Genomic DNA, 72089 nt, shown 5'->3' with positions numbered 1-72089 from the left:
GTTAAAAGTAAAAAGGATAGCTTGATAAAAACAATAAGTAAAAGGGATACCTAGATGTTTTAATTACGCAAAACGTATTACTACGTAATTATGATGTACTTATTATAACGTTTTGATTCATAGCGGGAGAGGGCGCCGCACGCGCAGACGATACTAGTCGATCCGTAAAAAATAAATCTTTTAAATTATATTAGTGCGAGTTTTGTTCTATTTATATATCGACATTCTCAATAAAATTGTATAAGTTAAACGATATCCAACCGAGTCAATAAACGCAAGATTGAATGAAACTAAATTACAAATTGGTTTAAAATAAGATTGGAGATCTCTGGATATTAACGACCTGTCATTACTGAAGATACGCAAATACATACATACCGCCAACCAAACAGCTTATCCACTTTCACGTTCTATTTATTCCACACACTAATACCATCATGGAGAATTCGCAACTCATTCACTTGTTTGAAAAAATGAAAACAGAAATGGCAAACCAAACTAAAGAAATAGTATCAAAAATCGATGATAAAATTTTACCGTTAATAAATGAAATAAAAGAACTTAAAGAAGAAAACAATAATTTGAGAGAAAAAATTGCAAATATTGAAAAATACAAACGAAAAAATAATATTATTATACATGGCCTAAATGAAAATGAGAAATCTCCAAGTGAGCTTATGTCATCTACTATTGAAAAAATAAAAAACGATCTCAACATTTCACTTGAGAGTAGAGATATAGACGTAATATACAGAATAGGAAAAAAACAAGAAAAAGCAAGACCCATACTTATATCTTTTATTAATGGATGGAGAAAGAATGAATTAATGTTAAATAAAAATAAATTTAAAGATGGATACATTTCTGAAGATTACCCCAAGGATGTTTTACTGAAAAGGAGGGAACTACGAGAGAAACTGGTACAAGAAAGAAATAAAGGCAACTTTGCTGTTATTAAGTACGACAAACTTATTGTTAAAGAAGGGACATCTAGTAAAGAAAAACGTAAAAGACATGAATCTAACTCACCAAACCAACAACATCCCAGAAAACAATTCGCAAACTCAAAAATAAAAAAAGTAAATGCGTTTGATGTAATGCGTGGAAGAAGCAACTCTCGTTCATCATTTACTCCATCATCTGGAGACACAATATAGCAAACACAGTCATGCCCTTCTCATTCTCATCTCCCAGTACGGCCGGTCACCGCGGGAGAGTTAGACCATGACCCTCCAAAGAATAACAGACACAATAAGAAACCTATATATATATGCTCTTACAATGTTAGAACTCTATCTTCTACAGAAAAACTCCTAGAATTAAAAGCAGCTCTACAACAAATCAAATGTGATGTGCTCGGACTATGCGAAGTTCGACGGTTGGGGGAAAAAATTATACAAGATGAAGACTACATTATGTACTACATAGGAGAAACAAAAGGTTTACATGGTGTAGGATTCCTAGTGAAAAAAGAACACAAAAGTAAAATTATAAACTTTAAAGGCATATCAGAAAGAGTTTGCATATTGGAAATCAAATTTGAAAAGAAATCCTTTACAATTATTCAAGCATATTCTCCAACAGAAAATTCTACGCAGGAAGAACTAGACAATTTCTACAAAGATCTAATGATAGCTCACCAAACGACCCCCAATAAATATGTAATTTCAATGGGCGACTTCAATGCGCAGATTGGAATACCAAAAATCTATGAAAACAAAGCGACTGGAAAATATGGCTACGGAAATAGAAACAAGCGAGGAGAGATATTGATCCAATATGCACACCAAAACAACTTGAAAATAATAAATACTATGTTTCATATAAAAAATAAAAACAGGTGGACTTGGGTTTCTCCAGATAAAAATACGAGAAACGAATTGGACTATATGCTGACAACTACACCACACTTAGTCTCCAAATTTGAAGTGTTAACATCTTTTAACTTTGGATCTGATCACAAGCCAATTAGAGCAACTCTTAACCTTCAAACAAGAAAAAGAAGTAGAAGACACTTCAGTAAGCAACAAACTACTTTAAAAACAATAGAGGAACAAACAACTTATCTTGCACACCTAAACGACCATCTACAAAATTTATCAACAATACACGAAAAAATCACAATCAACCAATACAGTCAAATGATTGAGTGCTCGATAAAAGATAGTTTAAAAAATATAAAAGGAAAACCAAGACAAAATATTTTGAGCGAGAAGGCTAAGGTACTTATAAAAGAAAGGAGTTTGTTACAAAACAAACCTAAATTATCAAAAAAAGACAAAGATGATTTGAAAAATCTGTACAAACAGACAAATAAAGAAATAAAGAAATGCTACAATACTTATAGATCAAATACAATGCGCAGACATCTAGAAAGTTCAAGAAGCACTAACAAAGCGTTTAGAGAACTAGATAATTCAAAGAGCTGGATTCCATCACTGAAATCAGGATTAAGTAAAAGCAAATCCCGCGTGGAAGTTATCAATATAGCAACTGACTTTTATGCAAACCTATACAGTCATGGAAACTCAAAACAAGAACTAACTACATGCAGTCAAATAACCACAACACAGTCTAACGTTAAATTGTTTGATGGTCTTGAAATCCTTAATAACATAAGAAAGTTAAAACTAGATAAAGCACCTGGCCCGGATGGCATCAGAAACGAGTATATAAAACATGCTAAAGAACTACTGCTCAATCCACTGAAACATCTATTTAATAAAATCCTCACTGAAGAACAAGTACCAGAAAGTTGGACAAAGTCTGAAATTATTCTGCTTTACAAAAAGGGAGACCCAACGGACATTGGAAACTACAGACCAATAAGCCTCATGTCATGTATATACAAACTGTTTGCTTCGTGTCTATTAAACAGAATATCCCCAGCCATTGATAGTCACCAACCTTACGAACAAGCTGGCTTCAGATCAGGATTTAGTACAGTTGATCACATCCATGTAATAGAACAGATAATAGAAAAATATCTAGAGTTTCGCAGACCGCTATATTTAGCCTTCATAGATTACAAGAAGGCTTTTGATTCTATTTCTCATAACAGTATCTGGGAGGCTCTAACCTGTCAAAATGTAGATGTCAAATACATAAATATCCTGAAAAACATTTACAGTAAAAGTACAAGTAAAGTGAGACTTGAAAAAACAGGCAAATGCATTAACATCAACAGAGGGGTTAGACAAGGTGACCCATTATCACCTAAACTGTTTATAGCGGTACTACAAAATATAATGAAAGATCTATCTTGGTCAACACAAGGAATTAATGTTGATGGTCGGTTCTTGAGTCATTTAAGATTTGCAGATGATATCGTCTTGTTATCAGAAAATCCTGAAAAATTAAGTGTTATGATAAATGATCTACAGATGGCAAGCAATCGTATCGGTCTAGAAATGAACCTCAGCAAAACAAAAGTCATGACCAATGACAAAATGATACCTATCTTAACAAACAATGAGCCACTTGAATATGTACAGGAATATATTTATCTAGGGAAGCAATTATCATTTAATGTGAAAAGAAATGTGGAAGAAATAAATAGAAGAATAGCCTCAACCTGGAAGAAGTTTTGGGCTCACAAAGAGATTTTGAAATCTCAGCTCCCAATGAAATTAAAGAAAATTGTTTTAGATTCAGCGATACTACCATGTCTAATCTACGGTTGCCAAACATGGTCATTCGACACAAAATGTAAGGCAAAAATTCAAGCCACACAAAGAGCAATGGAGAGAAACTGTCTAGGAATCACCTTAAGAGACAGAGTCAAAGCAGTAGACATTCGCAACAAAACTGAAGTAACTGATGCCTTAATCTTTGCTAAAACACTAAAATGGAAGTGGGCTGGCCATCTAGCAAGATACACCGATAAAAGATGGACATTTACAATAACAAAATGGAAAGAACCAAAAGGAAGAAGAAGCAGAGGACGACCAGACGAGGAAGACGAATTAGTGTCGGTTGCAGGCAGAAACTGGATTGAGACAGCAAAAGACAGAAACGTGTGGCACTCTTTGGAGGAGGCTTATACCCGAAAGGGGTCCATACATTGAAAAAAAAAATATATATATAAATATACAACTAACTAATTAATTTCTAACGACTGATTTTAATATTTAAATAATTGACATTAATAATACTTACAAAAGCATGGGAAATGGACATTTATTTTATTTTTTTTAATATTTAATGATTTATTTTTAGCTATCAATAGTTGAATTTAATGTTTAATAATTAAATTTCAATATTTTATAATGATTTTTTAATGTTCATTAATTAATTTTTTTTATAATGTTTATGAATCAATTATTATTTTTTTTTTTTTTGTTTTTTTTTTTTTTTTTTTTTATTTTTTTTGAATAGATGGTAGTTTTTTTTATTAAATTGAATGGGAGATCATGAAAATCAAATGTCTAATTTATACGCTTTAATTATTATTATAATGTATTTAAAGTTGATTTTATCACTAAAGATCTATTTGTTAATTTCCGTTATTATTATTATTATTTGTAATGTATGGAATAAATAAAGCTATATTATTATTATAACGTATTACTACTTAAAACAGCTAAAGGCAAACGTCCCAATTAGGACGTTTTCTAGTCTTCACTTTTTGCGCGTTAATAACATATCTGTTTACTACAACATCATTGGCTACAACTATTATAAAACTATAAATTATATTGATAGAATCCGTGACGAACATTGTATAAACGTGGTAAGTTCAGAGAAACTTGTAACACCAAGTTTCCAACTTCGCAAAGTCAATAGAATCTTCCTGTGACCCGGTATTTAATTCTTAATTAAATTCCTACAGTTTCATTTGTGTATTAAAATTAAATTTCATTTAAAAAATATTAACAATATGGTTTATTGTTTGTACAGGATTATATGGATGATAAATAAATTGGCTTTGTCATGTCTTATGTTTAAATGCGTTTCTTTGAAGATATACAAATTTAATTGTTTCTTGAATGTTTATGATTCATAAAAAAGTTATTTTTTTGCTATTTGTTGGCTCTTCTCAGCAACATCTAATTCATAATCGACGGTAGTTACAGAGGACAGAGGACGAGATGGACCAGTGGTTAGAACGCGTGCATCTTAACCGATGATTGCAGGTTCAAACCCAGGCAAGCACCGCTGATTCATGTGTTTAATTTGTCTTTATAATTCATCTCGTGCTCAGCGGTGAAGGAAAACATCGTGAGGAAACCTGCATGTGACAAATTTCATAGAAATTCTGCCACATGTGTACCCGCATTGGAACAGCGTGGTGGAATATGTTCCAAAACCTTCTCCTCAAAGGGAGAGGAGGCCTTTAGCCCAGCAGTGGGAATTTACAGGCTGTTGTTGTTGTTGTTGTTGGTAGTTACAAATTGTAAATATCAACCCAATCAAAGATAAAATATATTGTTCGAAGTTTGAAAAACTTAACGAATTATTAAATAAACAAAAGAACGTAAGTAATAATTGTTGCAGAAATATTTGGACATCTTAATACTGAGTTTTTTGCAACACTTTAAAACAAAGACATACAGAGAGTAAATTCAATGTAAATCATTAAGCATCGCATCAAGCCCAAAAATATTTATTTTTTTATAAGTGAAAGGAGCCGAGCCGGCTTCGGTTACGTAACGTGGCGCCAAAGAACAAGTATTAGGCAACATGCCCAACAGCTCTCTACTTTATTATTATCGAAATATGGCTGTGTACAAAACACACGTGTAAACCATCTGTCGCTGGTACTGGTGACTACATAAATGTTTAGCGGCCGATAAATTGACTTCATAATGAATCACTCTGGTTCACTTAACTGATCACTCGAGGAAACAATTTAACAATAATGTTACTTTTATTTAAAAACTAGCTGTGACCGCGGCTTTGTATGCGTTTGAAATTATCAAAAAATTATATTGTAGCTTAAATAATCTTTACAACATCATCTATCTGCCAGCGAAACCCCGTCAAAATCGGTCTAGCCGTTCCAAGACGGAACAAACAGACCGACAAACGAAAATTAAAAATAAAGTTATTTTGAAATATGTACAGTACATACATACATACGCATATAGTAGGAGATTAATGTGATTATTTTAATATTACAAAGAGACACTCCAATTTTATTATAACTATAAATGCTGTCTTTCAAAAAAAAATCATTGTATTGATTATAATAGAATTGGGGTTAATCAAGGCAGTTATCTATAACAATTTTATGTGAAGCATGTGCATTTTTTTAACAATAAGGAGAAATACAAAAATAATATGTAGCAGATACTTATAGCGTTTGGATTGTTATTTATAATATTAATAATATTTTTGTGTAGGTCCATTTTTGTTCACAACTGTACATCAAGTATGGATGAATATTCGGAGAAGTGAGGCGCATGTCACACGCGTCGTTCGACGAAGATTATTATCTCCTATTGATCATTGTGAAGCTATTTGTTATTGGTTATTGTCCTGGAGATGAACCCATTGTTGATTCGAATCTATTGTGCAATTTAATTATTATTGTAATCGCTCAATCGTAATCACAATTCGCGGTACTAAAATAAGTTTCCAACAATAAAATTAAATCGTTTCTATATTAGTTATACTCAGGGCTGCATTAAACATGGCAGTACCCAAAGACGTCAAACCTCAACCAAATACCTCGGGACTCATTTTATAAAAAAAAAAAATCAAAAATCCAAAATCAAAATATAATTTATTCAAGTAGGCTTTTACAAGCACTTTTGAATAGTCATTTAACGACTATTTTAAGTGAAGCTACGACCAGTTTCTAACTTACTAAAATATATTTTTCCAGTACAAGGCAATTTCATTCATAATTACGATGTTATTGTGTGTTACAAAGGTATTCAAATTACCCTGTTCAAATAGAGAAATACTTGGCTTGAACAATTACCCAATTTTGATCTGCCCCTAGGCGGTACATTGCCTAATGAATAATCCGGCTCTGGTTACTAATGATATTTCGTTTGTGTGCATACATAATATGCAAATGTATTTCTGTGACTATTACGTGTAAATCTTTTTAATTTTGCGATTAAAATACGTAGAACAACGCTGTAAAACATGACTAAGCCGGTTTTCGTTGAAATATATCCAATCAGTTTCTAAAATTTCGATTTAAATGGACTGTAAGATAAGATGATAGCTTAGATGATTCTCAATACGAATACAAGTATTAATTCTTAATCGAAATCTTGTTTAGAATGTTTTCCATTCCATAAGTAAGTATGGCTAATCTATTAGTGCTGTAAAACAGTAGAATTTTATGTTTTAAAATCCGGCAGATTTTTATCCAAGAATACAATTTACATCCATTAAAAATTGATCCTATCTTAGCAACCGTATACCTATCTCCTTTGAGCATTTTATACATATCTGAAATTTATTCATTCTTTTATCTAAGGTCTTTCTTTGTCTTTGTAAGTCATCAGGTCTTTGTGATACTGTGTTATTAAGATATAAGGAGACAATGTAGAGCCAGACTAATCAATGATATGTTTAAAGTAAAGTTATCCCTGTTAGACAGAAGACGTGACATCTAATATTAAATAGATATATTCATATCACTGTCAATTCAAACTTTCTGAAAATCTGAAATTTATTCATACATTTATCTAAGGTCTTTGTCTTTGTAAGCCATCAGTTCTTTGTGATACTGTGTTATTAAGATCACATATGAGAAGTACAGGCTATAGGCAGACCAATTAATATGTTTAAAGTAAAGTTAACCCTGTTAGACAGAAGACGTGAAATCTAATATTAAATAGATATATCACTGTCAATTCAAACTTCAGAAATTACTTTAGTTTCAAAGTTTCAATGGAGTTCTCACGAATCATTCCAAACATGGAAGCTCAAATAATCCACGCGTTGTCTTAAAGTTAGATAACAATGTTATATCCAATGCATTCATTATTTACACAAGAATACTAACTTTGTATAAACACAATATAAACTAAAGTAAACTTTGTATGCACAGAATTAAAGGAAGTTTCTTACTATGAAAAGGTGTTCGATTCCATGAAATTCGGCAATTTGCAAGACTGGCTGACCCTGCGGCTTAACTTTCAACCTCCGTTTTACCCCCTTAGGGATAGAGTGTTGTACATATTATGGAACATATATATCGTATAAATGCAAGTACGTCATTTCCAGACATGTTATTACTTATACAGTAATATGTATGTAGACATGCTGTTTCAGTCTGTAAAAGTGAACAGTCCGAACAATTCAGACAAACAAAGTTTCGATGACATTAAAATATTTTTATTAATAATACATTACACAAAAAACACACGTATTCACATTGAGTAGAGACTAGTGTCGTTAGACTGAGATAGATCAGATATGATATAATCTGAATATTAATCATACAATTTCGGTCAACCAAAAGAGATTTTTTATCATATATCTCATCAACGGTAGCGACGTTCATTTCGATATTTTAGAAATACTGACGTAAAAGTGTAAGTGTGAGTGTGTGCAAGTGTATTTACAAACCCTTACTAGAGCAGAATGATGGAATCAAGCACAAATTATACAAATGAATTGGCTAATTTATACATTTATCGAAATCTATCAATTACCTAATTGGTTCTATTGAGTACTGGGTTCACTGGGATATGGGATATGGGATATATATTATGGCATGCGACAACGGTACTTTTGTATCAAATACAAAATAATTTATATTATTGTAACTAGCGGTTGATACTGGCGTGAAATACGTAGTAATCTGATTATGACTTCACCTACAGATCAACTCCTACACTCGTACATTTGTTGCGAGTGTAGGTTTCGTTCGAAACTGAATTGAGTAAGATAACTGTTTCAGTACCTTTTTGAGTATTTTCGTCCTTCTCATTAATTGCAGAATTTTGGATGACAAAGCCAGATAGTATTTACGAAAATAACTCCGCAACCGGATTTTCCTCAATGGGACGGATGCTAAAAATCTCAACATTTGCGATGGTGTTATGATTTAAACAAAGATAAAACTTTGTCATCTTTAACTTCTTAATTAAAACAAGAACATAGGAAACAATTTTTGACGTTCGATTCTTTTTTAAATATATTTATTGAATTTACGAATTTTAGTCTATATCGAAAGCCAATATTATTTAATATTCAATTTATTATTCAATGCTCTTTCAATTCGATACGGGCTTCATAGATCGAAGGTGAACTTTTATTTTATTTTATTTTTTAAAATTAATAAAGAGAAAAGAATGCTATCGTAAGTCTTCGAATTAAATATAGATTAATAACAAACAATTTATTGACATAAGAATTAATAACACTAAATGCTTAAATATATAAAAATATGAACTAAAACTAGTTACTGTATAAATCTTGACCGCGTGGAATGGTGGCAAGAATGCAGAATAGTCTTCGAGAGTTTTATATAATATGAACACGTATGCTGAAATTAAAAAGATACTAAAAATATCCTATATAAGGAAATAGAAAGCATATGTGCCTTAGTATAAGTAGTGTTATTAGATCACAGTAAAATAAGATGAGCACAGTGGTTAAGAGCATCTTAACAATTGAGGCTTTAAATCCAGGCTAGCACCACTAAATACTCATGCATTTAATTTGTGATTATATTTCATCTCCTGCTCAGCGGTGTAGGATAAAATTATGCAGAAACCTGTATATATCTAATTTTAATAGACTTCTATCACGCTAGCTGCGAACTTCTCAAAGATTTAGAAGCCGTTACTTTTTAACTCTTAATACGATGAGAAATCGTATAATGAGGAGTATGGCTTTCCATAAATATAATAGAACAACTAATTTCCGTTCATAATATAATTTCGTTCATCTTAAATACGGCATTTAGATCGGGTTAAAATCTCAAAGCACCTAATTAATGACTTTGACTGCTTTAAATTGCCGGATTCTAAGATTTTTTTGTGTATGTTCAACTATGTTCTACAGTGGACGGCAAAAGGCTGATAAGAAAGATTTTTTCTATTGATTTGATTCCTTTGTCTTATTATATTTATATGAATACGTTTTCATGCTGATGGTCTCTGCCATCAACGAAAATAGCGTTTCTTATAATCAACAATTTACGAATTCATACCGACATCGATCGTTTTGGAGATAACAGAATAGAAAGTAAAGAATTAATACTAATTTAGATTACTATTTTATATGAAAAAGTAAAATAATTATCAAACTCGCCCAGGTTAATATCTACTGTGTCATTTTTAACACAAAAATATCGATTAAATCTATTTCGATTTCGTGGCGAACTCATTTGTGAACATGTTATAATCGATTACCGGTTTTTGAGGAAATTAAATTTGTTACCTAATAGATTTTTTTTCCTTCTAAACACTGGCTGGTTACAAATTGAATCAAATCAAATCATTTTTCTATAAAAGTTTCTATAAAAGTTTTTGTAATATGTATAATGAAAGGTTTCTTTTGGCATACCCCACTCCTATGAAATACAATTTTTATTCCTTTCAGTCATTGCAATTTTATTTAATATGTTAAAATTTATAACTATCATAAAGGTTATTATAAAGATGAAGTATGGCACAAGATTTGTTATACATACAACAAAGGACTCGCTCGCTCGTGTAAGCCTACAACTATATATATCTTAACAATGGTTGTCCCAAAGGCTTTATCTTCGAGCTTTTATCCTAGCGTATTGTTCCTTAATATTGTTGTCACGTTCGAAGAATAGGACGTGCAAGAGATGATTGTTAGTGGCACCTGCGCTCTGAGCGACGTTTAAAGAAGAACTGAGAAATTGAAGAAATAACTTTATTCAAAAAAAAAATTCTATATGGTGTGTATCACTTTCCATCAGAAGAGCCTTCTGCTCGTTTGCCACCTATCACATTTAGGAAGCTTCAAGCAAAATTAAAAGGCTACTTTTCATACCCAAAAACTACGACCACCTAAAAACAAACTTGGAAGTGCGAGACAAAACTAGTAATTCATATGAGTCGATGCTTCAATTGATTTGAGAAAAAAAGAATGGTAAACATTTTACGATATATCAAGAATTCCTTTGGCACATAATTTTTTTAGTTCTTACTTTGATCAACTCTACAAAGAACCTCGTCAGACAGATCTATTTCCGTCCTAGTCACAATTCATAATACATACAAAACTACATATTTCATTTCATTTTATATATACGACTTCCTGCAAGAAAATCGGCATTTTAATATTCACCCTCGTAAATAAATCTTGTAAAGTGCGTGACCGAATCGCATTTACATAGGTTCTTCGAGTTGGAAATAGGACAGCGATTTATAAGTCTACTAGTAAACCTATCACAGATAAATAATATTTCATACGTTTGATATTAATATTGCGGTTTTATTTGAATGAATTCAAGAACAATTTGAATTGTTTACACTTATAATACGAATGAATGAATTTAAATGTACGATACTTTTCTTTGACTAATCTAATTTTCGTTTGTGTTATAAATTTATTTATGGTATTCAGTTCTGAAAATGTTAATTTTCTTTAATAGGGCGAAAACGACCCCTGGAGCATGGGTTACATATTAACTGAATCAATATAAAACATAACTTTTATTGCATTTAGTAAGGTGCTTGTAAAAAGTAATTGTCTTTATAGGTTTGTTGAACTTGATACTTTATATTAATTTGAACTTGGTTTGCACTCAAATGCTGGGTATAACGAACACTTTGTTACAATAGTAGAATATAAAAGTTATTCAATAATATCATTTTTTTTCTAACACGTTTCCTGTTAGCAAAGAAAACATTCGATCAACAAATTTGACAGAAGAATAACTAGACTTTTGATCAAGTTACATTAAATTACGTCACTTTTGAGTCTTAACCATTAACGGTGTTTATGTAAAAATAAACATGTAACCAAGATATTTTTTAATTTAATTTAGAATTAATATTGAAGTTTTAAGACCAAAAAGTTCATTACTACATACTTCATTAATTTCATAAACATTTAATTGTAATAGTTATAAATTACATTTTAAAGACGCGTTTTTATATATAGGACTAATAATTTAACTCTGTAATATATAAGTAATACATAGTTACATATTTAACATTGTTGTTAAGGAATTTTAAGTAATTAAGACTTATTTATTATATATTTGAAATTAAACATTTAGAAAAAAAATGTTATAACAACATATCGTAAAGAATGCTATACGATAATAACTTTGGGTTTTCTGTTTGAAAGGACGCCTCAGAAAGCTTAATCCATTAATACGGCTCTAGTTATGTATGTAGGTACTTAGTTGTTTTCTGTCTACAGCGCACCCAACGACACAAAATAGACCATGAGTGAATGAACTGCCCGGCGTTTATTACTTCCATGTCAGAAGGGAATAAAGGGCGGGGGCTATACAATGATAGATAGACACAATTATGTCAGCTAATCTATCTGGAGGTCGAAATATTTCGTAACGAAGTAACAGTCGCCACGCCAGCTGCGTGCCGGCTGACGTGCTGCAAAGAATATATTTTATATAAATTAATGACAATGCCTTGAGTTATTTCTTAGAAGCGCCAAGGTTGGTAATTCTGGGAAGTGCGGGCGCGCCGAGTTACGTAGAGAGCGAGCGAGCGGCGCGATGTCGCTCCGCGTGCGCGCTGCCCGCTGCCGTGTGTTTACCTCCGCTCCGTGTGAGCGCCGCCTCGCCGAGCGGCGCGCTACCACCAGTCGACTTTCGTGCACGACAGAGGAACTACGCCGCGGCGGCCCGTAACGTCGAACTTTCACCTCCCGTCGCGATATCTGTATCTGTGATAAATACACCGGCATCGAGTGAAATTGAATGTGCACGTTCTTAGAAGAGGTTTCTGCGACGGCACGCGGACGAACGGCCGCCAGCGTCGTCGATTTCTGCAAATTAATTTCTCCAGTGCATTTCGCTTCCACGAAACAGCTTATAAAGAGTTTACCGAGAAGCGAACGGCAATAAAGTGGATTTGAGGAAATATCAGTAATTATAAGTGAACTGTGTGTTTCCGTGTTCTGTTGCTACGTAAGACGTTTACATTGGATCCCAATCACCCGATCGCACCTCCAATGGTGGTCAAACTACCAGGTGAGAATAGAATTTATATTATATTTTAGTCGTTATTTATTAAATTAATAATAAAGTCTGCATTGTGTCAGATGAAAGTCATCACTGATTTAAATAAGAACACGAATACACTCAACTTGTATGTGGCGCCAAGTGATATCGTAAAGGTCTCCAGGTCATCTACATTACAAACTTTGCTGTCCCGGTTCCACATATTTCTCGTAACGTGGTCGTATTTTCGATTACTACAGCACCATAATAATTTAACGTTCGCACGAAGTTTCGAAAGTAAATTCACACACACAAGCCGACTTTCAACAGATTAACACTTGCTCACCTTGACGAGATATTATACTATTCGATGAAAAATCCTGTTTCATACTAACAAGATTTTTATTTTCAATTGAACTTGTTAATGTATTTTTATTTAACAATATTATTAAATACTTCAATCTAAATGCAACGTATAGTTTTAGTTTTAGTAATGTTTTTCAGTTTTATACTTCATTGATTATGATAAAGAATAATTGTAAATTAAATTAAAGTTGATACTTGCATTATTATTAGACATTTAGGACACGTTAAGAAATTCGAGAGTTTTCATAAATATCAATTCATTAATGTTATATTCATTCAGCATCAGAATACAGTATATTATTCGTTTATATTGTGTAATCAAATGTATTTAACATATTTATTTCTTATTCATTCTGTTATATAATAATAATATCAAATAGTTACCAGATTGTTGAAATACCATTCGCGCATGTAATGCTAAAAAATATATTTAACATTATATTCATATTTTCAATACCACTAGTAATTTAATGCTTTTATGCAATTGGCCTTGTTTTCGATGAAAGTGATAACTAGGTATTAAATTACTAAAAACTAACTTATTCTATCAATTGAGGGTGTATTAATATTAGGTCATAAATATATGTAGTAACAGGTATTTTCCAGAAATTACGCACAATATGTGTCAAAAAATGTAGGTAAGTAAAGTTTTATACTAATCAAATATAACTATTGTACTGTTTATAAACGTATTATGACACAAAGTTGATACAATACCGGATCCTCAACTTTTGTATTGTCTAACGACAACTTTAATTTGAAATAAAATTCACTTGCGAAATCCTTAGCAACTGTACAATTATGACGTCACTTTATCGTGTTTGATCTAAGCGTGTTTCCTTTCGTCATATGTAAACAATATTTCTATTGGAATAACATATGCGTAAATGATAAATCTTAGCATTGCGAAGTCAATAAACAGTTAAGTAGCAAATTTTTACGCAATGTTTCGTTTTTTTAATCTTGTCAGAATGACGTAACGATGCACGGTTATGTTGATACGATATCGATATTGTAATCGATATCGTATTCGAGTAGCCAATTTTAAGGTAAATAAAAAAATATTGATTGATTATTTCCTTTTCAAAATGCCCTCTTAATCAAAAATATTGATAGTACAATACATGACTTATCTTCCACGATAAAACTATATATTTTATAACACCAATTATTTCTCCTGTTAAATTAAACAATCTATTTGAAAAATTTAAACTAATGTTCATGAACTTGAAATGGTGGTAGTTGCTTATTTTAATAACTTATTTGCTAATCGTTAGTTTAAATTAAATTGTGTGCATGTGCAATGCGTGAATAATATCTGCTTAAATTTTAAAACTTTCATTTATACATTTTAAATATTAATGTCATGTGAAGTCATTTGACACTTTTCGAAGCTAATTATATGTAAAGGTGTCCTTATGGCCTGTTTTAGTCAAAAGGGATCTTAAAATATATATATTTATATTTAAATACCTTTCCATCGAAGCCCACACGGTATCAATATAATTTAGTCGGGTACATATAATATCCAGACGTCATTTTCTCCATCACAAATAACAGAAAGCAATTTTGTTACCCAGCCAAATGATAGTGTTTTTCTAACTGATATAAACATTGAACAATACATTTTATAATCAAGGAGTCATACTTAATATTCATAACATCGATTGAATTCCTAATTAATTCAATGTGACGTTCTCAATTTCATATCCAGACTTTGGAATAGACACAATGTGCGACTTTAGATGCCTTACCTTATTTTAGTAAACCTCCTTAAACCGTTACTATTGTGTTGATTGAAAATCCAATAGTTACCTTATATCTGACAAAAAATCTTTTCTTGATTCTTCATGACAAACAAAGCGACTCTTAAGCTGTGGTTCGATCAGTAATTTTAACGTAATGTAACATGTAATAATGTGATCGTTCGTTTACCCACCACAGCCAGTTGAGCGTAATGCCGCCAACTCCACGTAATTCACTCTGTCGTCTGTAGTTCAACAAATATATTTGAGTGTTTCGTTACCAGTCTGGTCGCGACGTCTATTTCTATCTAATATCGATATTGTCGTCTGACACCTTCATTGCTACTATGTTTGGAACAAACACGTTACGCACATCATTAGCAGGCGACGTAACGTGTCACGCCTCTTGCGAATGTTACGTTTTGATGATATTTTAGGTATTATCCAATGATATTCTAATAAACAGATATGTTATATCCATACTAAACAACAGAAAAAAGTGTGACGCGCCGGGGACCGTTTATTTTAGTTTATTTTTACATTTCGTTACAAGTAAAAAGGATAGCTTGATAAAAACAATAAGTAAAAGGGATAACTAGTTATTTTAATTACGCAAAACGTATTACTACGTAAAACGACTAAAGGCAAACGTCCCAATTAGGACGTTTTCTAGTCTTCACTTTTTGCGCGTTAATAACATATTTATTTACTAAAACATCATTGGTATTATCATACACATATATTATATATTCTAAGAAAGAAATAATTTAATATCCTTTTTAGTTAATTAATTATATTTTAACTAGTCGTTTTTATATTAGTAAATATTTTTCTCAATCGATACGTAAGTATGTTATAATTCGACTCGTATTTCAAAAAGTAATTCTGTCAAACACTAGAAGTTAAAATGGCGTTTGGCGCCAATAATTACTTTAACGTGACAGACCACGTATCTTGCATATAATACTTACTAGTAGAGATATGTAGAAACTTGTCGAGGAACCTCGCCGGTATTCTAAGGCTATACCTATATTGCTGTAGGTACTTAGGTTTCTGTTTGAGCAAGCCAATGTATCAAGAGGTACATTGCTAGGGACGAATCATCTTAGATCGAACTAAATACATAACATCAATATTACAATGATATAGGGACTTCATTGAGGCAAGCTAAATAAATTCTTTCTTACTAATTTTTATTAACAGTAAACAATTACTTATATATTTAATGATTGCAAGTATGTGCAATAATTAAATATATAATGAAGTTACGTTTCAGTGTTTAATTAAGAAGGACATTCCCAGTTGTTTTCAACGGAGGCTAAGTAAAGATAAAGTTTCCTTTGTTGTATCCGAGTTATGTACATACCTTCATAGTTTTATTCTCTGACTCGAAATCAGAACATTAACTTGGTAAATAATCGCATTTTACTATTTTCAAATGGAATTTCTTCTATACTGAAGGTGAAAAGTGATTGTGTTCTATGGAATTGCAATTATAATTACAATAGCAATTCATACAATACCGATTTACATACAAACAAAATGTTAAGACAGTCCTTCATAAACATATTAAACAGTTAACTTTATTGTTTGATTTTCCTTTGTTTAAATACTCAGAAACCCGCATTCCTGTCCAATGTATGTAATACAATCATTCTAAATAACATATATGTATTACGCATCACATAATATTCCTTTTCTAGCTGAACTTAAAATGACTGTTTATAGATTTATTCACTGAAAAAGGTGCGTTCATTTCATTGGTTAGTAATAAAATAAATTTCTGAAATAAAACCTTATTTGTATATCTGACTTATAAACTTCTCACGCACATTATGACATTTTTTAAGCATGAGTGTCACTTTCTTATAATAATACACATCGCTACATAGTATAAAGCAAAGTCGCTTCCTGTTGTCCGTCTGTCCCTGTGTATGCTTACATCTTTAAAACCGCACAACTGATTTTGATGCGTTTTTTTAATAGATAGTGTTTCAAGGGAAAAGTTTATGTATAATACATACATTGCATTCGCTTACATTGCAAACACTGGCTAATTAAGATAAATCAAAATAATGTACTACAGTATTGTACACCTTTAAAAGATCTATAAAAAAGTCCGCGATGCTATATGTCTATGCCTTCTTTTAACCTTTACTTTTTTAACGAGAGATCCATTGGGCTTATTTATCGAAAGATATTAAACTACAAAACATTAATCTTTAACCAATTTAGTACCATACCATACAGTACAAATACAATGTACATTGAATATAGATCAACAAGCCTATACAGCATGTAATTAAATAAATATTTTCGAAGAAATTACAGATTTAAAATTGAGAGCCATTGGGGTTTATGTAATGACAACAAAGCTGTGAAAGTTGTACATAGAGTCTGTACTATATTTAGTATCAGCATTGACCCCGAGCGAAGCCAGGGAGGAGAGCCTTCGTGACTAAATAGATCTATCAGATGTTATGCTTATGATGATGATCTTGACCGATTTTGGTTAGACGGGCCCGTCGCAGATATTATGAACAAGTGTGTGCGTAAATCGGTAAATATATGTACATAATCATAGCACACTAATTGAACACAACCAACCAAGGAGTTCCAAAATCCAAATAACTTTTTAACGTTACTTCTGAAATCGGGGCCACGAGATCAGCCCTATAAAACGTCCAGGTCTAACGAGATAGTTATTTAAGATAATAAAAACCGTCTAAATAAGTATATCGTAAATATATTCAAATCCGGTTATAATTACCGCACCTACACGCTCCGCTACCGCCTCACTGCAGACCGGTTACCGCGAACAATCGCGCATTGTTCTTGTTTTACCGGGAACGCAGGTAAAACGAATACGGGGAACCGTGCATTTGTTTCGCTAACAGAGACAATAGACTTTTTTACCAGCTATTTTTAAGTCTCTAAGAGCATCTCGACTCATTCTATTGTTAAACCTTTATTATAGTACGCCTTGTGATAATTTTAGTTTCTTAGAACTTAGAACCTCTTAAGATTTTCTCTTATAATTGTGTCAAGGAAACTATTTCTGTTGCATATGCACGTATTTGATAGCACGTCAATCATTGATGTAGTCGTACAGATATTTATATATTTACCCGACACAGTACATTATTTGAAATAGGAATTTTGTGTAAATGGTATCATTTATAAAAAAATATTTTAAAAATAATAAAATAAACAAAGAAGCATGGAAATAAATGTAAATAAAAATTACTAAACACGCAATATTTACATTGATAATAATTCAAACATCTCAATTAAAATGATTACGTCCGAAGTAATGAATAACAATGAAATGAATACCTACTAGGTAATTGCTTATAAATTTTCACTCATCGTTTCATCTTTAGGAATAAAATTAATATTCATATTTTCATTGTCATCACGTTGGCGGTATTTAATTAAGTAGCTAATTATAGAATTATTGCGACTATAAATTAGCATTATAAATAGCGATGCGTTTGACCTGCCTCCACTACAGTGTACCTTAAAAAATAACTGGCTGGCAAACCCATAAATATGTATAGTGTGACCTAACATTTTGATTTTTTATAATCTATGATTGAAAATAAAAGTATAAATGCTCACTTTGCTAACAGCTTTGCACAATTCAAATGAAAATTCCAGAACTTTTAGAACAAAAAAAAATTAAAAATTCATTTCTCGTGCGAAACGTGTGATATATACTTATTTTTCTGCGAATAGACAGGTGACAGAATTAGGTATGATACTGAATAAAAACTCATTATCTCATTGAATTTTATCAAATAAAAAACACAAAGCAAATTACTTTACTCAATTAACAACCGACGCTGCATTTAATGAGGCTCTTAACATGTAAAAACGTCGGCTTATATCGCAAAGATGATTAAAAATATCTTTTTTATGCATTGTTATTCAGCGTTTATGGGCGTAAATTCTAATAAAGCGTTGTGTATTCGTCATAACTATACACCGCCATGCTTTTATGGTGACCGCACTTGCATAATGTAGGCGGCATAAGTTTCCTAGAAACAGTGTTAACGACATCGGCCGACTATGAGTGCTACTTATCTTGTAAGCCAACTTTAACGAAACGAATGCTGTATATTAATTAAGGTTCTAATACAATGATTTTGTATTATGCAAATTGCAATAGATAGAATAAAATATTTCAAACTAATCAAGCTTCCAGCTTATTTTGCGCAAAATTGAATACGACTTTGTTTTTATTTATCTTCAGAACCCTTTGTAATTTTTTTTTTAATAGTTATTTTAAATATCTGTCAAGGGTACGTCTGGATTCTTATTATATTACTGTGTCAGTCTAGTAACAAATTACGACACAATTTATTTAGTTATAATTAATAAATACAGTTAGTTCAGGACACATACTCCATGTGTTACTTAAAATTTGGCTCTTAATTGTGTTGTTATATTCAACGTAATTAATAAAGATCTGTATCAAAGCAAAAATGTCATAACTGTCCAACAGGATTACGCTCTAGTAATATTTTATGAATTAGCATATGTAATTAAATTACGTATGGAGTGACGTAAAATAACGAAGAGTTAATTAATGACAAAGCTTGCTTAAATATGTCACATATTTATAAACTGACAGATTACTGACACGTAATTTATTATTTTCGTTTATATTTGATGATAAGACTACACTTAATAATATAAATCGTAGACCTGTTAAGACTTTATAGGGGCATATTAAATATAATTATGAGAATTACCCTAATGGTAGTTCTTATAAATTTTAATTTTAAACAAATATTATGATAACATTGAAAATATGCGTAATGCAATATTTGTATACTTTTTTTTCTACAAATTCATAGATATTATTATTGTAAAACACAGTTGATTCCGTTAAAATGGTTCACTTCTGTTAAACTTCTACGAAATTTTAACTATTTACGCATGGATTAACGTCGAAATGTATGTAAAATCAATAAACATATCTAATTTCTTTGTGTAAACAAAGCTATTATATTTGTTTCTTATGATTCGGTATCGTATATATATATAATACATAGTTTGTATTTTTTTTTATCTGTAGTTTGTACCGTGTAAATATTTATCGCGTTCTTAATTACGCTCGGTAAACATTTTTAACTGCTAACACGTTCGATCATTCATTAAAATACTTCAGTAGTAGAATTAAAAATAATTTGTTCAACGCTCGACTTGTTATTTCGAGAATAAATACTTCCTTTTATGTTAAATATGTATCTACCTACAACCTCACACAACAAAAAAACGATTGGCTGAATTAGCGACTTAACTTTGAGTATAATTTTTTTTACTCGTGCACTTTTAATTACTGCTTTTATCTTAAATTACATGCTATTTTAGATAATGCTTAAAGTTACACAGGTAAATAAAGATGTTTTAACGTTTAAGAAAAAATAAATCCAACTACTTTATTCAAATTTATGTATTGTTTTTAAATCCTACCACAGATAAAAAAGATTGTTTTATTTTTTATCTGTGCTAAAGTCAAACAGACTTTTGGTATTTAACGTTCTGAATTTGTATGTGCGATAATAATATGTTAGTATTAATAGGATTATCGTATATGCGCTAAAGTTTAAAAATTATTCATTGGTCCATGTGCATGTCCGCTGACTTACTAGGTCAACGAACTATCGTCATTCATGTTACAGATACTCGATGCGTGGGAAAAGTTTATATAAATAAGATAATGATAATCGTTATTATTATATGTAATTTATTATCAAAAGTTTTCATGTTCTTCTTCGTAGTTGGTTTTTAATTATTTCAAAAAAAAAAAGTTGTACCAATGACATTGAAATATGTCCGCAGATGACCTTAATACCCAATGATATTTATTTACATTTTCTCTCGTGTCTTTTGAAAGTGGATATTTCTTTTACAGTTTGGAATTTTAAATGAATTAAGCGACACAGAGTAAACATCTTTAACGAGCGTGTTATACTCTAGAATCTATAAATAATCTAGAGTTCTAGACTCTAGAATATAAATATTACTGTTAACTATATATAACTTGTTTATTGAGTACTAGTACTAATAAGCAGTATGTTTATAATACTAAGGAGGAATAATTTGGTAATCACATTCTATGTCCAACCTTTAATGTTTCATGATATTAAGTATTAATAAATATGTTGTATATTATTTTCTTTGATATCTTTCATTACAATCAAATCACTAATAAGATTTAAAATATACTTAATGACTTAAAGATTATTTATATTCATTATAAATAAATGAACATAAAATATTATCATAATAGATTAAGGTAATTCATATATGCAGGAAGTATAATAACCGTTATTTTTTCGCCGTAATCGGGTAAAAAGATTCAAAGTGCGCTACTAGGAAAATGTGCGTCCGATCGAAACGTAGGAACGAGGTGGGATGGGTGCGCGCGCGCAGGTACGCTTGTTCTCAGAACACGAAGTTTTTGCTCCTTTTTCGATTCGAGTTTACCGAGAACCCGGCCCGGTGGCGGGTCTACTCGGAACGCGTAATTAATCCTTAGAAGCCTTCAGAGGGTTGTTACGAGAAATCGTCGTATTTTTTTATTATTTCTCATAGAGAATTGACTTGTTGCCTTTGAACTCCGCTTCGATTGTGTGCTTCGAAGATTGTTTCATTAAATTTCATGCATTTGTATTTTTTACTAATTGCATGTTTTTGTCCTTTGTTTTTAACTAGTATTTTTTTGGTTTCGCTTATTCTTTAATATATGTTTTAGTAAAACATCATTTTATTATGTAGCTCTGTGATAAAGTCTAAGGTACAAAATGTATGAAATCGATGGATTAATTCTTAGTCGTAGTTTATGCTTCTTTTATTGTAAAATATTGGACGATAAACTGATAAGTGAGAAGTGATATAGCATACAATTTTGTACGTAAACATTATATATTCTCTCTCTCTCACTCTCTCTCTCCGTCCTAATCCGATAGTACGGCTGGTTTAAATCCGAAACGATTGGAACTCTGGAACAATTGTTTTAAACATCTTTGTCGAAAATTGGTAGGATTTTCGAACACGACGTTCATGATGACGACGCGGCACGATTTTAAACTAAGACATGGGAATCTGCAGGCTTATGAAATAGACAACGATGTTGAATAAATATAATCGTAATGCTATATTGTCCTATAAATAATTTGCTGATTAGCAGTAAACGTCTGGTTGTTTGTACTATCTAAATGGTCATAGTTTAGATATCAATCGAGGAATATCGAATTAATTCACAAAGGTCATTTTCCACGGCTCTGAACACATACATTATGTATATATAAATATGTATGTAGGACGTCCGGCTCACAGCGCTGGTAGTTATTCGCATAAAATATATTCAAATAAAATTATACAATCAAGGAACTTCGAATCGTCTTTCTGTAAGACAATTTAAAGGAACATTTTAACAACCAAGAAAGTCATTACTTCCTTTGAACATCAATCAATCCTTCAACATTACGTTTATTATTGCTTTATATAAATTATTGATTTTACATTTATCTACGTCATCACTCATTAATTGTATCTAGATTTTTTGTAACAAATCGCCTTTGGACGCATTAAGAGTGAAAATTAAAGTTAAATATGAATGTTAGTATTCAGGCGCAAAAAGGACGGAAAATCGTCTAGAGAGAACTAATCGCAATTAGTTTCATTTCTATCACGTGTACGTATATTACACGCGCTCGTTGAATTAATAAAAAGAACAAAAAAATTAACACAAACGAATTTTAAAAATGCTATACTACAATAGTTAGGTATTGAACACGATTTTTATACGACATTCTTAAATATATACATACATTCCCCGACCGCTGCGATGGTCAAAAAAGGGGGGATGGATCAACGGAATTCAAAAAATACCCCATTACCATCTACGGACTCCACGTCGCTTGGTTAGTATAATACCTATACGTTGAGTAGTTTTCATGAGGCACAAAGAAAAAAATAGCATTTCTAAATAGTAATACATATAAATAATGTTTTACCGACCGCCTAGGCCTTAGGCTAATTAGAATAATTAACGATTTGGCACGGCCAATGGGTACCTTTCATATCTTTAGAAACACTCAAGTACGTCGAATCAATTCGTCCCGACTCACGATGTATACGACCATCGACAAAAGTATATCTTTTAGAAAGTGGATATTCGTATCGGTTTCTTTTATTGACGCAGCACGATGACTAGAGTGAAGAATGGAACTCGATTTGTTTTCGTTCGTCGCTCGCTGTCAATCGATGTTTTTTGTTCGAGGAAAAAATGCTCGTAGCCCGAATCGCTGATTATCTCCGCGGTTGGACGCAACAAATATCGTTGACCTAGGATGGGGACCGGTCGAAGCAAAAAGACACGCCGATTCCAAGAAACTGGGCTAGTTTAAAATTTCAATGGCCAAGTACTGCGAAGCCGATCGGCATTTTTCCCTGACGTATTGATTGAAATAATGCTTTGATCTTAGATAATTTGCGAAAGTGATCCGCAAATGAGGGCGATAAGGTCGAGTTTAGAATGCTTGGGATGTTGGGCTCGATTTTCCTCTCCAAATTCGTTCCGTTGGTTTAATATTTAAAAATACACGTCTATTTTTTTACTTAGAATTCTTTCCATTTTTAAAATATTAACTAAAAATTGTTTACTGAAATAGTAAATAGAATTTTTCAATTTGGAATACACTGGAAATAGATAACTTAATAAAATATCATTGTCAGCTGTTGTAACTTAATACGGTGAAGGTTAAGTATCACCTTACGGTCAGTCAATCTGTCTGCACGTTACGTTCTTGGCGTCATGACGTCGAAACTATGTTGACAGCGAATAAAATATTTACTGATAAACTATGACCCATGTGGGTGGTTGTGATTGTAATGAAAAAAATTAACAAATCTCGTTACGGCTGAGAAAGTTTAGTACAAGAACTGAAATAAAAACGTGAATGGAGGCAAATTTGTAATCCAATAACCCGTTCAACGAGTTCACAGTAGGAAACCCCTTTCACTCACAAGCGCGGGCGCGGGATAAAAATAGTCACTCTTATTTACAGATTACAACATCTAATTGACCGGCTATAAATCTGAACCTATGCCGGTAAAATATAACGGAACGCGTTTATTTAAAAATCGAATGGGCCACGGAACGGCTTTCCGAGAAGCGCGGCGCAACGTCGAACGACCAACCGGTCGGCGAAGTTCTCGGAACACGCGAAGGTTGCTTGGCTAAACTCTTACATTGGAGCGGAACGTTCATTGCCGAACTCTTAATGTGCTTTTGACTCCAGCGTACATACACTATACTTGACTTTTTATTGCCAGTCTGCCGGCTATCCTCATTGGATTTAGGGCAACGTAACCGCCATTTTGCGTTTAGCTTTGTATAAACAAGATCCATTCCACGTTCAAATTACTTTCATTTGCTTTTTAATGAATGCATAAAAACGCGATTATAATAAAAAGGACAATGAAATCCTTGAGAAATGATGATTAAAAAGTATAAATTGCGTACAAACAAAATTACTTTACCGTGTTCTACCTCAATTTTAAAGGAATTTTTCTCCGAAAATTACTTAAACGATGGTTATTATAATAAGAATTACTAAAACCTCATTGGGATGCGTCTGAACGTTAAATGCATGCTCTATTTCAGTACATTTTAATGCTTATTGTAGGTATATCAGGTTAGCATTCAAATTTCTGAGTACTTAGCTTTCTATTCGATAACAAGAATTCCACAGCGTACGTACGTGTGATGAAATCGATTCTCGTTCCGCTGGTTGGTGTCAAAGGCCAGGAAGAAATTGAGGCTATCTCACTTGGCAGTAAATGGGGTTGCCATCAGTATAAAAAATTCAACAAATAGCTTAGAATAAAAATGATTCAAATGAATAAGAAAAATAAGCAATTATTTTTTCCGTAATGTTTTTATTACGATTTTTTTATTACCTGTACTTAAATTATTGTTAAATGATTCGCAGAAGTAAAAACCGACTCAAAGTCGTTTTCAACGAAATGTCAAACCTATTAAGTTGCTTAATTAAATTATCTGTAAGCGAACAAAACCGGAGTAATTGTGATATTTCTGACCTCGGGTAAACCTTTTCATTTAATATCAAATAAAATGCCAAGGAAAGTTGTAATAAAAATTAAAACAAATCTTTATAACGTAAACTTTACAACATTTATAATTTACACATACTAGAATAATAAATTATTTATATCAAGGAAGTGAATAATAACATCAAATAAGAAAAAATACAAATAGTAGCCACACTAAATATATAGTTATAGGAAATGCTACATTTTATAACATTTATGAGAATCATTTACTCCGAATACTCCAAAACGACAATACAAAGTCAATACACATATGGTTAAACATTTTAAACCATGACAAATATATACACATATTTATCAAGAACAGAAGCCATATCCATAAAATACACAAATAAGTATAGAATAAAGCGTTCATCTTATATTTAAATTTAAACTAGCGACACTTAGATTCGACTGAAAATCGTCTAATAAAATTTTAAATATTACTACATACTTTGTAACGAAATACTAGAGTTTTCTGTAGAAGTTTCACTCGGTATAAACACATATACAAGTGCCAGAGTTACAAATTCCAGGAAGCTTACTTCTGCCGGCTATTAATATGCCGGCTATTTTCATTATATATCTTAACGAGTTGCCCCAAAAGTCTGGTGTGTGAATTAAAAAAAACCGTTTCAGATGTACCTATGTTGTATATTGCACGTGTTTTATTGATAAGCGTTATCGATTTTAACTTTTATTGATATGTGTTTAAAATTGTTAAACATCCAATCTAGTTAGCAATTTGAACCACTTAAAATGTATGCTAATGTAGTGTGATAAGGAATTGTTCATTCAAAACACAGCCGACAGTCAGAAGTATGTCATATATTTTTAATTTTTCCTGACCTAATTCCTATTTCAATATTTTATGATTTTATATTTGTCATATAAACAATATTAAATTTTATTGCTATTCATCTCTCGAAAAGCTAAAATGGATTCTTATAACATCAGCGGGCGGAGAATCAGCTCTAAATATATATCATTTTAGCTCCATACTGTTTACTGATAAGTGTTTTAAATATAGACTTTGCTACAAAACAGTATTGTTACATAAGGATTATTAAAACAATAATGTATTTACATACGTAAATTGAAATAGGTTATCAATAAATTGATATGTACAACTGGTTATTAAACAAAAACCTTCTTGACGCGAATATCAATTATTTATCTGTTCCGAGAAAATTATACGTTCGAAAACAATTTGACGCTCGGAATGTCTGTCCAAAATTACAATACGGCGAAAAATATAAAAGCAAATGAGCGATATTGTGGTATAATTATATTACGAACTTCGCGAAGGCTATTTGAATATATTTTAATGTGAATAGCGTCACTTTATGAATAGGTGTTTTATTTTCAAACTCGTTTCGCACGTGAATAAAATTTCTTATACGTGAACATAGTTATAACCGTAACCGTCCCGGCTTCACACGTCAAAATCGAATACAACTTTCGGATTGAAGCACAAAAATAAAAGATACATTCATGTATATTAAAATTCTTGGCCTTTCTGTGTTTATAATATGCGTGTTACATAGAAACCTTTCTCTTGAATGAGTCTCTTGAGATCTAAGCGTACAGACGGCGGAAAGCGACATTGTTTTAACTATGTAGGGACAAGAAGCCATACATGAAGATTGATTACACATTGCCACCCTTGCTCCAATAAACAGTATCAACACTTTGTAAAAATAATATTGTATGAGTTTATTTATTGATCGCCGTTCCAACAATTTATTTATATCAACAGGTATTTGTACGTACAATATTTACTTAACATCTATATGTATCTATACACACACGAACGAGTTCACCCACTAACTAACATCTTTGCGGGCTTAATGTTTGTGTAATGCAGAAGCTCGTATGCTTTGAAATCTGTACTTTCTTGAAAAGTTTCAAAGAAACACATCGAACGAAAATATAAAAAGTCTTGCACGATAGTTATACTGTTCAAAAGTATTAGTTGCTCACACGAAAGTAGTTCTTCGTTCCATCGCACCGATAAATACTTTGGATAGTAAAATAGGTATTGGGAATTATTTTTCAATTCGTGTGGTTTTTATACACTCTATCGTAAGGGGCAACATAAGTAGTTACCACCTCCCATACACATAGGCGCTCTATAAAATATTAACCATTACACCCAAGCAAAAATGTTATGCCTGTATGTCTTTAAAACTCATTCATTCTTCAAACAGGAGCACAACAATGCCAAGTAATGCTGTTTAGCGGTAAAATATATTATGGGTACCTACGGTTCGCAAAAACTCTACAACCAAATAAGTAAATTTATCGTCCATTGCGACCTTTACTCCCGGCAATAGATGTGGTATGTTTTGTTAATAAACAATGAAAATCAAAGCAAATGATACCGTCGTTGGCACCTAAATATTGTGTTACAGAGGATTTTATAGTTTTTCTGTTAATAACAAATAGCTTTACGTGTCGGCTTTGCTCTTTAGGTATATTAACTAAATAAGTGATCGATATCGGAACTGGATCAAAGGAACGATAATTTTCTGACAGAAATTTTCACTGAGTTACTCCATAAATATCTTATATAAAAAGAGTACCCTGTATATTAAATTCTCACGAAATAAATATCGTTTCTGAAAGACATTCGTATCTTAAAATAAATTGGATCGTCGCGAAAGATATTGGTTCCGAACAATATATTGCACGATTTCTTTGATACCATTTGATAAACAATTCTTATCGGGAATAGAAAGGAGAATGAACGTTTGAAGTTTGAACTAAATTGTTTCCGTGTAATAGGTACAATAAAATTGTTCATATATTTTGACGCAATTGCGGTAGATAAAAAAGTTATAACAAGCAATGCTTTGCTTAAAAATATTGCATTAAATGTAGAAGTATATTGTCATTTAATATAAAATATTATATGGTGTTATAGCTTAAGATTTTTTAATAAATAATTGATTAGTGTTCAGACTCGTTGTCATGGATTATTATCAAAGCTAGAATAAAAGAGCTATTAATGGATAGGTTTTAATACCTTTTTAAAACTCAAAGCTAACATTTTTTGAGTCGTTATTTTCGAGATTATTATGTTAAGGTTAGTCATCGTTTGATTTTTGTTGGTGGCTTTCAACTATTTTAAAACTAGAATAATTACTATTCTTAGCGAAATGTTTACAGCGTCCATTTCTCTTCTCGTTTCCGACAGGCGGACTCTTTGAACATTGCGGGCGTTCAAGCGAATAATGTCTCGTTTTTTTTTGTTGATCCCTTGCTTTATTCTTAACAGTTACATTTCAGAAGTACAGTTTGCAATGAAAAGATTTTTTTTTAATTTGTTTACCGACGTAGCTAAAAGCTTTTTGATCTTCATCTATGTGATGAAATGGACGATGTAACTGGAAGAAATTACTATAAAGATATTATAGATTTTTTGCCCTACTTATAAACAATAGAGTCGAGATGGCCCAGTGGTTAAAACGCGTTCATCTTAACCGATGATTGCAGGTTCAAACCCAGGCAAGCACCGCTGATTCATGTGCTTAATTTGTCTTTAAAATTCATCTCGTGCTCAGCGGTGAAGGAAAACATCGTGAGGAAACCTACATGTGACAAATTTCATAGAAATTCTGCCACATGTGTATTCCACCAACCCGCATTGGAACAGCGTGGTGGAATATGTTCCATACCTTCTCCTCAAAAAGGGAGAGGAGGCCTTTAGCCCAGCAGTGGGAATTTACAGGCTGTTGTTGTTGTTGTTGTTGTTATAAACAATATAATTCTAGTAGTAATGTGTATAATTCCAATAAATTGCCATTGCAAAAAATGTAAGACTGATAGTAATGATAACTGTCAAATAAACTATTATAAGTACTAAAGTAGGAAAAAAGTATTTCATTACATTTTGAAATGTAATTTTCGAGTAAAATATTATTTGCTGCACATTAAACACTCCCGGAAATTCATTTAAATTACATCAGTTTTCACAGAGCTTGCAAAATAGGTTAAACTCGAAAACTGTTTCAAAATTAATCTTGGTGGAAGAATATGCCCGGAATTAGATTGAATAAATTATCGAATATTCAGACTAAATAGGACTATTGATAGATAGATAATAATTTATGCTTGTCTCTATACGTTTTACGGAAAAGATTGTCGTATTTCTTATTTTAATTACATAATTTATTCAAGCTCGTATAAGTCTTTTAGACACGGTATTTTAAAGGAATATAATTATCATGATATTACCGGTTCGGAATGCAGACTTTTTTGTGTAGAGCTAGTTCAATAATAAGTAACAAATAAAAAAATTACGAAACTTGACAAATGTTTTATATTAATAAATAATACGTTATATTGCACAGATTCAACCGTAGCTAATTTTTTTATTCTGAAATACGAAAAACATTATAATATAAAGCTAAAATTCCAGCGAGAACAAAACACGAAAGAATTACATTTTTTATTTACGTAAGTTTTTTTGCGGCTTTTCTTTTGTACTTATAATTAGTTCTTTATAAAGTAGCTCAAACGTATCTCATATTTATCTTCAATTTATAGCAAAAAATTAGCATATGTCCTAGCTTGGCGTTCAAGGTTTCATACCAAATTTACATCAAATTCACAATTCATAGACAGAGCAACAGACAGTCAGGATTACTTTCATATTTATAATATTAATACAGATTTAACAAATTCAGTCACGATGTAATGTTGTAAAGTTTTTAATGAGAATGAAACGACGAATTATGTTTTATATTAAGGTAACTTCAAGTAGCTATTGTACAAAAAGTAAAGTCCTCAAACGTTCCATAGCTGAGTTATGCTCCCTCGGTTTGGAACTTATTCCACTGCGCTGCTCTAGTATGGATTTATACACATTTCAAAGAATTTCATACGACATAAAGGCGGACTTCCTCGCGATGTCTCGTGTGCTTAATTTGTGTCTATATTTCATCTCGTGCTTGGCGGGGGTCTTAAGATTTAGCTCAACGTGTTCTTTGTAGTCTCACAACAAAACAAAAGACACAACATTTATATGCAAAGCTTTGTTAATCTTAGTTACTTTTTCATATACATATCGTCAATTTCATACGTCCCTGCCCGTTTGTTCTTCTGAAACATTGTTTACTGACAACGTTATAACATTAATAGTAATTATTATTATTTCTCGAAAAGTCGATTAAAAAAATTCGATAATTTAAAAAAATATATGATCTTTTAATGTTTACTTCAACATCTTTTTTTCGATGACACAATGATTGAAATAAACATAATTATACTAAACCAATGAGGTTATATTCGATGCGTGTAAATGTTTTCCGACTTAGGTTATACCTCTTAGAGCTCTTCCCATTATTACGTATCTAAACACGTATACCAAATTTCAGTACAATTCGATAGCGAGTATGAGCTAAAATCAATGATACTTGGGTGCGCTAGGCGCAGGTCAAAGGCTTTCCAAGTTATGTAAAAAGTATTAGCATGTAAACACAATTGTAATATGTATTTATGAAATAACGCCCGTATGTACACGCTTGTAAATTTTATTTTATTTAAATAACTTTGTTATGCTATTTTTGTACGAGTACGGGTATTACAGGGGCTTATTCGTAATCATTTTAAGTAGGTTTTTTTTTAATCTATTAGATTTATTAAACTAAATTAATGATCCTTTTCATTGACTAGTTTGCTGCTTGTTAATTTGAATCTAAATAACAGACCTACACTAATCTTATTCTAATATATCCGTTTCGTACTATCAAAGATGAAAATTTTGTCCTTTTGTATCGTAATTTTATTTATATAAAATAGTTGCGTTAATATATCTACGTCAATATGCTTTAGGTATCTTATTTAAATTTATAAGCTGTATGATTCAATACTATTACTTAATTCAAAAAAAATTAATAAGAAAACAACCTTATAATCTATTTCAAAAACAACTTTCGAATATTTTAATCTGTGCAACGAATGACACAAAGGATACAGTTTCGCCAGTATTAAATACTAAAACCAATTATAAAGCAATCATCATTCGCTTTGTGGAATAGATTGAAATTTGGTTGTTTCTAATTATACATTTTTATCTAATGGCCTTGTTGAATCCATTAAATATAACCGATACAACAGTTATTTACGGTCATTTGTGTTAAAGAGTAAAGTTTTTTTCGTGTATTAATTAAATTAAAATATTTAAATTATGTGAATGTTAATAAGTACATGAAATACATATATATTTTATAATAAATGAACAAAAAGTAACAACATAACTTTGATCATTTTATTTAAACTGACCAAAAGTCATAGCATATAATCAAATAGCAATTTAGTTCGATAATGAGATTTTAGATTACTCTAATTTAACTTCTCGTACACTCGGGTCGGAAACGGAAAGAACCATCGAGATATATCTAAATTTTGTTTCGTATGATAATTAACATAAAAGATAGGTAACATGTAATTTTGCGGTAAGTCCCGAAGAAGACGTTTTTTTTTAAACCTTGAACAGACAATAGTCGATAGTTTACGGTCGTCTGATCGTTAACCTTTGCTAAGATCCTTTAAGAAAACTTTAATGTCATATGACTTATTCTTTTAAATTAATTATATGAATGAATTAGATAAAAGTAACAGCTCATGTCCCACTGCTAGAATTTCTATCCGTATTATGTACAATGCAATGATTATATTTGTACACATTGAATATAACTTATGTACTAGAAAATTTTAGCTTCGTTGCAAATGTCAGTCATTCGTAAAAACAAAAAACTTCCGGATATTTCAATACATAGCTATTGCCTTTATTCCAGTGTACTCGTACGTAAAAAATTGAAATAAAGTATTCTCGGATATTGCTTCTGTGAATGCTCAATTAGTAACTATAATCTCAGATTATAAAATATAGTTCAGATGAAGCGAACTGTAAATTTTAGCGAAGTAACAAAATCGAATGCAAAATCTAAATATAATGCTGGTTCTCGGTAGCGCGAAACGACTCGTATTTTTGTTAATACGTCAAAAGTGAATATTATACTAATTCCCACTGCTGGGCTAAAGGCCTCCTCTCCCTTTGAGGAGAAGGTTTGGAACAAATTCCACCACGCTGTTCCAATGCGGGTTGGTGGAAAACACATGTGTCAGAATTTCTATGAAACTTGTCACATGCAGGTTTCCTCACGATGTTTTCCTTCACCACTGAGCACGAGATGAATTATAAAGACAAATTAAGGACATGAATCAGCGGTGCTTGCCGGGATTTGAACCCGCAATCATCGGTGAAGATGCACGCGTTCTAACCACTGGGAAATCTCAGCTCACTACTAATTATGATTATGATTAAATATTTAAAAAATGTTAAATAAACAGTCTAGAAATATGAAATATAGTCCGATTTCATCGCCTAAGGTGTTATGTTGTTACATTGTGCAACCGCGGGAACACCGGCATAATTAATATACCTAAACTATCTCTTAGATATATAAATAAACAACCACTAATGAAAAACATAACGCTAACATATTTTTGCAGCCGTTCAGCAAGTATATCGATTAAAATATAAATAGGAAATTAGCTAAATTAAATATAATATCCTGTGATTACATTTTCCTGCAATTATCGATAATTTTGTTAATTATTGCATTTAAAGTAGCAATTAGTCGCAGATTGGTCCGTTTCGTCGGAACTGACTTTTGTTCTTAATTACATCGCTTTAAACACGCTGACTGGAATTTTGATAGACCGGTATACCGATTGTTGATTATATACGCTTAATATTAATTGATAAAACGTATTATATCAAGATTAGCACTTTCATTGCCAACTTTTAAATAATAATGTTGGTAAAACGTAATTTTATACCACCCACCGATCTTTTTTATTTATTATTCGTATAAATATTTAACTACTTCCTTTATACATTTCAAAATTATTATAATACTATAAGGATAATTCTTATATATTAGAATTTATTATAAGTAATTGTGTATTCCAAATTTGGATGGTAAAATCAAAGCCTAAATATTATGTTATCATGTATCGTTATATAATATTGTGTTATAACTAAAAATATATATATCTACCATAAAAAACATATAAAACTAATCTCAAAAATATTTATAAAAATAATTCTAATTAAATACGAAATTAGAGTGAGATAACTATAACGAGAACATCGATAAATTCCAATAACTAATTACATTTTTATTGACAGATGATCAAACTTTTATTAGGCGTCCTTCCACGAAATCCTTCCACAGCCGCCGTTAAAAACGTTGATTTTTTATCGCAAACACGAGATTACTTTAATATCGACATGATTATTCGCGGAAGATCTGAATATTCTAAGAACGAAATAATGCTTGATATAACGCTTATTTAGATACGTGCAGAGTTGCAACTAACAGATATTCCATGAATACCTACTACAGGAATTATGGATTTATAAACGATTCGTTATAAAATTCTAAATCTAAATATTCTTTTTTCAAACTCTTTCGCCTTCATTTGTTTCTTAGTTAGCGGTTAGTTGTTTGGATGTTAAGATGATGTAATTTTGACTGTTTTGTTATACATGTGCAAAAGTCACATGACCATAGACTATAGACTTTGATCTTATCATATTCACGGGTGGTACATAATAGGAATTCTAATTAGTTGTCGCCCATGATTACACTCATATTTAAGATGTTGACCTATTCCTTTTCTTGGAATTCAAGTTCGGAACCAAATTTCATTAAAATTGGTTCAGTGGTTTGGCCGTAAAAGCAATAAATAGACGTATGTAATATTAGTATAGATTGTTATATAACTATGGTAAAATATTAAGTAAACCCGTCGAATATATTACTAATTAATATCCTACCTATAAAATTGTTTTCATTTTCATTCAACACATATAGGCTCTCATAGATGTTTTCCTGCGGCTCTGAGCACCAAATGAATTGTAAACAATTTAGCTAATTAAAACACATTGTTCGCTATTTAGGATTGGAAACCAAGATATTCTGGTAAAACCCATGTGTTCTGTCCATTGTATTCATATGATGTATTTTTAAAAATATTTCATATTTGGAATGAAGTATTTAATATATTTTGGATTCAGCGAAATATTACACAAACAATTAATTATATAATTGTTTTGGATATTTATTACAAAAAATAAAAATATGACTCAAGTATATATTTTCAATGGATATTAAATAGAATTATCTCTGTTCGTTATTCTTTCATTTGGAATTTTAATATCAGTTGAAAATATTAGCATTTTATACTGAACTTTTATGTAATGAAGTAGAAAAATCCAATACAATACTTACCGAACGACCGACCGACCTCTTTGTAATTGTTATAATATACAAGAAAAGCACGTTCACCTCACAAAGACTTGTTTATTATTTGTGAGAAACATTTTAATCAAAAGTTATAAGTTAACACTCAACGCAACCAAAAAGGTTTTAGTTAAAATCGACAAATAGGCAAAGACGTTAAAAACTGTTTACCATAAAGCTTAATGGTTCTTAAGCAATACATCTGTTAGGCGCAATGAATTATCTACGAAATACATATTAAAATTAATTAATCATTACATAATATATAATTATTATGTGATATTTAAATAGTTATCGATAAAAACAACACAGCACTAATGACTACCGAAATGTTTGTTTAATTCTCCTAGAGAAGGAATGATGTAATTATTACAGGTTAATTATTTGTAATCAAATCGATTAATATATCATGTACACATAGATAATAGTTAATTTATTATCGTTTCTTAATATTATTTAAAGAATTCATTTCAAGCTATTGGTTATTAAAGTTTTTTAATTAAATATAATTAATTAATTAATTAACACTCGAAAACTAAAAGAAAGAAAAATTATGCAGCGCGTGTCATAACTTTTATTTAATAAAATAATTAATATTAAAAAAAAAACAAATAGAAGTATTTATTATTTATAACAACACTATTTTTATGTAGGTACGTAATTCGCTGATGCAGGCATTCATACTCTGCATTTCAAAATTAATTATTTGTTATGTATCTCCGTTTTTTTTATAAGTTTTATTTATATTTAATAATTTGGCGGTACAGAAAACATTCATAGGACTCCTGTCTCTTCTCGTGTGTAAAATATTAGCATCATAGTGGAAAAAGCCTCAAGTGAGTAAAAAAATATATTTAAAAGGCGAGGGGCCTTCTTTAGCTGTGAAACATAAATATGTTCGAAGAAAAGGCGTTATTTTTTTATGACTTCATACAATGTACTTATTTAATGCTTATTTCTAACAAACCTATAATTATTTTAAAAATTAAAAAAATGACTTGCTGTTTGCTTAGTCTCTCTCTTTCTATGCCATCCGTGATTTCATAAGAAGGGACGGAAGTATGTAACAGGAAGTTGAGGAAACGTGTGCTATTTGATTTAACCAATCAGCGCGCGCTGGTAGAGACTTTGCAAATCAGATTGTACAAACTTTTTTACGAAAGGTAGTAAAATTGTTATAACTAATGTGAGTTATGATGTTTCAACATCATGTGCGACTACTGTTAGGCTTGTTTTTAATTGTTTTATTAACCTTTTCGTATAGCTTTTTGTTGGCATAAATGTTTGGGCATATAGGTTTTACCCTCCTTCATCGCAAATGTGTTTAATAGTTTTGACAGACAGTCGTACTTTATAAAGACCAATTTTTAGCTGGCGCCGTCTACGCACAATGTTATCAATATTCACTACGATAATTCTATATGATAATAGCGACTTAGTGATTAATCGCTATAATAAGCATGCTGGTCAATTTACGTTTCGATAACAAAGAAATGATTTAATTTTTACGAGTCATTATCGTTCGTTCAAAGTATTATGTCCATATTTTAAATAAAACAATTTCCGTTAGATACGTGGTAAAAGTAAATGTACGAAACTAAACAGATGAGATCATAAATGTTTTATTTAATTTATAGACGAAAATAAATAATGAAACGCAACTGAAACTATTTTCAAGAAAGTTTATGTCTGTTTATAGCGAGCTTCTAAAAATAAAACAAAGGCCAACCTTCGCCCTAGGTGAGTCAGATTTAAGTATAAAACGGTAGAGCGGCACTTCAAGAGAAATCGCATACACGACATGACGCGACCTTTCCAAGTACTGTATCATTACTCGTTTTTATATTTTTATATTTAACTACACGTCAGTACAATTTATTCTGATTATTTTTGACACAGGTTTAATAACATCTATATTAATATTATAACTGTGAAAGTAGAAATGTGTCTGTCTATCTATCTTTCTATCTGGTAAGCTACTTTTTTGCTTGACACAACATGACATGGTTGTCATCACACCGAGTAAAGCCACAGGCGACTACTAGTTAGGAAATATTTGCTTTATTCTGCAAAAAGAATGAAAGCCGAATTACACGAAAACACTGTACATCTACATACATTGGACCTCGATTATAGAAAAGCTTACAATTTAAAATATCATATTATTTTCTTATGTCACATAAAAAACGTTGGATCCAATGTTGGATGTTGGATTTTTTATACTTCGTCGATATTGCCTTTTTTCTATTACACAGAAGAGATCCTATACGAATTAATTATAATATTACACAGATGAAGTCATGCGATCTCCAAGGCGTGACTCGTGTCTTAACATTTATTTATAATTAGTCTAGAGCGTGTTGTGATAATTTGTTTAGTTGAATGATAAAACATATTGCATTCTGTATATAAAGCGACGTTTACATTGGTAGAATAATTAGTGTAGTACTTTAACTACTTATTTGATCACTACACAATTCGAACTAATACCAAAAAAATAAAACAATTTGTTACAGAGATATAAAAAAGGTAGAATGACATCATTCCTATATACGAAATTCAAATTTGATACGGTTAACTGTTAAGTTTACTCAAATGTTAAAATTTTAATCAAATATTTAAATTGAACTACAAAATAAATTTCTCTTCAACAAAAATATTGCGTACATACAAGTATGTAACAATTTTATACAACTGTCTATTGTAAGTTTTACGTTTTCGTAATAGATGTATGATGTTTATAAGTAACTGAATATTATACACACTCAATAACGCACGAATATTAATCACAATTAGGCTATTTGCTGCATGTTAATGATCATTGATGAGGTCATAAGATCTCGTGACTGGTGTCGTTGGACCATGCTCACGATTATAATAAGCAAGTTTTATTCATGCGTTGTCTGTACGGTTACGTCACGTTATTTACTAATATTATAAGTGCATAAGATTCTTATGATGTTTATTATTGCGCTATGATCGAACGGTATTTTAATAACATTTTAAATATGATCTTATTATTCCTATTCTAACCCACATTTTTAATCATTCCTTCTCATCCGGTACTTTTCCCTCCTGTTGGAAAGACGCCCAAATTATTCCTCTCCCTAAGAAGTCTAATCCATTAGCCTTTACTGATCTTCGTCCTATTTCAATTCTTCCTTTCCTGTCCAAAGTACTGGAGCGTCTTGTCCATCAACAATTATCCTTGTTCCTTTCATCGAATAATCTCCTAAATCCATTCCAATCCGGCTTCCGCAAGGGTCACAGTACGACCACTGCTCTTGTTAAAATTTCAGATGACATTAGACTTGCAATGGATAATCAAAGGCTTACGGTGTTAACATTGCTTGACTTTAGCAATGCCTTTAACACAGTGGACATTGATATTCTCTTGGCCATCCTACGTTCTCTTAACATATCTCCATCAGTAATTGATTGGTTTCGTAGTTACTTGTACGGGCGCCGGCAGAGGTTGCGTGTCCAGGATTCATATTCAAACTGGTCTTACGTAACTGCTGGCGTCCCACAAGGTGGCGTGTTGTCTCCCCTCCTGTTTTCTATTTTTATCAATTCAATAAGTCAACATATCTCTTCTCTCTACCACTTGTATGCAGACGATCTCCAAATTTACTCCTACACAAAACTAACTGACTTACCAACGGCCATAACAAATTTAAACAATGACTTGCAAGGCATTTACAAATGGAGTATCTCCTTTGGTTTAAATATCAACCCATCAAAAAGTCAAGTCATAATAATTGGAAGTCCCAAAATGGTCTGTCGTATAGATTGGTCACTTGTTCCACCAGTTAGATTTAACAACACTACTATTAATTTTAGCGATAAGGTAAAAAACTTTGGCGTCGTCTTTGACCGGTATCTCTCTTGGTCGCCGCAGGTAGGCGAGCTTAGTAGGAAAATATTTGCAGCCATGGGCTCTCTTCGCCGGCTGCAGTATTTTCTTCCATTGCCTACTAAAATTGCATTGGCACAAACTCTCCTATTACCCATTCTTGACTATGCTGATACTTGCTTTCTCGATCTTAAAGAGGAGCAATTAAATAAACTTGAGCGCCTTCAAAATCTTTGCATTCGGTTCATATTTGGTCTTCGCAAATATGACCACATCTCCGAACTTCGTAATAAGCTCAAGTGGCTTCCAATTCGCTTTCGCAGGAATACGCATATCCTTTCCTTACTTTACTGTGTACTTTTTCATCCTGACACACCTTTTTACCTTAAAGAGCGCTTTGAGTTCCTCTGTGATACCCACGAACGTTCCCTCCGATCCAACAATACCCTTACCTTAAAAACCCCCTCTCACTCATCTTCTTTCTATTCCAATTCCTTCACAGTAAAAGCAGTACGCCTTTGGAACTCCCTTCCTATTAGCATTAGAAAAGCACAATCCCACACTTGTTTCAAAAAATACCTAAAAGAACATTACTTGTCGCTTAATACGTCATAACTTATTTTACACTTTTGTCAATATGTATGTATATGTATATGTATATGTATGTATGTGTACGTGTATGTATATATTTCATTTATATCTATTATTATATATTTATATATTTTTTCCATATTGATATATATTGATTCGTATGTATTTTAGTCAATTAATTTATAACTTTTGTACGCCTCCAAACCGCTTCCATTTTTTTTTCAGTCCTATGCCCAAAGGTTGTCTGGAAGAAATTGCTACCGTAGCGATAAGACCGCCTTTGTACACATACTCAACATGTTACCCATTTGCCTTGTTTTTTATTATTGGTGTACAATAAAGAGTATTTATTATTATTATTATTAACTAGTCAACGATACGGTACTATTAATAATTTTATTTTATTTAACACCTAAGTAAAATATATATAGCTTGTTTTTTATATTTGTAATTAAACACATGGTTTTCAAATTAGTTATTTCTTCAGGTTCATACTTATTTAAAATTGTATAATGTTAGAATAATATGAAAACATATTATTATAAATGTAGAAAGAAAATTCGTTGGTCTATAGAGATGACATAATTTTAGTTTTATATTTATTTTTATCAATGTATCCGATCGTAAAGATTCATTTTATTTAAAAGTTCCGTTTAAAGCTCAAAATTTATGTGATTTTTAATAAATTGACATACATATTTCTTTAAAACATGACTAGGACTGATGACTAATAGACAATACAGTTATCTTTATAAAGTGACAAAAACTTTAATGACTCATTATCGATTCCAATACGTAGAATTATTGGTTATAAGATATTACAAAATAATACGTTATTCTATATACGAATAATTACATTATTCCAGCTAGCACGAACATTTATCTGATAAAGATATAATTCTTTTTTATCTGTCCTGTGAAAGATTTTATTTTCCTGACACATGACGTTTTTTGTTAATGATTTCTGCTTAATTATTAAAACTTCATGACTTGTCATTTATTAATTCCATGACAAAGATTTAAGAATATTAAATGTTACAAAATAGTAGTCTATACCATTATTACTAAAAATATGCGAATAAATAAAATTTCTAAGCGTCTGATGATGTAACCTTTATTAAGCCGGTTCTGTTATGTTATATTGTAATCAAATTTGGAATAGGCAAGAGTTTGTTGCTAATTCGTTACAGCAAAATTGGTGTTACTGCTCTAGCTCCGGCTATATGAATTTTGCCAAAAAAATCTAAGTTTAAGCTCTCTCAAAACGTTCACAACTCATTCGTTACAAATTCACTCAATCATTACTCGATGCAGAAAATTTATATTACAATATCAACTCAATTGAAATCGGCATTTCGTTTTTTTTTTATATATATATAAAAAACGGCATTGTGACTTAATTTTGCTGTAACATAGTAGCAAAAAAGACATTATTTTTACCTATTTCACATTTGATTCCACTTCCATTTAGTTGACTAAACCTGCTTTATGAACGTGATTATGGAGGATCTGTCAAATCGTGTCTTCTCTTTTTATAATATCACGTTTTATATTGTTTATTTAAATACAATATTTACTATGGAAAATATTTATGCTAGTTCAATACATATTCTGTTTCGTTTTAATTTTACTGAACTTTTCATTTCCTAGAAAATTACTATGTACCTATTGGAGTTATTGTTATGAAATCATACTAATTAATTCGTAGAACAAATAAATATTCGAATTAGTAACACTCGAATAGTTTTGCTGTCGATACTCGGGGAGGTTGTCAATACTTAACGGAAGTATTATTAATCATTTTTCCGAGTATTCAAATGCGTGAAATTAACACCTTTAAAACGACTCAAGTTTTAAGAAACATACCTAATAGTAACAAAAGTTATTCTTAGAAATACGCCGTCATTCCAGGGCGAATATCGAGAATGATTCTTAGGAACAATGCAAAGTAAAGCGTCGTTCGGAGACAATGTAGGCGTATCCTCTTGAATACCTTTGTAAAATACGACTGTGGCTCTTTCTGCTTTAATATTTATTTATTTTGAGTGCAAGTAAAAAGGAAAACTTAATGATTATTAAATAAATAATTCTTGTAATTTATTCTATATTTAAAAATAAGAAATGACACTTAATTTTCGTGAAACAAGAAAAATTATTCTTAATTACTTTTTTTTATATTAAACGTGATCATACGATCAAATCCCTAATCCATGTATAGGTACCGTATCATGTATCACAAATACGCAAACGATTAATACTGATTATTGTCTTTATTCTCAGTAGATAAACAAAAAACGACCAGGAAACTATCAAAACCTTATGAAAAAGGACGTACTAACTAATACTAATAGTTTGTTTTTGCAATTAATTTTAACTTATTGCTTGTAATATAAAAAAATACGATGAATAAAAAAAATGTTTTCTTCTTTTTCTCAAATGTTTTTATGGTGATATTTACTTCTATGTAACTTAAACAAAATGTACTTTATGTTACGGCAATTACACAATTAATATCAGATATCACCATAAAAGGCATATCATGTTTATTTGTATTTTCCAACCGGTTCAACTACCTCGTCTTGTTTACGCCATGAACATGGAGTTCGTAGAAGCACTCATTATGGTACAAAATCATCATGACCACGGACAGCGAAGCATACCTAAGCAATGTTATTGAATCAACAGCTATTGTGTAATGTGGGCTTACAATAATTTTGTTAGTATAATTAAATTAGTCACACATTTCGATTGAAGTTATTTAAATCAGTTTCATAGAATAAAGTTCCTTCATAACTTACTCAGACTTTTTTAAAACCTACCTAACAGCCAACTTTTCAATGCATGTCATGTATAAATGGTAATAAAACTATCGATAACTTCGTAAATTAAAAAACTGTTGTGATCGAACCATCGCCAATTTTGATATGCATACAATAATTGAATAATAAAAAATACATCGTACTAAAAAAAATAAGTTTTGCTATTTTATTACGTGCACTGATTGGCATTAATAGATTATTTTTAGTAGAAATTTAATTTATAACTGTAACACCTACCTTAAAGTATACTGAGGTAATCTGTGAACTAAAGGTAAGACATACTCGCATACTTAACATCATGCTCATTCAACCAACAACTTATTTAAAAAATACGATACCAGTTCCTCGATACACTAGTTCCGTCTCATGATATACGGAACCATTATCGGAATGAATTCCGAGAATGTGTATACTCATCGTCAGACCCTAAGTTAAAGAGGTACATACCGAGAACAACGGTATGCTCTGAGAAATTGAAATCGGAGTGCGGCGAGTTCTGTGAACCGCGGTGACCTTCTAAATGTGCACTTATGTTTTCGAACGGAAATTAAAAAAAAAAAAATTATATTAAAAAAAATAATTATATAGAGATAACTTTTTTTTCTAACGTAGTCATTTAATTTTAACATATATATGTATATACTAAATTTCAATCCCTTTAACCTAGTGGAAATATCGTTAAAAATTAATAGTAAATACAAATTTTACAGCCACAAATAAAACTAATATTATTCAATCGATAACATCGAAAAGAAATAATGGATCTCGTACTAAAAGTACTAGGTATAAATCGTTTATAACATATTTTCGCAGAATTCATTATATTTTTATCGTTTTATATTAGAGATTACAGTTCAATGGTTTCTATATTGTGAAGTGATTTCACTGAAGTAATAATATACGAGTTACTCTAATTAAGACTTTAAAAGTTTGGTTAACTTAAAAATTAAATTATAAGGGGCGTAAAAGACGTAATTATAATAATAAAATATCTTATTAAAATAAATAATTAATATATACATACATATATTTATTATTTATGGTATCGTCATTATTTTAATTTTCTATTCTTTTATTATTAGTATGCTATAAATCACACAGATAACAGAAAATATGCATTGAAAGATATTTCTTTGTAATAGTAGGTATGTAGTTGTTTTTTGACAAGCGGTTCCCATATAATCCAAGATATTAAAATTATCAGCATTAAAGATTTCAAATCGTTAATGACCTCATCGTACAGTTTGCACGACATTTATAGGTATTTATAGTAGGTAAGCAATTTAAGAATAGAACTTAAATTATTATTTATCATCAGCTGCTTCTTGCCAAACTTTTGAAAAGGAACCTTTGTAACTAAATAATACAATGCGAATTGTGCTAAAATGTTTGATATAGAAATGGAATCAATCTGTATTCTGTATAAAAGATTGAGCAGCTGCGTATCAAATGTGCAACTGCGCAAGCGGCAGATGGCTTATGGCTGTGAAAGCTACTCGCAGGTAGGGGTTTCTGAGAACGCCAAATATAATCGCACTACGGGGAACTCACTCTCTATGGCACGTTCGAATTTCGAATGTAGATTGAACACCTGCGTATTCAACAGCATTCAACAATTTAGTGTACAACTTTATCCTGATTTTATATTAATTTTTTAATACGTAACTATATTATTATCTTTATATTTTTATATAATATTTAGGCAGACTTGCAAATAGGGTGGAACCGAGTTGTTTGCCCAGACCTATCCAATCCGAACCTATTTAATAGTTTTTATTTTAATATCCTTATTGTTCACTATATATGAAAATGAAATGAAAGATAAACAACTTTATATATAATGTGTGATTTACTTTATTATAGTTTAATTTATATGCGTATATAATAGACACAAGATGATTTTGATAGAAATCGTAAAAAGTTATAGCATTTCAAGGAAACATTCGTGACTAGAGCTGCACGCACAGTTACAGTGGAGTGAACCCACTCTTGTAACCAGGTCACGCGTTACTTAACGCATTTTGGTCGAAGCCGCTCTTTTTTTGTCGTACTGTCACTTTTGGTCATTTTTTTACTTGTATTTTTTTCCCTTACGTTAATTCTCAGTTTTCAGTTTCTAGTCACTTTTAACTTTCACTTTTTATCTGAAATACCTAGGTGTTTTATAGTTTACCCAACTGTTGTTTATGTAATCTTTCATGAATACAAAATAGCCTTTTTATAAATATAAATTTATCATTAAAATAAATGTCATTATTAATGTAATTATTTCTTATAATTATAGTCATATATTACTATCAAGTTAGGTTATGTTTAGTTTTGCTTAATAATATCAACCATGCTAAATTTTCTTTTTTCCTACGATTGTCATTATTCATTATTAACTAGAATGAATTGAGTAGAATAGACATGAATGTAAGATTACGCAGAATCGTGCGCTACGTACAAATACAATACAATGAAGATAGCAAGCAAACGACTAGATAACTGGATAATTGTTGTTGGTTAGTGAATGAATTCTCGGAAATAGTGAACGTTCGAGTTTCGTATCACTCGGGTGTCGCGGCCGTTCGGCAGCGTCCTCCGAGCGTACATCCCCACTTCTCGTTTGGATGTTCGCTCGTCTTCACTCCTCACTCCTCACCAGTCGACAGTCACATTTAGTCGCGACTCGCGTAGTATTTAAAACATCGTTCTTGCGTGTTCGCGCGTTTACTTCTAGTGAGATGCTACATTCGTTGCGTTAAGCTTTATAAGTGCTGTAATCGTAGTTTATTATTTTCTAAAAATATAACTTTTGTCTTTGGTATTCTGCCGGTGTCAACGTTATTGTCAATTGTAATGAAAATCACGATCTGTGTACAAGTGTCAAGTGCTTCTAGTGGTACAAGCGGATCATCTGGACATTTGAAATTGTTTCCTTACTTTGATAATAAGTTAGAACCAACAAAATACGCAAATAACAATAATAAATAAACTAAGTGCTTCAAAATCACATCATGTATGTGATTTGAATTTGTAATAGTTTCACGTTTGAAGAATTGAATTGTGTTTGTTTTGGCAAAGTGATTAAACCGTGGCCTCCGGAGACGAGGTGGGTGGAACACGTAACAGTCCACCAAAAAGTGAAAATCATATGTGCTTAGTTGAAAGACGGGACGCTAAACTGAGTCCTTTAAACATGACAATAGCTACGAGGTTACCGACGCAAAGTGAGTTTCACAAGAATAGCGTTATTTTTAACAGTGAATTTGAATTATAACCTTAAAATTATATTGCAATAGAAATTATACATTTAAGTCAATGAGAATTTTCGTAAAAAGTTTATTTAAATGTTGTTTTTGAGGTTAATGATGGGAAGTGTCATGTCAAGTGTACACTTAAATTGAAACACTACAATGCGCGTGCATTTTTTCAAAACTATTAGACTACTCTTTGTATTATATTTACTTAATACAACTATAATCTTTTCGTATGATTTAGTATTGAATTAAGTACTTAGCCCTATGACAATGATACTGATTATAACTATTTAAGATATAATGTGTACACATGTAGTAAAAGATCTGTGTCTAGGTAAACCTGTGATTATTTTTCTCATATTCTTGATGGTGTGTTCTTCCATAGTGTAAGTGTAGTAATAGTGTTCCGATCTTAATCAACTAAATTGTAATTTCTTGTTACAGATGCTTGTGTGGAAGTGGGGGTGCCGCTCGACAGCTGGTCAACAGGTGTTGCTTGCTGTCCAAACTGCAGGCATGAACTCCGGGTGTCTTTGGCCTGTGCAAAGGCCCACACACAAACTTCTGTGATACCAGTCACACCACCCTTCACTCTCCAGCCAACATACTTGCCACAATCTCCTTTATACACAACACCATCATCACCATTAATACCATCCCCATACAATGATGAGTTGAGACGGTTAGCTGATACGCTGAGAGCATTAAGGCTATCCGGGTGGTATTATGGCAATTTAGATTGGCAGGTTTGTACCTTTATGGCTTAAAATTATGAAAAAATTGTTTATATCCTTTTAATGTAATCAAAGCAACAATTATTTGTGATAATTATCAGTTTTAAAGTGATTGTTAATTAGTATATAATATTAGTAATCCATTCTTTCTTCAGTATTTTATTTCAATTGTGTATTAATATATAACTTCACTCTATTCTAGGGTGCTCGAAATTTACTTAAAGATGCAAGTGTTGGTGCCTTTGTGATAAGAGATTCCGGTGACAGAAATTTCATATTCTCACTGTCTGTACAAACAGAAAGAGGTCCAACGTCTGTCAGGCTACATTACGAACAGGGATTCTTTAGGTAAGACAGTTTGTATCATGATTTAATAATCAGTAAGCATCTGATTATCATATTTATATTGTAATATCTAATATATTTATTGCAATGGCGCAACTGATAATATTTTTGCTTTAATTTAAATTATAATATGAATTTCATATACATAAACATATATTTTTCTTTCGTAGAAATTCTTGATAGCAGGACAAACTTAAAATTAAGGACTAGGCACCTTCTAGACAAAAATGCTCTAGTTTAAATGGTATCATCATTTTCTATTAGGTTGATAATGCACCATGCATTCAAAAATATTTTTGTATTCTCATTATTTCAGTCATAGTATTTTTTCTTAAGTACAAAACAGTAGTAAAATCATCACAAAAAAGTAGTTGTGCATAATCAGACAACATTATTCATGTTATCATGACTTTATCTAATCTTAATACCGTACAATGAAGTTTAATCTCGGCGCCCGGCAATTGTTTTCGCTACTACAGCATAATTTTAAAATATTTAAGGAAAATGGGTCTCTACTCAATTCTGCATGTAATTAATAGTCAATGAACAAGAAATAGGTTTTTTTTAATTCTAAGATGAAAATTATAAACCTACTTCAACCAATTCTACATAAAGCTTGCACAACAAAGCAGTGAGTCAGTTTTTGTGAAATCCCTTACAAGTAAATTCCATTCAGAGTAAATGTTGTTTATGAAACAACTTGGAAGTGTTAGATAATAAATTGATTCATCGTTAATTTATTTTCTTATATACTTATTTCGCACTTAAAGTGTGTCATTGTTCTTCCGAGTATGGTGATTTTTCTGGGTTAAATTACTTGACCTAATAAAATATGTCATAACATGTGCATTGACGTCATTCTGTCAACAAGGGATGCAATAATATTTTAATATTACAAGCTTTTACTAAATAGTTACATGAACTAAATTTGTTTTTCGTTTTTTACAGGTTAGACTGTGACCGGCCACTTGCCAGGTATATGCCTCGGTTTCGTTGCGTCGTAGAACTCGTACAGCATTACACTCGAGTCGGCGAACGGGGACCAGCGGGCACAGTTTGGGTGGATCGTGAAGGTTGCCCACACTCGCCTGTGCTTCTCAAAGTTCCTCTAAAGAAATCACCACCGACTCTACTTCATGCAGCTCGCCTTGCGCTTCACAAGGCCCTTGACTCAAACCCACTCACGCCGAAACTTTGGTGTGCCCCCAAACACAGGCTTTTGCCTCTCCCCTCCACTCTAATAGACTATCTCGGCGAATATCCATACTCAATCTAACGTTTGGATCTGTTCTTTAGTCTTTATGTAGTCCAATAGCGTCATTACGATGCCTAGTGAAGATATTAGGGTATTAGAGCAAATATATAATGGAAATAATATGGACTATACAAATATTAATTGCAATAAACTAAACACTGAGTATAGTCACATAACATTAATTTATGTTAATTGTACAAATGTACATTATTGTTATAAGCTAGTACAGGATGCTAGACGTAAAGGGCAGGCTCCTTTATAAAACTGACTAACAATCATTTATTTTCTAATAGTTAAATTGTAACTTCTGTATTATTTATAAGTATTGAATATGGGACTCAACTATGGTATTTAGTGAAATATTTACGCAGATGTTTTTTAAGTGTGTCTACTGTCTAATCTGTATATATAGATGTTTTGAATGTAATGCAAGACTGAATTCTTTGAGCATCTATGAAATCAAGTGTAAATCGCCACATAAAATTCAGTCAGTAGTAATATTATTGAAACAATATGTTTGTTTGATTAAGCAAATATTCATAAATGCCTAATCTTGTCCATTATATTAAGAAATCATCACACTATTTTGTAGAGCTATATTTTATTTATTTATTTCTCGACTAAAAATAATAGGCTAATTACTGACACTTACACAATATTTTGTTTTGTTCCTATTTAAGATAATCATACTGTAAAGTGAATAAATTATTGAAGAGAATCTTAAAATAGTTTCAGTTTCGAGGTTTTATTTAAATGAATATTTTTAACTAGTTACATAATATAAAAATTAGAACTAATAAATTGAGGAAAATTGCTCCTAATATTAATAATCATCTGAAACACAGTAATATCAATATGTGCCATCAAAACATTTGAATACAAAGTCATGATTACTTATAACAGATATTTTGAGGCTGAATATGTAAATATTAATTGTTTTGTTTTTCCTATTTATTTTTGATTTGTAATTAGTGTAGTAAAATCTTAATAATTCAAAATGTATACCATGTAATGGTTGCTTAGTGTAGTCTAGGGATTTGGCTAGTGATGTTCACTAATCTAGAATAAAACATGTACCTTAAATAATCTCAGATAAATGTTAAGCTTCACAAATATTTTGTTAGCGCAAAATTAATATGTATAATACAGGTGTGAAAAGTGATTGGTGTCAGCCTCAAATAACATGCATTTGTTTTATTTTGAGGCAATATGTTAAATTAATATAAAAATTGTTTATCAACATACTTATTTTTATACCATTTCTGTAAGAAATTAAACACCAAGTAATTAAGTGTGACATAATAGAAGGATGTGTTTATTCGTAGATTTATGTATGAAAAGAAATGCAAATAATTTATATACAAAAAATATACATTCGGCCTTTAATTTGTTGTTTTATTCCCCTACGAATGGAGTATACTATACCAACTCGCTCCGGCTTCGCACGGATGAATTATAATAAAGAAAATGATATTATATTATTTATACAATAAAGCATATGGCTGAAACCTTCATACAAATAAACAATTCTCACTTTTTTATAATATAATAGTAGATTACTAATATTAATGCCGGTATCTAATTTCTACTTTAAGGAGCGAAAGAAAAACTGAAACATGGTAACTAAACGAAAAAACCACATCGATTTGTTTGACTTTTTTAAAAAAAGTAATGAGGAAATAAAAAAAAATAGCTTTATGTATCATATAACTGTTACGTGACTGTTTTGTTGCCACTGCATTCATAATTATAACAATTGCTAAGCGTGCTTCTGTATTTCATTACAATTTATTTTATATATAAAACAAGAAATTGCGGTCCCGCTCGCCAGAAATTCATCTTGTTGCAAAAATCCTTGTCCAGTTATATTATATGTTACGCTTCTGATATTGTTTGAAAGTCATTTTACAAAACCAATGAAATCAACATACATGGCCTCACGTGCTATATATGTATGTATGCTGTTATGCTATAAATGATATTGGCTAAATAAAATTTCCTTAAAACGCTGAGCATAATGGTACAACTGACGTGATATATTTTCAAACAAAAGAACGATATTTTTATAGATGTAACAAAATAACAATTGTAGCAAAAATAATTATTATCGTATTTTGAGACTAGTTATCGAATGTATTCATTCAATTGTCTATGGATTATGGTTGATGATCAAAGATTCAAAGAGTCGAAGACAAAGAGTACAAAGACCAAAGTCCCAAATGTCAGCCGGCGTGACTTGTTATTGAATAGGTATTGATTTTATTTATATCTTAAGTATTTTTGAAACATTTTTCTCAAACTAAGAAATGTAAGGCATTCTTTTTAAACCATTCATTACAAGCCATGTCAGCAAATGGTAATGGCGGTAACTATGCACCTCTCAAGCAATTACTGTCGGATTCAGAATCTGAAGATGATCAGAAGTTAGAAAATGCCGTACGCATCCAGGCTTCGGATAGCTGTAATAATTTGGATTACAATAGTGGATTGCAATCGTCAAAGAATTACAGTATGAGTGATATGGATGAGTACAATTCAAATGAAAAAACAGTAGAAAGCACAATGGATAATGTAAGCTTCTTACAATCCGATATGTCAAACAAAATGTCTTTTTCACGGCGCTGCGCATTTATCGCATCAATATTTGTTTGTGTCTTTACTATAATAATATTTCTTTGGGGTATTCCGTGCTCCGACGTCGGCAGTTGTATTAACAATGAGTGGCAAGATAAAACTACGAGCTGGGAGATTCCTTACGACGAAATAGAGTTGTCCGGAGCGGTTCAAGTCGTAGACGGAGCTATACCTAATACAAAAAATCTTATATTCATATATCGCGGTAATCATATGAAAGAGGAAAAAAACAATAATGACAATGTGAATGGTGTTTTATTGATAGTAGGCAATACCGGTAAAGTTGGTTGGTATACAAGAGAAACCAGAATACCAACTGAAATAGACTGTCATCTTATTGATGTAAATCGCGATAAGCAGAAAGATTGCATTGTGTCAGGTTCAGAGGGATTGCTTGCTGCTCTCAACCCCTTGTCAGGAACATACTATTGGTATATTCTTAAACAAGGCAAAATATTCAGTGATATAGCAGCAATTGATTTTCCGATAGTTATAAAAGATATGGATAAGGATAAGGTCTATGACCTTTTGACTGTCGCCACCATGTACCCCAATGCCAATCATAATTCACTATTAATAATATCTGGAGCAACAGGTAATATTATTGGAGATCCAATGACTGTTCATGATTGCCTGGTGATCAAGCTCTTGTCTGAGTCTGATAGTATCACATATCTTTGCAAAAATGGAACATCAGAAGCTGTTCGGCAGATAACATATCCCTGGCTATATAGAAAGCTATTAAAGTTAGATCAGTCAACAAACCATTCAGTACCCATATCCATGGTTTCAAAGAGGGTGAACATAAGTTTAAAAAAGAGTATGAGCAGCGCAAATAATTGGGAAATATATACAAACGGGCCTGGGAAACTTATTGTTGAAAATTCCGGGGATTGTCCTAACTCATGTAGAGTTAATCTAAAATTATTGCTCGAGAAAAATGGAACAACTAATGTAAGTTGGGAGTATTCTGCAAATCACGTATATGCTATGAAGCCGAGTTCATTTGCCTTTGCAAACTCTATTAGGGGTTTTGTCTTGAAATTATGACAGTGGAACAGTGCACACTTGGCAAAGGGTGCACTTAAGATTGATGAAGTAAGATACAATGTACAAAACCAAAGCCCAAAGAATACATATGATATCTTTTATTACCGACCAACAATAAATGTTGCTTCTATTTCATCTTTTATCAAATATCCAAATTTCACAGCACATGATATTTCGGAGAGGATTGTTTTGGTGTCGTTTGATAACCTTCAAACATATGTCCATGTAAATGTGAGCCAAACCGATATTGTACAAATTTGTGTTCGTGGTTCTATTGATGCCGGAACACCATTACCGACATGTCAACCTGATTTAGAGTATCAAGAAAAATCTTTAGTCATTGCAGATCTAGACGGAGATCAGTCTCACGAATTAATATCATACTACAGTACCTTTAATCCTCCAGATTCATATTCTCCAAAGAAATCTCAAGTATACGATGATTGGCGCTTGACGTCAACCGTGAGAGTTATTAGGCTAGAATCAGAAATACCAAAGTTGTTTGTTGCAGATAACTAATATTGGATGTTAAAATAATCATTGGCATAAGTGTGCTAGTTTTAAGATATGTTTTTTTCCAAAATATTGCTATGCATGCTGTATTTGGCTTGGCATTGGCTTATATCTAGTCATCAAACAAATTTATATCATGGTAGATACATTGTAAATAATCAATTTTAATCAAATAGTTACATAGATTGTTTGTTTATGTCAGACCAATATAATTCAATATTTCTATTATTCTTGGAGATGTTTGTAATGCTCCTCATACTGTTAAACATCTGTGTTCAATGTTGATATCACTATAAAGGAATCATCTTGTTATTAAATGAATCTCAAATCATATATAAATTGTTTGTTTAAAATTGTAATAGAATTCTGCTTTATATTGATGTCTTAAATAATAGTTTATTGTATCTTAAAGAAGTTATTTATGAATAATTATTGGGATTTTATCTTTTTACAAATATATTTTATTGATATTTTCCTATACTATAATTTAGCGTTAAACTGTGTGATAAACATTTTTTTAATTATAATAAGTAAGTGTCTTAGTTATTATCAATCAGTTTAATGTGCCTTAAGAGAGGCTAAGAGGATTGTTTAATAAAATTTTATTAAGTATTTGTATTCACAAATTGTATTTCTTATTTTAAATAAAAGTATTAAAAATATATTTTTTTTATTTATTTAATTAGTATAAGCTGTAAGTGCCATATTTTATGGTTTATGTAGTAATTATTCAAAATAGTTAAAACACTTGCCAGAAAAACAACAAGATTTACAGTTAGATTATAACAAACAATAAACTTACTTAGAACCATGTATGTGGCATTATACAAAAAATTTACATTGCTTATAAGAATAGCATTTGGAAGATCATGAACAATACCAAGTTTTATATTAGGTTGGGGAAAAAGTCTTTTCGCATATAGTATGTATGAACTTGTAATAAAATCTCTTTGGCTATACCATTTGTATCTCTAGCTGGTTTTGGTATCATTAAAAAGTTTTAATTTTAAAGAAGGCACTTCCAAATTCAAATTAGGAATTTGTGTGATTTTCATTTGTTTTTGTTGTTGTTAAAATGAGTGAATCTAAAGAAGAAATTCGATACATTTTAAAATTTTACTATAAAAAAGGTAAAAATGCAACTCAAGCCGCGAAAAAAAATTGTGATGTTTATGGACCTAATGCAGTATCTGTGAGAGTAGCGCAAATTTGGTTTAAGCGTTTTCAAGCCGGAAATTTTGATATCAAAGATGCATCTCGCTCTGGTCGCCCTGTTACGGACAAAATTGATGCCATTTTTGAAAAAGTGGAGCAAGATCGGCATATTAGTAGTTACGTTGTAGCTGAAGAACTGGCAATTGACCACAAAACGGTTTTGACTCATTTGAATAAAGCTGGGTACACAAAAAAGCTCGATATATGGGTGCCTCATGAACTCACTGAAAGAAACCTAATGAACCGTGTACTCATTTGTGATTCTTTATTACGACGTAATGAAACCGAACCATTTTTGAAGAAGCTGATAACTGGTGATGAAAAGTGGATCACATACGACAAGAACGTGCGAAAAAGATCGTGGTCAAAGGCCGGTCAAGCTTCACAGACTGTGGCAAAACCCGGATTAACTCGCAACAAGGTAATGCTGTGTGTATCGTGGGATTGGAAGGGCATCATTCACTATGAGCTGTTACCGCCCGGCAGGACCATCGATTCAGAACTGTATTGCGAACAATTGATGAGATTGAAGCAAGAAATTGAGAGAAAGCGGCCAGAATTGATCAACAGAAGGGGTGTGGTTTTTCACCATGACAACGCTAGACCTCACACATCTTTAGCCACTCAACAAAAATTACGAGTGTTTGGCTGGGAGGTATTAATGCATCCGCCGTATAGTCCTGACCTTGCACCTTCCGATTTTCATCTGTTTCGGTCTCTGCAGAATTCCTTAGGCAGTGTCAGGTTAACATCACGAGAGGACTGCCAAAACCACTTGTCGCAGTTTTTCGATCAGAAGCCCCAAAATTTTTACAGCAATGGGATCATGTCACTACCAACAAGATGGCAAAAAGTTATGGAACAAAATGGCACCTACATACTTTAGTCAAATGTAAATAAACTATAAAAAAAACTTTTTGAATTTTCATATAAAATACGAAGAAACTTTTTCCCCAACCTATTATTTCTGATAAATGTTTTAACATGTAATTATGATTCGAGGCAAAAATTAAACGCCAGGTCGGCGACCTTTTTACGAGTTTTTATATTGGTGCAGATTATTTAGCGTACTATTTCTAAAGGCATTCGAAACGGAAATCAGTAAGTACAGTGCAGTAAAAAGTGCAGCGACGGATTTATTTATAATAATCGACTATGTAACTTAATTTTTCTAGATTTCCTTCAAAACATGCCTGGTTAGCACTTGATATTCGATTCAAATCCTCGTAGTTATTATTTTACTACCAATGTTACCTGCTATTTTCAATTATTGCTCGTGCTGATAATAGTAATTAATTAGCACACTTGAAACACAATTTGTATAAATATTATAGGTTTTCCACGTAGAGGTTGAAAAAAATCTAATAAAACTCCATAATATTTATAAATATGTAAATGTGTTCTCTTTATTATTGTATAATTTAACGAATTATTCATATATATTTTGTGTGTATATTCTGGCGTGTTAAGTTCTTATTACAATAGACAGAAAAATTACTTGAATAAACTAAGAATATATTTAAATCACTCCTTAGTACGGTTCACTGATCTGGATCAATTGGCTATTCCTTTGCCTTAATGCTAATTACCATTTAAAAACAGAGAGCACATAGAAAAAAAAAACACTGTTTAAAAGTAACTTATAAATAAATGCCTATGCGAGGAATGAGGTTATATTTAATTTTATTAATATTATTATTAATACATACATAATAATATGGTACATAAAAATGTAAATGATATTGAGATGGTATTAATTAATATCAGAGTATAGATGGTATAACATTGATTTAAACCCAAAATTTACAATCAAGCTTTGCCAAATGAGATTTTAATATAAAAACAAAAATAGCGACTAAAACAAATTATAACAGAAAAAATTCCTAAGCACACAGCTTCACCCATAAATCTTCCTTAAGGGTTCCTGTCTTCTTTTTACGAATGTCAAATCAATGATGACAGAAAGAGATAACAATTGTTTACAAACATTTATATCCTTAGAGAAAAATACTATATTTTATATATGATATAAAATTATTGTTAAATGCTAGGATTAACATTTAAGTATAATAGAGAAAATAACACTTATTTATGTTTTTAACTTAATATAACACTTTGGTTTTTAAACAAAATATGTTAGATCATTTTGTACAAATTAGTTATGATTGAAAAAAAAGTGAGATGCAATTTCGCATCAGAGCTAGAAAAAATTTGGAAGTTGATTCGCCACGCACATTCTTGCTATATATTTCAAGCTGAGGTCTTCCAAACATTTGTACGACTATTGTAGTAAAACCTAGTGTCGTTTGCAGACTACACTTACCAATACGAATTCACTATGAGTGTGTTATCAACACACCATAGTGACCAATTCGACTGCTAATACGAAATGGATGAAAAGAATCTACTTTTAGGTTTTAATTCTTTAAAAGATATAAATAAAAAAATATAGGCATGTTTTCTTATTTATATCTTTTATTTTTTTTTGTGTTGGTTTGAGACTATGATTAATTGCACGGAACCTTCTGTAGATAAGCTAATAATCTTAGGCTAATAAATTTTTGAATTGGGTAGATATTCTCTCTTGTTTGCAACTAGGCAGGTAAGAGCTAGCAAAAAATAAGTAATTAATAAAATGTACTTAACTCAGTCTTATACCATGCTTTCAGCAACGATATTTACAGATATTTTATACCAATCACCATTTATCATTCTATCACAGTTAATGTTTTATACCGTTAAAAATATTATTTGTATTACAACCTTATTGGTTGATTATACTTTTCTGTGACATCCTTTAGGATTGGATTTCGAATATCGAAACAAAGAAATTAAATAACAGAAATGGTTAACAATTACATTTTCGTTTTTTCATATTTTCTTTCATTTTTTCATGTATTTGCATAAAACATTTTGAAATTAAATTGTAAGCACATTAAAATGAAGTTTTTTTTGTTAACTATACGAATATTAAAAAAAATATTTTTGAAATAAAAAAAAATACTAATCGATATAATACCCACGTTAGAGCATGTACAGATAAAATATAAACAAATATTAATTTATATTTAAAATTAAGCTTTTAAGCTTATTTAACTAAATCACAAGTTGCTTATTGTTTAACAATTGCAAGTTATGGCAACACTAGCTTCTGTTTGACATCCGTGTCGTCGACCACTGAGTATTCCGTCAAGGTCACCAGCTCCCCGGCCGCTAGTTGCTCAGCTATGCTAAAGCCGTTTTCGTCGAATAGTTCCACGGTAATCTCATCATAATCTCGCGCCCTGTTAACAATTACATCATAAGTCATAATAAAGTCACTACTAAAAACATTTTTTTTTATTTTGCATCAATTGCTTTTTTCTGATATATATATTTTAAAAAGACGAAGAACTGGATAGTATCATTCATTCTCCTGCCCTTATCCCAATTTTATTTGGGGCCGGAACAGCATGTCTTCTCTTTCCATACTTCTCTGTCAGACGTCATCTCACAAGTAACATTCTTTCTAGCCATATCATCTTTCACACAATCCATCCATCGTTTCCAGAACTGGATAGTAATGAAGGGAAAATTCCAAATGTATGCAGAGCTCAATAGCATAGGCACGTATGGATAAAACAAAAAAAATAGGCCTCATAAAGTCTCTTTCCGTACAGTGTAGTATTTTTTCCAATGTTTGGGCAGTTTCAATGATTAGAAATGATGACAACGAGGCATTCTTAATGGGAGGTGTTTGACCTGTTTTAATATCAATCAATCATTAAAGCCTAACTTTGTGACGTATGTTCTCCCTCCGGTGTTAATAAAGAAGATCAAAGAAAAATCCAGTCGAGTGGCGACTCACACGACGTGCGCCTGCAGTCGTCGCTCCTGTATGAGCGCGCTGAGCGCGGCCTTGGCGGCGGCCCAGCGGCGCGAGTCGGCCGAGCGCGCCGCCACGCCCGCCAGCGCGCAGCGCGACGCCTGCGCCTCCAGCGACCAGAAGCGCGGCTCCAGCTCGCGGACCGCGTCCTCCTTCACCCACACCACGTTGCCGTAGTCGATGTAAATCACCTGCAACACACCGACAGATTGCTTCATATTATTTATTAAGAGTCTCTTTCGGTTCACACGAAAAAGCTGAAGCGCAGCTTATATTATTTATATTAAGGAGGGGCCTCTTTTGGTTAACAAAAGCTGAAGCAAATAATCGTATCTGATTCTAAATTATATATCTGTTCCATTCGTAGTTGAAACACGTGGATCATTAATAATGCAAAATTTTTTTTTTTTTTAGGGTATAGGTTGGCGGACGAGCATATAGGTCACATGAGGGTAAGTGGTCAGCATAACCCATAGACAATGACGCTGTAAGAAATATTAACTATTCCTTACATCATCAATGTGCCACCAACTTTGGGAACTAAGTTGTTATGTCCCTTGTGCCTGTAGTTACACTGGCTCACTCCCCTTCAAACCGGAACACAATAATACTGAGTACCGTTATTTGGTGGTACAATAACTGATGAGTGGGTGCTACCTACCCAGACGGGCTTGCACAAAGACCTACCACCAAGTAATTAAAATTGTAACATCGTCCTATTACCCCTACTCACTTAGCACTGTTCCGATAGTGATTTGAAAAATATTTTTAGGCGTTTGTAATATGGTTATTAATATTACTAATCCACAACAAACGGATTTTTTTAAGTGCATCTATCAAGTACCTTGAGTACCTTCGAAACCATTGCCAAAGGTTTCGAATACATTTTATGACACTATGTTTCAAATCAATTGGATACACATACACTTTATAAGTTTATAGCACTGAATTAGTCGTACCTCTACGTTCTGGTCGGCGCGAGTGGAGGAGACGACCCTCGCGCGGTACCACTGCTCGTCCAGCGGGTACAGCGCCGCCACCAGTTCGCCCGGCGCCGGGATCATCTGAGTGGTACCATACATGTCTTACTGCTCTATTATATATTGATAACATATCACATATAGTACGACACAAATTAGATGTAGCATCGGAAAATGCAATGGAATGAAAATAAAACCGATTACTGCCGATTTACACAACCAATAGAAATAGTTCCCTATCGCGCCATTCGACGCTATTCGTCGCTTTAGATTCGAGCGTCAGACAAAGAAAGTGCATGTAAATTGACGCGTCAAATTGACGAATATATTAGGTCATATGATATTACAAGTTATTACGTTTGTGTAAATTCAGATCATATTCGCGTGAGAAATAAATTTTGATAATTTGGGATAGCGTTCTCGATTCGGATGTGATCGGTTTTACGAATTTTGCCGATGCGACATCTAAGTTGTGTCGTACTATACATAATACATAAATTAGTTCATAGTTCCATATTTGTAAAATATATCATTTTACTATAGAGACCAGAGATATATTATTTAAATTATAATTAGGTCCAGAGAACGAAAGTCATCGACATAGCCCACCGGATTAGTAAGCTGAAGTGGCAGTGGGCTGGTCATATTTGCCGCAGAACCGACAACCGTTGGGGGAAACGTGTTCTAGAGTGGAGACCGCGTTTTGGCAAACGTAGTGTAGGACGTCCTCGGGCACGGTGGGGTGACGACTTACGCAAGACGGCTGGCAAGAGCTGGATGCAAGTAGCCGGAGAAAGACCACAGTGGCGTGCACTGGGAGAGGCCTATGTCCAGCAGTGGACGGAAATGGGATGATGGATGGATGGAATTAGGACGGGCAGTTGGGCACCCTGTGTTTTTGTTATAATATTAACTAACCAGAAATTGATCAATGGATTTTGTTATTTACATGAAAATCAAATTTATGTTTTTATCAACTAAAACCGAAAACATAAAAAAAATTGTTCTAAACGACTGTAATGATAAGTGTAATTAGATTTATATAAATCTAACGCAAGTTTGGTGTGGTATATATATTTCTTACCTTAAGAGGCTTATACATCATCCTAGTGGCCGGAGAGTTCATGTCAAGAATTAAAGCTTCCAAGTTAGTCGGCGGAAGGACCACTCCGAAGCTTGGAACTGTTTCATTTCCTACAATAAGTGTTATGTAATAAGAATTTTTATTTTTTATTTTTTTCTTATAAATATCAGACAATATCACATATATTACTCTGATCCCAATGTAAATAGCTAAAGCACTTGTGTTATGGAAATCAGAAGTAACGACGGTACCACAAACACCCAGACCCAAGACAACATAGAAAACTAATGATAATCTACACCGACTCAGCCGGAAATCGAACCCAGGACCTCGGAGTGGCGTACCCATGAAAACCGGTGTACACACCACTCGACCACGGAGGTCGTCTTCATAACAATTTCTAAACAAAACAGCTTTCTTCACAAAAGCATTACAGTCTGTAAGTTCCTTTCTTGTTAAGAAAAAAGTTTCGAAAGCAGATTTAATTTTTTTTTGTAAAGCCTACTCGCATATACAATTATTCAAATAGCTGTTTTAATTTTAAAATCAGTTATTGTCATATCAAAGCATGTTTGGAGTTATGTTATCTTAGGTATCAAGGTCACTCTGAATCTTTGATTTGCAGACGTGAAGATCACGTTATTTTTAATTTTCCATTCTGTTTAGATAAAACCCATTCACGTTCAAGGTCATATTATTGTAATGGAGATGAGCGAGTGAATGAGTGAATGACTGCAACGTACCAGATTTCTTGTCGGTCAGGAAGTGCACGTAGAAGCGGTTGAAGTGCGCGACGTGCGTGACGCTGACACGCAGCCACGTGCCGGGCGCCGGCAGCGGCAGCGGCTTGCACTTCGCAACCACCGGCACTTGGTCCAGCGTCCAGCCCTCTGGACACACAAACAAACCATCTTCCTCACGATTATGATATTTATTATCGTTATGTATATAGTTTTTATATGTCACCATAGCATTGTAAATTATGTTATGATATATATTTCTTCGTTAGATTACAATATAGCGAATAATAATGCGTTAAATTGCAATCATATTTCACAGTTCACGATATTTCGACAGTTTACAATCTGACGAGACAGTATGTAATCTAACGAATAGGCTATTTGACTGGTTTTTAAAATCCATTCTATATTATTAAGTAGAGGTTAAGGAACCCAGTAAAAGTTGATTTTTTATTTGTAGTACATATTTGCCGAAAAATATCACATTCAAAATTCCATATTTAAATAACGCGCGAAAACGCTACTTGGACAATATGGCGCTGCAATGGGGTCTATGACGTCACTTTGCTGTATTTTAATCTATGGTACATATAGTAGAAAAGCAAGGTTTACAAGAAAGTGAATTCATCACAAGCCCGGCCAATCAGGAGCGTTTTGTGTCATGTGACAAATGTTTGAAAAAATGCATTTTTATTAATTGATTTTTGAATAAATTAAGTATTATTTTCAAGTTTCGTTAGTAAATAACCATTTTTAAACTCATAATATACACCGATTACAATAATTCACAATTTTTTTTTCGCATTGTCAAATAGCCTATTTTGTAATCTTACGGTGACATATACATAACAACGCCAATTCCCGTGGACTGAGTGCAGTCTTCTGTTTTATTAATTTAAGATAAATTTGATGACGCCTATGATACCAAACGTTAAAGTTGAGTATTATCCAGAAAAGTTCACAATTTCAATGAAACATAATCATCATTTAGACTTGATGCTTTGAAATTATAACTGTTTATATATCAATTTCCTGTGAGCTCTTTAGATATTATTTGTCTACCTGGATGTTTCAAGACGTGTCTCTTAGTACAGCGCGCTCCTTTAAAACAAGTCTTCTCCGGCCCGCCCTTGTAATGTTTGCAGATGTCCATTTCGTCTCGATTGTGGTAGCCCTGAAATATTGTAATAGAGATATATCCAAGATACCTTACAACGTTACCTGAACTTGGCTGACACGCTACCGCATGTCTAGATTTCTCTTGAATAAAATCACCGTTACTGTACTGTGGAATATATTTTGTTTTAACTATATTTTTATAAGACATATGCTTAATATGCCCTATATGCTTAATATTCCCTAAAAGTCAATGTAATGTACCTACTTTTAAAAAAAAATATTACTAAAAATTCCCAATTAATAAAGAAATTACTAATATATCCCCATTTATCTCTCCTTTTTAAGCTTATCACTTATGTTAGGAGTGGGTACGACAACAGCCCAAGGGGCCAGGGTAGATACTGCTACTTTTACATCGATAGGCCCGTATACAAAAATATTATATTATTAATTAAAGTCACTCGTCACCACTGCTTAAAGTTATTGGCAACCTCAGAAGTGTTAGCCATTCCTTACATCGCCAATCCCACCAACCGTGGAACCTTAGATCCTTACTCATCCTTCAGACAATAATACGAAATTCTTATTTGGCAGTAAATTATTCTTAGTACTTTCCTATCAATGGCATTAGATAGACAAAAAGATTAATAGATATAGATTCAAATGAATTGGAAAAATTCATACGCGTTTTTATTACTATCGAAAACTTTCAAAGGATTTTTCATTCGATTTTCTTTTAATACGATTCGTATTTAAACATGTTCTATTTTAATATCAATAATGTAATCATAATTGTGTTACCCTACCGTGACTGCTACCAATGGGTCATCATATTCTGGACACTGCGTGATGTCGAAGTTTTCATCTTGTAATTCAGACAGACCCCTAGCTGCCGCTGAGCCCTCGGTCGAGACGTTTGATTTGTCAACTGTAAATAATGGCTTTTATTGGAGTATCTAACATTTTATGCTATAAAAGTGCAAAATAATTGCTTTTGATGACCTCCATGGTCGAGTGGTGTGTACACCGGTTTTCATGGGTACGCCACTCTGAGGTCCCGGGTTCGATTCCCGAGTCGACGTAGATTACCATTAGTTTTTTTATGTTGTCTCGGGTCTGGGTGTTTGTGGTACCGTCGTTACTTCTGATGTCCATAACACAAGTGTTTCAGCTCTTACATTGGGATCAGAGTAATGTATGTGATGTTGTCTCATATTTATTTATTTATTATTATTATTTTGCCAAATGTTTCAACAACGATCGAAATATGTCAGTTTGTCAAGAACTATACACATGAATAGAGGCTTCTTTCGTCCATGAAATCAAATGATTTTCCAAGCATGAGTGTTTGTACTGCAAACGTGCTAATTACTATTTTTTTTTAATATATTTGCAGAAGGATACTATAATGTTGATTCCTCATTGGCCTGACGCTCGAACGTTCGACGTCAACAGCTGCTAATTTAATTAGAAAAACGACGTACATATGTAGTGTGTATATGATACACGTTATCACTTTAGAACGAATATTTTTCACTTTAAATCTTATGAAAATATATAAAACGCATTTAATTAGAGTGTGATTCTTTTGTATAACATTGAACGTTATTTAAGTAAACAATTCCAAGTAACAATACCAACTATTCTTGGTGGTAGGGCTTTGTGCAAGCCCGTCTGGGTAGGTACCACCCACTCATCAGTTATTCTACCGCCAAATAACAGTACTCGGTATTGTTGTGTTTCGGTTTGAAGGATGAGTGAGCCAGTGTAACTACAGGCACAAGTGACATACCATCTTAGTTCCCAAGGTTGGTGGTACATTGACGATGTAAGGGATAGTCAATATTTCTTACAGCGTCATTGTCTATGGGTGATGGTGCCCACATACCATCAGGTGGCCCATATGCTGGTCCGCCAAATTATAACATAAAAAAAAACAATTTATGGTTTCTAGTAAAGTTATTATTAATAATAATAACAAGTCATATTTACTTTTTAACGCGAGTCCTTCTTCAATTAACAGGTCATTGAGCGTCTCGCCCGAAGGCATGATCACATACACGTCCAGGGATTCCGATGAACTGAAAACAATTATAAAATTATAACTCCATTAGCGAGTATAAAAAATCGTGAGGAAACCTGCATGTAACAAATTTTATAGAAATTCTGCCACATGTGTATTCCACCAACCCGCATTGGAACAGCGTGGTGGAATATGTTCCAACCCTTCTCATCAAAGGTAGAGGAGGCCTTTAGCCCAGCAGTGGGAATTTACAGGCTGTTGTTGTTAGCGAGTATATGAAAAATAACATCTCCTAAACATGCTTCTTTCATTTTAAAAAGATTTGCAGTTTACAATTCAAGGTCACGACGTAAAACATAACCGTTGATTTTGGGTTAAGTCAAAGCCTCTTCCAACATCAAATTCAAAAGCTAAAAATGTATTTATAATTCATCTTAAATTCGGCGCTGAAGGTGAAAATTGTAAGTACTACACATGTTGTATGAGACTTTGCCACATACCCACCGGCTTAGTGGAATAAGTCTCAAAAAGGGAAAGTCTTTGATCAGCAGTGAGACATTGTAAGCTGTTACTTTGCTTTTTATACTGCTTTGTTAGAAGTGCGGATTGGTAGATATACAGCAGGGTATAAACTGACACTTGTAGGTCTCACACAATGTTTTCTTTCACTGACAAAGACATGAATTACAAACACACAATAACTTAGTGACGCTCGTTTAAACCCTTGTAATAATTGACCTTGGATTAGAATTCATTAATTCTTATGTGAAAATTGGGAAGAGATTACTCTGTCCTCTATAATATAAAGTTCAGGCACTTCTAAAAGACCTTCATAATTCTCAAGTTTTGATGATGAGGTTTTTTTTTTATAATCAACCTGTATAACATACTTGTCATCTATTTTGATACTGCACGGTTTTCCCATGAAGTCTTTTATGTACATCTCCTGTTTCTCCAACAATTCTTTGCTCCGGTAGCCCAGAAGATCCACCTGTTAACACAATATTAGTTCTAGCTTAAGATTGGTCTACAAGCTTGAAAAAACTTTTTCCTGTGAGTAATGGTGGCAGCGATGCTTTAGGATTCGATGGCGTAGTTTTTTTCGTTATGGTCTAGAAAATAAAGTAGAGCAGGAACGGTAATTGAAGGTCCCACTCGATGGAGACCACAAAGGGGGCAATTCGGCCTTCCAACAGCCTGGACACCCGGGGTTTAAAAGATAGAGAGTTACCCTGGAGTCATGGACATGGTCAAGCCTTGTGTCCTTTGTGAGACGACAATGAGGACGGCTTACGGGGTGGGCTTGCGCTGTTTAAGACACTAGTGAGGAGCGCGACTGGACAAGATCCCCTTCACTCAAAGACAGGTAATGAATAAAATGACGTAGTTTAATTTTTTTATTTTTATTTTATTTTATGGTATAGGTTGGCGGACGAGCATATGGGCCACCTGATGGTAAGTGGTCACCATCACCTATAGACAATGAAGCTGTAAGAAATATTAACTATTCCTTACATCGTCAATGTGCCACTAATCTTGGGAACTAAGATGTTATCTCCCGTGTGCCTGTAGTTACACTGGCTCACTCACCCTTCAAACCGGAACACAACATAGCTGGTGTAAAACCAATGCTACATCCAATAAAATATAATAAGGTAATCGAGTAGTAGCACTGAGATTACTTTCGGTGTAAGTGGCCAGGAATAATCACAACAATGATAATATAACACAAACCCCCGCCAGATGGCAGCAGCGCGCGAAGGGTGGCTTCGTGCAGAACCGCGGCGCCAGCGGCTGTATCGTGGAGATGGGGGCGGTCCTCGTCTCGCCCGTGTCCACCAGGAACACCTCCGCTATACTCATGTCCTCCTGGTACCAGACATTACTGTTTCATCTTTATTGATTTCATTAATTGGCTAGGGTAAGGACTCTTCCTTTTAGGATTGATTCGTTGATACCTACACGCAGCTCTGTGTGGTAATTTAACATATTTTGGCAAATATTCGTAAAGGTGTAGGTTTCCTCACAATGTTTTCATTCACCGACAAAGAGATGAATAATAAACACTAAATGAAGCAAATGAATTAAATTATCCAGTAAGTTTGAGACGATATGATCCAGTCGTTAGACACACGTTCATCTTTCAAACCCAGGCAAGCACCACGAGTTTTTATGTGCTTAATTTGTACCCGTAATTAACCTCATGTTCGGCGATGAAGGCAAACATCGTGAAGAAACCTGCATGAGACTAATTCCATCACCAAGCCGCATTGGAGCAGTGGTGGAATATGCTGCAATCCTTTATCTCCAAGGAAAAGGAGACTTAAGCCCAGCAGTGGGTAATTACAGGCTGATGATGATTAAGTTTAACTTAAACTTAAAAAGAGCTGGGCTATATAAGGTGTGTGCACGAATACATCTTACGTCACTGAGTCTTATAAAGAGCCCCCGGTAGTAGCAGTCGCTGTCGTGCGCGTAGTACGTGCAGTACGTAAGCGCCATCAGTTCGTCGAGGTTCATCTCTATCGTGTTCTCCTTGTAATAGCTCGTCATTTGTATCATCAGTCTGAAATAAACAAATATTACTATAGCGAAATGTATATAAATGTCAGAAGGCTCCAGGACGTGAAATAAAATTATTAATGTTCATTAGTATTCTTGGTAAACTTTGGCAATGGTGTCGAAGGTACTCAGGGTACTGGATAGATGTACTTAAAAAAATCGGTTACTAGTGGAGTAGTAAGATTAATAACCATATTAAAAGCGCTTACAAAATATTTTTCAAATCACTATCGCAACTGTAGTAAGTAAGTAGGGGCAATATTATAATACATATATAATAGGTACCACCCACTCCCCAGCTTTTCTAACAAATAACAGCCAGTGTAACTACAGGCACAAGGGACATGACATATTAGTTCCCAAGGTTGGTGGCACATTGACGATGTAAGAAATAGTTAATATTTCTTACAGCGTCATTGTCTATGGGTGATGGTGACCACTTACCATCAGGTGGCCCATATGCTCGTAGTAGTAGTATTGTAGTAGTGACGGGAGTGGCTTCCATAATTAAGTATTTAATAATAATAAATCGTTTGGTTTGTCGAAGAGAGACCGTGTGCTGTGTCGTCTTGCTGAGCACACCAAGCATTGGGCATATTCTCAAATCGTGGAGATACGACAAATTCCTTCGCTGTCCAAACTGGTTGTTTAACTATAAGACCACTTGATGGTAATGCAGAACTAGGTTTAGTTACCCAAAACTATTTCTGCATTACCATCATGTTCCATTTATGCAAGTAATTTAAAACCTATTAATTAATTAACAGTATCATATAGTATTTGACGACCTCCGTGGTCGAGTGGTGTGTACACCGGTTTTCATGGGTACGTCACTCCGACGTCCCGGGTTCGATTTTCGGCCGAGTCAATGTAGATTATCATTATTTTTCTATTTTGCCTTGAGTCTAGGTGTTTGTGGTACCGTCGTTACTTCTGATTTTCCATAACACAAGTGCTTTAGCTACTTACATTGGGATCAGAGTAATGTATGTGATGTTGTCTCATATTTCATTATTTATATATGTAACATCTATACATAGCATAAAACAAAGTCGCTTACCGCTGTCTGTCCCTATGTATACTTATCACCTTAAAAATCTCAACGGATTTGATGCGGTTTTTTTTAATAGATAGAGCGATTCGAGAGAGAGGTTTTTGTATATAATACATGGACAATATAGTAAAGTAACAGTGACAATTTTAGTATCTAATGTGACGTCGTAAATAAACAAATTGTGTAGTATGTTTAGTATCAGCATTGCGACTGTGCAAAGCCAGGGCAGGTCGCTAGTCAACAAATTGGCTAATGAACTGTTGGTTACAGCTCATCCTTCAATATCTAGATAGCATTTTTTTCACTTACTTGCACACATCATCAACATCATCGGCTATAACCCAGAACGATACACCATCCACATGCATGATTGTTGCTGAATACACATGATCAATTTGGAGTAAGCTCTGTGCTGGCAGCTTGCAGTCATCAAAAGCTGGGCCTGAGTCTAAAAAGAAAAAATACAGAATTACAAAAAGTGTAATTGAATGATAAAAGGCACCTAAGAATGAATCCTGATGCATATTATGTGATTATATTTTACCAATGCTAATATTACAAAATATAAAAGTAACTCTGCTGTCATGGCTTAACTTTTAAAACAAGTTTGATGAAATTTTGTTTGAAACAATATTGAGCCCTCTGGAAGGATATGCTTTTTTATAACTCAAAGAACCTACTCCCTAGCGGGCGGGCAGAGTCGCGCATTATTATTTTAATTAATACTAAATAGCTCCCAAGTTAGTCTAACATTGGTATCCCTCAAAATCCTTTCTTAGCTGATGCTTACAGTAAAATAAATCAATACCAGACTATGTACCCATTGATATACCCAGCTTTATTTGTCTTAGGTATATTAGCATACAATGAACTAAGGGTAAGGAGAGAGCTAGCTCTCGTAATATATGTTTTTAAGGTTTTGAGAGGTATAGTATATAACGCTGATGTCCTTAGCCAGTTGAGTCTGTGCGCCCCAGATAGATATGTGTGACGGCGACATCGACCGTCGTTGCTAGCGGTGCCCACCGGGCGAACCAAGTTGCTCAAGGAAGCACAACTGACGAGCATGTTACATACTCTCAATGTGATAGCAGACAGAGTGGATTTGTTTTGTTGCAGCCTGAGTGAACTCACAATAATTGCTGCTTGGAATATATCATATACAATTTAATATTATATATTTAATAATATAAAATGGATAGATAGATATTTTAAATTTGTTTTTTTAAAGTGCTGTAATATCGAATTGGGACACAATCCTGTAATGATATTTATACAGTGTGGCATAATAAATAAATAAATGTATCAGCAATTACATAACACTCATTGGAAGTCTCATAAAGTTAGCTGGCCTTGACTTTTATTACACCTATTGTAAGAAAGGAATTGGAATAAAAAGATGGAACCATCCTACCATCCAAAGTGAGTCTCTTTGTTTCTTCTGTTATTTGACATTGCACTTCCTTCTCACTTTTGGTCATTGGAACACTTTCCGATGAACATGATGAACTTGAGAACGCTATCAAAAGCTGATCCTCCTTTGGTATTTTCATACGATGCGGTTTTTCTGACGGGTATTGATTACAACATGGTACTGTGTGATCCTTAGACGTTGAAGGTGTTGGTTCACTCAATGCATCTATTAAATTAAATGTTCCGACAGGTGGTTGAGGTAATTGAGCAGGGTTTGGGACATCATGTACCGGGGTGTAATTGCTAGTAGTCGTTGTATCTGTAATGAAACAAATCTTTTTAACTTAATTGGCTTAACTGATGAGCTTTTGCACCAAATTATGCTGTTATTCTTCTAGTGTACAATAATAATGTTACAAACAATAAGCATAACTAGATTAGAAAGTGAAGATAAACTTTTCGAAACAAGGAATCTTTTTAAATTCAGATACATTGGGGTGAGAAAAAATGAATGTGTTAGATAAAAAATTATGTAGTGTCTGTACATAAGCTTTATATAAGTGTAAATTAACCAAAAATAAATATATATAATAAGAAATATTACTGTATATATATGTATAATAAATATTAACCAACATCTTAAATTGTCTCCACTGGTAACACAAGGGCTATCGATTTGATTGGGACCTTGACTTGACTGCTAGCTTTCTTGCCACCATTCTATATGATGAAAATAATTTTGAAAGAAACTTTTTGAATGTTTATTTCTATATAATTATGACATTAATGTTACTAATTCATATTTACTGATACTAATAGTCTCATAATAATGCTCATAAAATATGTGTATAGTCGATTAATTATGTTACCTAACTTATATTTCATATTCAATAATAATACGTATTAATTACTTAATAGGTCAATTTGATATTTTACTGTTTTTGTATCAAATCAAAAAATGTTAGTGTTTAATTTGATTTAAGAAGTGGAATAAATTTCTAGTCAGAATGATTACACTTGTGTGAGTCAGTTCAATCTATATCTGTATTAATAAATATTATTCTGTACTCATACATGATTCAGAAGAGATTAAGAATAATCTGATAAAAAGTATATATAAACTTATATGTTACATAAAGAGAAAGACCACAGTGGCGTGCACTTGGAGAGGCCTATGTCCAGCAGTGGAAGGTACGGGCTGATGATGATGATGATGATATATTACATACATGGATGTAAACAAATAGTTGTTTTATCATCTTTCATTCAATGTTACTTTGAACGTTACCTATATCGTATTGTTAATTTTAAGTGTTTAGTGATACTTAGGTTGTTGGAATTTTTTTATTGAAATAGTTACTATAGCAAAAAAAAATATTCAAATACTTAAACAACTTACCAAGTTTACTAATGGCAAGATTAAAGTCTGTTAGGAGATATGTGTATTCGTCTAACTGTTTCATACAGCTTAGAAACCGATCTTTTAGTTCTGCAGGCTCACAGTTAAGGGTTCCTACAAAGCCTTGAGCCTAAAATACGAAATATATACTTTTAATTATTTCAAACCTTGATAAGTACTTAGTATTTACTGATTTTCGCTTATTAACAAGTACTTTATTAACATAAAATTAAGTTTTTCAAAATACCTGCAATTTTAGATTTTTTATATTTTGTATCGCATGGTCACATTTATCAACAAAAACATTGATTCTGACTTCCATCTCATGTCGTCGGTGCATTGCCAAAGTCGCAAGGTCTACGAAACTCCTGAAACACACAAGAAATTAAGAATAATAATGATTATCGATAATTATTTCTTGTAACATCACATTAAAGTTTAAAAAATATATTTATTACATATTTGCTATTTCGTGATAGCTGTATTAAAGAAGAATAGGCAAAGATGCTTAAACTAATTAATTGCAACTGTGCAAATTTAAGATTTTTTATTCATAAAGTTGTAGATTGCTTGTAAGTTCCGAACGTTGAAGGAATTGAAATGTGACTAGAAAGTCGAAACTAGAAACTTGAAAATAAACAAGGCTTTGACACTAACATATGTCATTATTTTTTCTTTTTTTAAATAGGGTATTTCGTGTCTGACAATGGCGGATAATATGCATTGTATTGGTAAAAAATATTAGTCTTTAAGTAAAGATTGATTTAAATATTGGAAATATTTGGTTTTAATTATTATGACTTTAGTTTTAGTTTGGCAATCACATATATTAAATTAATTAAACACATTTTTTTTATGTATTCTAGATGATTATAATTTCTACTGACCAATAGATGGCGCTTATAGGTTATGCCAGGATTACCCATATGATGAGTCTATTGAATGATAGATGGCACTATAAGCTTTAAAATTTACAATTATTTAGAAATTTTTATTACTTGAACAATACATTGATGATCTCTATTTACAAGAAGATATTTTTAATTATTTTGGCTCAAGTACATCATACATAAAATATTTTCCTTCCTTTTTCCATATCATATATTCTACTTTAAATACAATTTGTGAAGTTTGGTTTTGGAAATATTAAAATTAAATTTTAATTCTAGTTATATTCTAGGCAATTGCTATAATTACTAACACTCCAGATACAATAAATTAAAATGTTTTAAAGCTAATTATTAGCTGGTCAGACGATTTACGCACTAGGTTTCAATTAAAGTGGCCAGCAAACTAAACAAGAGCTGCATAATAAATTCAGGAAGGCCCGTTTCGCGCCATTCTAATTGGATTCAGAGGCCCGAGTAACCAATTAGTGAGAGAGACGCAGATATGCGTTGGGTGCCGCTACCGACGCAGAATATAAGGGAGTGTAATTTGTTTGACTTTAAAAAGTATAAAATTATTATGTTGAACGGAGAAAATTGAACTTGTGATGTGATAAATTTCTCGACTTAACAGAGAAAATCTGCTTAAAACATTATACCTTGTCCAACTAACACTGTTAATCGAAACACCACATAGTGACATGGTCGATTTTAACAATATCGAGAATAAATCGAATTCCTGGCCCTGGATGCTTGAAAGGATCATGTAATGACTCTAGAAGGGTGGACCACTTATTAGAACTTTAATGTGTCCGAATCAGTTTTAAAAAAATATGGCTAAAGGGAATAGGACTATCAGAATCACCGATGAGTAATACGCTTTCATAATAGCGAGACTGATAGATGCCGACAAGGACCGAAGTCGGGAGCGTGTAGGAATAAGATAGCTAACAGCAAGAATCTGATATATATATATATAGAAGAAAAATACAATTTAAAATTAAATACGTAAGCATTTTATGAACTAAATTATACTTATCATGATCAAGTAGATTGACAAAAAGTAAATGGCTAACAATAAGCCTTAATATTGCCTCTTTTAGGAGTATTTACTATCCCCAAATGTGCAACCAATTTTAATAACTTAGATGTTATATTTTAACCAGAACAAGACAAATCTAAGAATTGTTATTTATTTCGTAGAATATGTGATGTAATGAGTATGGTACAGACAAACTTGCACAAAGCACAACTATTAAATTATTGAAATAATATTTCAAGAGTTTTTCCGAAAATTCCCCGAGTAATGAACTTATCGGTGTTACGCTTCCGAGCCTCGGAAATCATGAAATCAAAAATCATGCGCTGGCTGACTTTATTGTTGATCCAGTGCAAGCCCGCCTGGGTAGGTACCACCCACTCATCAGGTATTCTGCCGCTAAGCAACTTTACTTGGTATTGTTGTGTTCCGGTTTGAACGGTGAGTGAGCCAGTGTAACTACAGGCACAAGGGACATAGCATCTTAGTTCCCAAGGTGGGTGGCGCATTGACGATGTAAAGAATAGTTAATATTTCTTACATTGTCCATGGGTGATGGTGACCACTTACCATTAGGTGGCCCATATGCTCGTCTGCCTACCTATTCCATAAAATAAAAATAAATGATTTTTTAAATAGTGTCAGATTGTTTTATAACTGAGGGAAAAGGTATCAATTTGTTTGTGAGTCCATTTGTAGGCTATGGTATAGCTGACACAGATTGCTTATCTTGCGTTTTCAGTGATTGAAAATTTGTAAATTGCACATAGTAATTGTAATACTAGGTTATTCTTATTATTATTTTATATATTAAATAACACATAAAAACGGTCGCAGAATTCTATTCGTTCCTAATTAAGTAACCTGACAATATCACACGTTTTATGTTACATTAATATTATGTGAAAGTACCTCTGTCTGTCTGTCTGTCAGTCTTTCACTACCAAACCGCTGAACAGAATTTCATAAAATTTGGTGTGAAGCAAACTTGAAGTCCAAGAAAGAACATAGGTTACTTTATTTT

General features: G+C 32.4%; 3 protein-coding genes across 4 annotated transcripts; 2 read left to right on the top strand and 1 right to left on the bottom strand.

Annotated features, from left to right (window-relative positions):
- The first annotated feature begins 12613 nt into the window (after positions 1-12613).
- On the top strand, positions 12614-48874 carry LOC124529625 (suppressor of cytokine signaling 2-like). Of its 2 annotated transcripts, none has more exons than XM_047103438.1 (4): positions 12614-13117; positions 45599-45900; positions 46091-46236; positions 47182-48874. In XM_047103438.1, the coding sequence occupies exons 1-4, from the start codon at positions 13099-13101 to the stop codon at positions 47507-47509; spliced, it is 795 nt and encodes a 264-aa protein (XP_046959394.1). In that variant the 5' UTR covers positions 12614-13098; the 3' UTR covers positions 47510-48874. The 2 variants fall into 2 exon arrangements, with proteins under 2 accessions (XP_046959394.1, XP_046959393.1); XM_047103437.1 differs by lacking the exon at positions 12614-13117 and adding an exon at positions 44466-45124.
- A 786-nt stretch (positions 48875-49660) lies between these two features.
- Positions 49661-52347, top strand: LOC124529755 (protein FAM234A). The gene has a single exon (XM_047103660.1). It carries the CDS (start codon positions 49832-49834, stop codon positions 51170-51172), a length of 1341 nt encoding a protein of 446 aa, XP_046959616.1. The 5' UTR covers positions 49661-49831; the 3' UTR covers positions 51173-52347.
- Positions 52348-55911: 3564 nt separating this feature from the next.
- On the bottom strand, positions 55912-69790 carry LOC124530053 (maternal protein tudor-like). Its single transcript, XM_047104039.1, has 16 exons — positions 69598-69790; positions 69387-69507; positions 69140-69269; positions 67742-68059; positions 66637-66775; positions 65136-65277; positions 64446-64580; positions 63602-63702; positions 62681-62769; positions 61495-61616; positions 60632-60743; positions 59573-59719; positions 58830-58939; positions 57725-57829; positions 56748-56956; positions 55912-56184 (listed from the first exon to the last, which is right to left on the bottom strand). Coding segments are annotated over exons 1-16 (2133 nt in total). The 5' UTR covers positions 69600-69790; the 3' UTR covers positions 55912-56033.
- Between the last annotated feature and the right edge of the window lie 2299 nt (positions 69791-72089).

This window comes from Vanessa cardui, chromosome 5 (genome assembly GCF_905220365.1).
Source record: "Vanessa cardui chromosome 5, ilVanCard2.1, whole genome shotgun sequence".
Lineage (NCBI taxonomy): Eukaryota > Metazoa > Arthropoda > Insecta > Lepidoptera > Nymphalidae > Vanessa > Vanessa cardui.
This window is presented reverse-complemented; position numbering and strand designations above follow the sequence as displayed.

What these genes read in the sequence shown, in the direction of transcription:
- LOC124529625 (XM_047103437.1), top strand. Translation starts at nt 45,049, where the DNA reads ATGTGCTTAGTTGAAAGACGGGACGCTAAACTGAGTCCTTTAAACATG. An exon ending in TACGAGGTTACCGACGCAAA is followed by an intron (nt 45,125 to 45,598) that starts GTGAGTTTCACA and finishes TTCTTGTTACAG; the next exon opens with ATGCTTGTGTGGAAGTGGGG. An exon ending in TACGAACAGGGATTCTTTAG is followed by an intron (nt 46,237 to 47,181) that starts GTAAGACAGTTT and finishes CGTTTTTTACAG; the next exon opens with GTTAGACTGTGACCGGCCAC.
- LOC124529755 (XM_047103660.1), top strand. Translation starts at nt 49,832, where the DNA reads ATGTCAGCAAATGGTAATGGCGGTAACTATGCACCTCTCAAGCAATTA.
- LOC124530053 (XM_047104039.1), bottom strand. An exon ending in TCTTGCCATTAGTAAACTTG is followed by an intron (nt 68,060 to 69,139) that starts GTAAGTTGTTTA and finishes GTTTCATTACAG; the next exon opens with ATACAACGACTACTAGCAAT. An exon ending in CGACTGCAGGCGCACGTCGT is followed by an intron (nt 56,185 to 56,747) that starts GTGAGTCGCCAC and finishes AATTGTTAACAG; the next exon opens with GGCGCGAGATTATGATGAGA.